At 47.2% G+C, this 55,826-nt stretch overlaps 1 protein-coding gene and 1 long non-coding RNA gene across 3 annotated transcripts; one reads left to right on the plus strand and one right to left on the minus strand.

Moving 5' to 3' along the window:
* Window positions 1–35,024: 35,024 nt before the first annotated feature.
* On the minus strand, window positions 35,025–42,799 carry LOC125744854 (malate dehydrogenase, mitochondrial-like). Its single transcript, XM_049017136.1, is given in 5 exon segments — window positions 35,025–35,570; window positions 35,572–35,905; window positions 37,415–37,422; window positions 40,814–40,973; window positions 42,783–42,799. Coding segments are annotated over 4 exon segments (1,032 nt in total). The 5' UTR covers window positions 40,958–40,973; window positions 42,783–42,799.
* A 3,113-nt stretch (window positions 42,800–45,912) lies between these two features.
* LOC125744573 (uncharacterized) lies at window positions 45,913–48,009 on the plus strand. 2 transcript variants are annotated; one of them, XR_007398447.1, is made up of 4 exons: window positions 46,331–46,362; window positions 46,483–46,664; window positions 46,803–46,901; window positions 47,683–48,009. It is a non-coding gene; the product is annotated as an uncharacterized LOC125744573 (long non-coding RNA). The 2 variants fall into 2 exon arrangements; XR_007398446.1 differs by having other exon boundaries at window positions 45,913–46,664.
* Window positions 48,010–55,826: the final 7,817 nt, after the last annotated feature.

Here is a 55,826-nt window from a genome sequence, read left to right on the forward strand (position 1 = left end):
GTGAAGGGGGGTGTGGCTTCGATTGGTCGCAGCTGCCGGTGTGACACCAGGGCACTCCTTTTCAGCAGCAAGGACAGGGGCTTGCAGATGCCCCCGAATGCACCCAACACTGTTATCTTGGCAATATTCGGGGATACTCCAACCGATGATTAGAGTTGATCTTGCAATGCAGGAAAACATTCTGAGGACTGGTTTGCTGATAACAAAATGGAAATTATGTAGATTATCCTTTGGTAATGGCACTAACATCCTGTACCACGGCTTATGCACAACTTATAGGGTCATAGCTCGGAAATAATACTGGACTTTTATAATAATTTTACTGTGAACATTTCAAAGCAACAACAATAAAATACACTACCATTCAATTGCTCTGTGGTTCCTGTCAATTCATTCAAATCTTTAGCCTTCTCCCACAGAGGTTACCTTCACACTCCTCTTTCAGTAGTAATTTTTTTCCCATTTGAAACGATTGTCAATCCTTCTCTTTTAAATCCCAGAAATTTTGAAATGACTCCATTGCACTTTTTACTGTGCTTCTCCTTGAGCTGCTGTTTCTCTGACAAAGTCCTCCCCCTTCCTGATGGAGGCCTTTAGTTCATTCAGTGCTTCCGCCACAAGTTTTTCCTCAAATGCGGAGAGCTTTCCAAGGCCCTGCTTCCTCTTCACTCCGTTGGTGCCGAGGAGGAGAGGGGTGGAGAAATATGTGCATTTGCCTTCCTCTGACCTGACGAATGCACATTCCTTGAACCCCTCTTTGCCATTCATGGAATCCAGCAGGGACAAGGCGAACATAGCCCCTGCATACGCCATGGAGAGGGTGGCAGAGCCTGCCCCAGCCTTAGCCTTCACGACCTCAGTACCTGCCTCTTGGATTGGGTGCGTCAAGGCAGCAAGCGTATCCTCGGTGAACTCCGCTTTGGGAGTGCAATGAGATAACAGAGGAATGATAGTCTTGCCCGCATGGCCACCAACTACGGGAACATTGACGTGTGACGGATCCAGTCCTGTGAGTTCTGCCACAAAGGTGTTAGCCCTGACGATGTCCAAAGTTGTCATACCAAACAGCCGCTTATGGTTGTAAACTCCATGCTTTTTAAGGATGTCCGGAACAATGAGAACAGTGAAGTTTACTGGGTTGGTGATTATGCACAACATTGCGTCAGGGCAGTTGCGGGCACAGGCGTCAGCCAGGGTGGCCACGATGGAGGCGTTGATGTCAAATAGATCATCTCGCGTCATCCCGGGCTTCCTGGGCACTACAGCGGGAATGAGGACAACCTCACTCCCCTTCAGAGCTTCTGGGAGTTGCTCTGGTCCGACATAGCCAGTGACCTGGGCCCTGGTCTCAATGTGGCTAAGGTCAGCAGCAACACCGAGGGTATGGACAATATCATACAAGGGAGAGCTGACTCACCAGGTTTAACGACAGAACACTGGGGAAAGGTCCAACGGTCCTTTATTGGGGCAAATCAGAGAGAAGTCCAAACAAGCAGGGTCACAACCAAAATCCGTCCGATCCGTAATACCGAAGTCAAAGGGAAAACCGTAATCGTAGTCAGGTCGGGTGCCGTTAGGTCGAAGATCTGGGAGATCTGTCCGAGGACGCGGACAGGACGCATAGGGAGCAAACATGAGGGAAGATCTGGGCTGCGGCGGACAGGAGCGGGAAGGGTCCGGGGGTGCAGGATGTGGGAGCAGGGAGAGTTGGGGGGATTGGAACTGGAACAGAGACACAGGAAGAGGTTGCTCAGAAATTGCATTCTAACGATATCTTGGACGGAGTGATCGTCGTGCAAGGTTTAAGTAGTGAAGGGGGGTGTGGCTTCGATTGGTCGCAGCTGCCGGTGTGACACCAGGGCACTCCTTTTCAGCAGCAAGGACAGGGGCTTGCAGATGCCCCCGAATGCACCCAACACTGTTATCTTGGCAATATTCGGGGATACTCCAACCGATGATTAGAGTTGATCTTGCAATGCAGGAAAACATTCTGAGGACTGGTTTGCTGATAACAAAATGGAAATTATGTAGATTATCCTTTGGTAATGGCACTAACATCCTGTACCACGGCTTATGCACAACTTATAGGGTCATAGCTCGGAAATAATACTGGACTTTTATAATAATTTTACTGTGAACATTTCAAAGCAACAACAATAAAATACACTACCATTCAATTGCTCTGTGGTTCCTGTCAATTCATTCAAATCTTTAGCCTTCTCCCACAGAGGTTACCTTCACACTCCTCTTTCAGTAGTAATTTTTTTCCCATTTGAAACGATTGTCAATCCTTCTCTTTTAAATCCCAGAAATTTTGAAATGACTCCATTGCACTTTTTACTGTGCTTCTCCTTGAGCTGCTGTTTCTCTGACAAAGTCCTCCCCCTTCCTGATGGAGGCCTTTAGTTCATTCAGTGCTTCCGCCACAAGTTTTTCCTCAAATGCGGAGAGCTTTCCAAGGCCCTGCTTCCTCTTCACTCCGTTGGTGCCGAGGAGGAGAGGGGTGGAGAAATATGTGCATTTGCCTTCCTCTGACCTGACGAATGCACATTCCTTGAACCCCTCTTTGCCATTCATGGAATCCAGCAGGGACAAGGCGAACATAGCCCCTGCATACGCCATGGAGAGGGTGGCAGAGCCTGCCCCAGCCTTAGCCTTCACGACCTCAGTACCTGCCTCTTGGATTGGGTGCGTCAAGGCAGCAAGCGTATCCTCGGTGAACTCCGCTTTGGGAGTGCAATGAGATAACAGAGGAATGATAGTCTTGCCCGCATGGCCACCAACTACGGGAACATTGACGTGTGACGGATCCAGTCCTGTGAGTTCTGCCACAAAGGTGTTAGCCCTGACGATGTCCAAAGTTGTCATACCAAACAGCCGCTTAGGGTTGTAAACTCCATGCTTTTTAAGGATGTCCGGAACAATGAGAACAGTGAAGTTTACTGGGTTGGTGATTATGCACAACATTGCGTCAGGGCAGTTGCGGGCACAGGCGTCAGCCAGGGTGGCCACGATGGAGGCGTTGATGTCAAATAGATCATCTCGCGTCATCCCGGGCTTCCTGGGCACTACAGCGGGAATGAGGACAACCTCACTCCCCTTCAGAGCTTCTGGGAGTTGCTCTGGTCCGACATAGCCAGTGACCTGGGCCCTGGTCTCAATGTGGCTAAGGTCAGCAGCAACACCGAGGGTATGGACAATATCATACAAGGGAGAGCTGACTCACCAGGTTTAACGACAGAACACTGGGGAAAGGTCCAACGGTCCTTTATTGGGGCAAATCAGAGAGAAGTCCAAACAAGCAGGGTCACAACCAAAATCCGTCCGATCCGTAATACCGAAGTCAAAGGGAAAACCGTAATCGTAGTCAGGTCGGGTGCCGTTAGGTCGAAGATCTGGGAGATCTGTCCGAGGACGCGGACAGGACGCATAGGGAGCAAACATGAGGGAAGATCTGGGCTGCGGCGGACAGGAGCGGGAAGGGTCCGGGGGTGCAGGATGTGGGAGCAGGGAGAGTCGGGGGGATTGGAACTGGAACAGAGACACAGGAAGAGGTTGCTCAGAAATTGCATTCTAACGATATCTTGGACGGAGTGATCGTCGTGCAAGGTTTAAGTAGTGAAGGGGGGTGTGGCTTCGATTGGTCGCAGCTGCCGGTGTGACACCAGGGCACTCCTTTTCAGCAGCAAGGACAGGGGCTTGCAGATGCCCCCGAATGCACCCAACACTGTTATCTTGGCAATATTCGGGGATACTCCAACCGATGATTAGAGTTGATCTTGCAATGCAGGAAAACATTCTGAGGACTGGTTTGCTGATAACAAAATGGAAATTATGTAGATTATCCTTTGGTAATGGCACTAACATCCTGTACCACGGCTTATGCACAACTTATAGGGTCATAGCTCGGAAATAATACTGGACTTTTATAATAATTTTACTGTGAACATTTCAAAGCAACAACAATAAAATACACTACCATTCAATTGCTCTGTGGTTCCTGTCAATTCATTCAAATCTTTAGCCTTCTCCCACAGAGGTTACCTTCACACTCCTCTTTCAGTAGTAATTTTTTTCCCATTTGAAACGATTGTCAATCCTTCTCTTTTAAATCCCAGAAATTTTGAAATGACTCCATTGCACTTTTTACTGTGCTTCTCCTTGAGCTGCTGTTTCTCTGACAAAGTCCTCCCCCTTCCTGATGGAGGCCTTTAGTTCATTCAGTGCTTCCGCCACAAGTTTTTCCTCAAATGCGGAGAGCTTTCCAAGGCCCTGCTTCCTCTTCACTCCGTTGGTGCCGAGGAGGAGAGGGGTGGAGAAATATGTGCATTTGCCTTCCTCTGACCTGACGAATGCACATTCCTTGAACCCCTCTTTGCCATTCATGGAATCCAGCAGGGACAAGGCGAACATAGCCCCTGCATACGCCATGGAGAGGGTGGCAGAGCCTGCCCCAGCCTTAGCCTTCACGACCTCAGTACCTGCCTCTTGGATTGGGTGCGTCAAGGCAGCAAGCGTATCCTCGGTGAACTCCGCTTTGGGAGTGCAATGAGATAACAGAGGAATGATAGTCTTGCCCGCATGGCCACCAACTACGGGAACATTGACGTGTGACGGATCCAGTCCTGTGAGTTCTGCCACAAAGGTGTTAGCCCTGACGATGTCCAAAGTTGTCATACCAAACAGCCGCTTAGGGTTGTAAACTCCATGCTTTTTAAGGATGTCCGGAACAATGAGAACAGTGAAGTTTACTGGGTTGGTGATTATGCACAACATTGCGTCAGGGCAGTTGCGGGCACAGGCGTCAGCCAGGGTGGCCACGATGGAGGCGTTGATGTCAAATAGATCATCTCGCGTCATCCCGGGCTTCCTGGGCACTACAGCGGGAATGAGGACAACCTCACTCCCCTTCAGAGCTTCTGGGAGTTGCTCTGGTCCGACATAGCCAGTGACCTGGGCCCTGGTCTCAATGTGGCTAAGGTCAGCAGCAACACCGAGGGTATGGACAATATCATACAAGGGAGAGCTGACTCACCAGGTTTAACGACAGAACACTGGGGAAAGGTCCAACGGTCCTTTATTGGGGCAAATCAGAGAGAAGTCCAAACAAGCAGGGTCACAACCAAAATCCGTCCGATCCGTAATACCGAAGTCAAAGGGAAAACCGTAATCGTAGTCAGGTCGGGTGCCGTTAGGTCGAAGATCTGGGAGATCTGTCCGAGGACGCGGACAGGACGCATAGGGAGCAAACATGAGGGAAGATCTGGGCTGCGGCGGACAGGAGCGGGAAGGGTCCGGGGGTGCAGGAAGTGGGAGCAGGGAGAGTCGGGGGGATTGGAACTGGAACAGAGACACAGGAAGAGGTTGCTCAGAAATTGCATTCTAACGATATCTTGGACGGAGTGATCGTCGTGCAAGGTTTAAGTAGTGAAGGGGGGTGTGGCTTCGATTGGTCGCAGCTGCCGGTGTGACACCAGGGCACTCCTTTTCAGCAGCAAGGACAGGGGCTTGCAGATGCCCCCGAATGCACCCAACACTGTTATCTTGGCAATATTCGGGGATACTCCAACCGATGATTAGAGTTGATCTTGCAATGCAGGAAAACATTCTGAGGACTGGTTTGCTGATAACAAAATGGAAATTATGTAGATTCTCCTTTGGTAATGGCACTAACATCCTGTACCACGGCTTATGCACAACTTATAGGGTCATAGCTCGGAAATAATACTGGACTTTTATAATAATTTTACTGTGAACATTTCAAAGCAACAACAATAAAATACACTACCATTCAATTGCTCTGTGGTTCCTGTCAATTCATTCAAATCTTTAGCCTTCTCCCACAGAGGTTACCTTCACACTCCTCTTTCAGTAGTAATTTTTTTCCCATTTGAAACGATTGTCAATCCTTCTCTTTTAAATCCCAGAAATTTTGAAATGACTCCATTGCACTTTTTACTGTGCTTCTCCTTGAGCTGCTGTTTCTCTGACAAAGTCCTCCCCCTTCCTGATGGAGGCCTTTAGTTCATTCAGTGCTTCCGCCACAAGTTTTTCCTCAAATGCGGAGAGCTTTCCAAGGCCCTGCTTCCTCTTCACTCCGTTGGTGCCGAGGAGGAGAGGGGTGGAGAAATATGTGCATTTGCTTTCCTCTGACCTGACGAATGCACATTCCTTGAAACCCTCTTTGCCATTCATGGCATCCAGCAGGGACAAGGCGAACATAGCCCCTGCATACGCCATGGAGAGGGTGGCAGAGCCTGCCCCAGCCTTAGCCTTCACGACCTCAGTACCTACCTCTTGGATAGGGTGCGTCAAGGCAGCAAGCGTATCCTCGGTGAACTCCGCTTTGGGAGTGCAATGAGATAACAGAGGAATGATAGTCTTGCCCGCATGGCCACCAACTACGGGAACATTGACGTGTGACGGATCCAGTCCTGTGAGTTCTGCCACAAAGGTGTTAGCCCTGACGATGTCCAAAGTTGTCATACCAAACAGCCGCTTAGGGTTGTAAACTCCATGCTTTTTAAGGATGCCCGGAACTATGAGAACAGTGAAGTTTACTGGGTTGGTGATTATGCACAACATTGCGTCAGGGCAGTTGCGGGCACAGGCGTCAGCCAGGGTGGCCACGATGGAGGCGTTGATGTCAAATAGATCATCTCGTGTCATCCCGGGCTTCCTGGGCACTACAGCGGGAATGACGACAACCTCACTCCCCTTCAGAGCTTCTGGGAGTTGCTCTGGTCCGACATAGCCAGTGACCTGGGCCCTGGTCTCAATGTGGCTAAGGTCAGCAGCAACACCGAGGGTATGGACAATATCATACAAGGGAGAGCTGACTCACCAGGTTTAACGACAGAACACTGGGGAAAGGTCCAACGGTCCTTTATTGGGGCAAATCAGAGAGAAGTCCAAACAAGCAGGGTCACAACCAAAATCCGTCCGATCCGTAATACCGAAGTCAAAGGGAAAACCGTAATCGTAGTCAGGTCGGGTGCCGTTAGGTCGAAGATCTGGGAGATCTGTCCGAGGACGCGGACAGGACGCATAGGGAGCAAACATGAGGGAAGATCTGGGCTGCGGCGGACAGGAGCGGGAAGGGTCCGGGGGTGCAGGAAGTGGGAGCAGGGAGAGTCGGGGGGATTGGAACTGGAACAGAGACACAGGAAGAGGTTGCTCAGAAATTGCATTCTAACGATATCTTGGACGGAGTGGTCGTCGTGCAAGGTTTAAGTAGTGAAGGGGGGTGTGGCTTCGATTGGTCGCAGCTGCCGGTGTGACACCAGGGCACTCCTTTTCAGCAGCAAGGACAGGGGCTTGCAGATGCCCCCGAATGCACCCAACACTGTTATCTTGGCAATATTCGGGATACTCCAACCGATGATTAGAGTTGATCTTGCAATGCAGGAAAACATTCTGAGGACTGGTTTGCTGATAACAAAATGGAAATCATGTAGATTCTCCTTTGGTAATGGCACTAACATCCTGTACCACGGCTCCCAGTTGAGACCAACAAAAGATTTTTCATTAAAGAACTGGATTGAATTTAAGTTCAAGCAAATGCCCTGTAGTTAAAAGATTGCTATATAAACTTAGGCTTAGATGGAGTTTCTTAGCAGGTTTGGGTTGCATTCCCAAGCACGCAAGCAAGCATTCCCCACACGAGGATCAGATGAGCTGGGCATGACAACCTTGGCATTGTTCTGGGATGCTCCAAGCGATGCTCAGGGCTGATCTTGCAATGCGGGAAATATTCTGAGGACTGGTTTGCTGATAAGTTTAAAACAATATGGAAATCATGCAGATTCTCTCTTAGTAATGGCACTAATGGCACCACGGCTTCCAGTTGAGACCGACAAAAGACTTTTGATTAAAGGACTGGAATAAATTAAAGTTCAAGCAAATGGCCCGTGGTAAGAAGAGTGCTATATAAATTTAGCCTTAGATGGAGTTTCCTACCTGGTTTGGGCTGTATTCCCAAGCACCACTGTTGTTTTCTACCTAAATTTCAGGACAGTACATGTTTGCAACAGTCAAATCCTGCTTGTTCCCATCAATCAGGGAATACTTATATCACACAAAAGCAGTCCAGCAGAAAGCCTGTGTTAGAAGGAATTTTTGTGGCGCTGCCCTTGATCAGCAGAAAATCAGCAGAAGTTCAGCAGAAATTCCTCCCCTTTCTTGATGGAGGCCTTCAACTCACACAACGCTTCCCTCACCAGCTTCTCCTCAAAGGCGGAGAGCTTGGCAAGGCCCAGGTTGTTTTCAATTCCATGTTTCCTGAGGAAGAGAGGGATAGAGAAGTATTTGCATTCGCTTATCTCGAATCTCACAAATGCATACTCGACAACCTCCTCTTTGCCATTCATAGTGTCCAGCAGAGAGAAGGTGAACCTAGCTCCCGCATACGTCATTGAGAGTGTGGTAGAGCCTGTCCCAACCCTACAATGATGGTGTGGCTATTGAACAGGTCATCGCAAGTCATTCCGGGCTTCCTGGCCACTCCAGCAGAAAGGAGCACAACTTCGCACCCCTTCAGAACTACATCAAGTTGCTTTGAGCCGATGTAGCCAGTGACCACAAAGGTGTTAGCCCTGACGATGTCCAAAGTTGTCATACCAAAGAGCCGCTTAGGGTTGTAAACTCCATGCTTTTTAAGGATGCCCGGAACTATGAGAACAGTGAAGTTTACTGGGTTGGTGATTATGCACAACATTGCGTCAGGGCAGTTGCGGGCACAGGCGTCAGCCAGGGTGGCCACGATGGAGGCGTTGATGTCAAATAGATCATCTCGTGTCATCCCGGGCTTCCTGGGCACTACAGCGGGAATGACGACAACCTCACTCCCCTTCAGAGCTTCTGGGAGTTGCTCTGGTCCGACATAGCCAGTGACCTGGGCCCTGGTCTCAATGTGGCTAAGGTCAGCAGCAACACCGAGGGTATGGACAATATCATACAAGGGAGAGCTGACTCACCAGGTTTAACGACAGAACACTGGGGAAAGGTCCAACGGTCCTTTATTGGGGCAAATCAGAGAGAAGTCCAAACAAGCAGGGTCACAACCAAAATCCGTCCGATCCGTAATACCGAAGTCAAAGGGAAAACCGTAATCGTAGTCAGGTCGGGTGCCGTTAGGTCGAAGATCTGGGAGATCTGTCCGAGGACGCGGACAGGACGCATAGGGAGCAAACATGAGGGAAGATCTGGGCTGTGGCGGACAGGAGCGGGAAGGGTCCGGGGGTGCAGGATGTGGGAGCAGGGAGAGTCGGGGGGATTGGAACTGGAACAGAGACACAGGAAGAGGTTGCTCAGAAATTGCATTCTAACGATATCTTGGACGGAGTGATCGTCGTGCAAGGTTTAAGTAGTGAAGGGGGGTGTGGCTTCGATTGGTCGCAGCTGCCGGTGTGACACCAGGGCACTCCTTTTCAGCAGCAAGGACAGGGGCTTGCAGATGCCCCCGAATGCACCCAACACTGTTATCTTGGCAATATTCGGGGATACTCCAACCGATGATTAGAGTTGATCTTGCAATGCAGGAAAACATTCTGAGGACTGGTTTGCTGATAACAAAATGGAAATTATGTAGATTATCCTTTGGTAATGGCACTAACATCCTGTACCACGGCTTATGCACAACTTATAGGGTCATAGCTCGGAAATAATACTGGACTTTTATAATAATTTTACTGTGAACATTTCAAAGCAACAACAATAAAATACACTACCATTCAATTGCTCTGTGGTTCCTGTCAATTCATTCAAATCTTTAGCCTTCTCCCACAGAGGTTACCTTCACACTCCTCTTTCAGTAGTAATTTTTTTCCCATTTGAAACGATTGTCAATCCTTCTCTTTTAAATCCCAGAAATTTTGAAATGACTCCATTGCACTTTTTACTGTGCTTCTCCTTGAGCTGCTGTTTCTCTGACAAAGTCCTCCCCCTTCCTGATGGAGGCCTTTAGTTCATTCAGTGCTTCCGCCACAAGTTTTTCCTCAAATGCGGAGAGCTTTCCAAGGCCCTGCTTCCTCTTCACTCCGTTGGTGCCGAGGAGGAGAGGGGTGGAGAAATATGTGCATTTGCCTTCCTCTGACCTGACGAATGCACATTCCTTGAACCCCTCTTTGCCATTCATGGAATCCAGCAGGGACAAGGCGAACATAGCCCCTGCATACGCCATGGAGAGGGTGGCAGAGCCTGCCCCAGCCTTAGCCTTCACGACCTCAGTACCTGCCTCTTGGATTGGGTGCGTCAAGGCAGCAAGCGTATCCTCGGTGAACTCCGCTTTGGGAGTGCAATGAGATAACAGAGGAATGATAGTCTTGCCCGCATGGCCACCAACTACGGGAACATTGACGTGTGACGGATCCAGTCCTGTGAGTTCTGCCACAAAGGTGTTAGCCCTGACGATGTCCAAAGTTGTCATACCAAACAGCCGCTTAGGGTTGTAAACTCCATGCTTTTTAAGGATGTCCGGAACAATGAGAACAGTGAAGTTTACTGGGTTGGTGATTATGCACAACATTGCGTCAGGGCAGTTGCGGGCACAGGCGTCAGCCAGGGTGGCCACGATGGAGGCGTTGATGTCAAATAGATCATCTCGCGTCATCCCGGGCTTCCTGGGCACTACAGCGGGAATGAGGACAACCTCACTCCCCTTCAGAGCTTCTGGGAGTTGCTCTGGTCCGACATAGCCAGTGACCTGGGCCCTGGTCTCAATGTGGCTAAGGTCAGCAGCAACACCGAGGGTATGGACAATATCATACAAGGGAGAGCTGACTCACCAGGTTTAACGACAGAACACTGGGGAAAGGTCCAACGGTCCTTTATTGGGGCAAATCAGAGAGAAGTCCAAACAAGCAGGGTCACAACCAAAATCCGTCCGATCCGTAATACCGAAGTCAAAGGGAAAACCGTAATCGTAGTCAGGTCGGGTGCCGTTAGGTCGAAGATCTGGGAGATCTGTCCGAGGACGCGGACAGGACGCATAGGGAGCAAACATGAGGGAAGATCTGGGCTGCGGCGGACAGGAGCGGGAAGGGTCCGGGGGTGCAGGATGTGGGAGCAGGGAGAGTCGGGGGGATTGGAACTGGAACAGAGACACAGGAAGAGGTTGCTCAGAAATTGCATTCTAACGATATCTTGGACGGAGTGATCGTCGTGCAAGGTTTAAGTAGTGAAGGGGGGTGTGGCTTCGATTGGTCGCAGCTGCCGGTGTGACACCAGGGCACTCCTTTTCAGCAGCAAGGACAGGGGCTTGCAGATGCCCCCGAATGCACCCAACACTGTTATCTTGGCAATATTCGGGGATACTCCAACCGATGATTAGAGTTGATCTTGCAATGCAGGAAAACATTCTGAGGACTGGTTTGCTGATAACAAAATGGAAATTATGTAGATTCTCCTTTGGTAATGGCACTAACATCCTGTACCACGGCTTATGCACAACTTATAGGGTCATAGCTCGGAAATAATACTGGACTTTTATAATAATTTTACTGTGAACATTTCAAAGCAACAACAATAAAATACACTACCATTCAATTGCTCTGTGGTTCCTGTCAATTCATTCAAATCTTTAGCCTTCTCCCACAGAGGTTACCTTCACACTCCTCTTTCAGTAGTAATTTTTTTCCCATTTGAAACGATTGTCAATCCTTCTCTTTTAAATCCCAGAAATTTTGAAATGACTCCATTGCACTTTTTACTGTGCTTCTCCTTGAGCTGCTGTTTCTCTGACAAAGTCCTCCCCCTTCCTGATGGAGGCCTTTAGTTCATTCAGTGCTTCCGCCACAAGTTTTTCCTCAAATGCGGAGAGCTTTCCAAGGCCCTGCTTCCTCTTCACTCCGTTGGTGCCGAGGAGGAGAGGGGTGGAGAAATATGTGCATTTGCCTTCCTCTGACCTGACGAATGCACATTCCTTGAACCCCTCTTTGCCATTCATGGAATCCAGCAGGGACAAGGCGAACATAGCCCCTGCATACGCCATGGAGAGGGTGGCAGAGCCTGCCCCAGCCTTAGCCTTCACGACCTCAGTACCTGCCTCTTGGATTGGGTGCGTCAAGGCAGCAAGCGTATCCTCGGTGAACTCCGCTTTGGGAGTGCAATGAGATAACAGAGGAATGATAGTCTTGCCCGCATGGCCACCAACTACGGGAACATTGACGTGTGACGGATCCAGTCCTGTGAGTTCTGCCACAAAGGTGTTAGCCCTGACGATGTCCAAAGTTGTCATACCAAACAGCCGCTTAGGGTTGTAAACTCCATGCTTTTTAAGGATGTCCGGAACAATGAGAACAGTGAAGTTTACTGGGTTGGTGATTATGCACAACATTGCGTCAGGGCAGTTGCGGGCACAGGCGTCAGCCAGGGTGGCCACGATGGAGGCGTTGATGTCAAATAGATCATCTCGCGTCATCCCGGGCTTCCTGGGCACTACAGCGGGAATGAGGACAACCTCACTCCCCTTCAGAGCTTCTGGGAGTTGCTCTGGTCCGACATAGCCAGTGACCTGGGCCCTGGTCTCAATGTGGCTAAGGTCAGCAGCAACACCGAGGGTATGGACAATATCATACAAGGGAGAGCTGACTCACCAGGTTTAACGACAGAACACTGGGGAAAGGTCCAACGGTCCTTTATTGGGGCAAATCAGAGAGAAGTCCAAACAAGCAGGGTCACAACCAAAATCCGTCCGATCCGTAATACCGAAGTCAAAGGGAAAACCGTAATCGTAGTCAGGTCGGGTGCCGTTAGGTCGAAGATCTGGGAGATCTGTCCGAGGACGCGGACAGGACGCATAGGGAGCAAACATGAGGGAAGATCTGGGCTGCGGCGGACAGGAGCGGGAAGGGTCCGGGGGTGCAGGAAGTGGGAGCAGGGAGAGTCGGGGGGATTGGAACTGGAACAGAGACACAGGAAGAGGTTGCTCAGAAATTGCATTCTAACGATATCTTGGACGGAGTGATCGTCGTGCAAGGTTTAAGTAGTGAAGGGGGGTGTGGCTTCGATTGGTCGCAGCTGCCGGTGTGACACCAGGGCACTCCTTTTCAGCAGCAAGGACAGGGGCTTGCAGATGCCCCCGAATGCACCCAACACTGTTATCTTGGCAATATTCGGGGATACTCCAACCGATGATTAGAGTTGATCTTGCAATGCAGGAAAACATTCTGAGGACTGGTTTGCTGATAACAAAATGGAAATTATGTAGATTCTCCTTTGGTAATGGCACTAACATCCTGTACCACGGCTTATGCACAACTTATAGGGTCATAGCTCGGAAATAATACTGGACTTTTATAATAATTTTACTGTGAACATTTCAAAGCAACAACAATAAAATACACTACCATTCAATTGCTCTGTGGTTCCTGTCAATTCATTCAAATCTTTAGCCTTCTCCCACAGAGGTTACCTTCACACTCCTCTTTCAGTAGTAATTTTTTTCCCATTTGAAACGATTGTCAATCCTTCTCTTTTAAATCCCAGAAATTTTGAAATGACTCCATTGCACTTTTTACTGTGCTTCTCCTTGAGCTGCTGTTTCTCTGACAAAGTCCTCCCCCTTCCTGATGGAGGCCTTTAGTTCATTCAGTGCTTCCGCCACAAGTTTTTCCTCAAATGCGGAGAGCTTTCCAAGGCCCTGCTTCCTCTTCACTCCGTTGGTGCCGAGGAGGAGAGGGGTGGAGAAATATGTGCATTTGCTTTCCTCTGACCTGACGAATGCACATTCCTTGAAACCCTCTTTGCCATTCATGGCATCCAGCAGGGACAAGGCGAACATAGCCCCTGCATACGCCATGGAGAGGGTGGCAGAGCCTGCCCCAGCCTTAGCCTTCACGACCTCAGTACCTACCTCTTGGATAGGGTGCGTCAAGGCAGCAAGCGTATCCTCGGTGAACTCCGCTTTGGGAGTGCAATGAGATAACAGAGGAATGATAGTCTTGCCCGCATGGCCACCAACTACGGGAACATTGACGTGTGACGGATCCAGTCCTGTGAGTTCTGCCACAAAGGTGTTAGCCCTGACGATGTCCAAAGTTGTCATACCAAACAGCCGCTTAGGGTTGTAAACTCCATGCTTTTTAAGGATGCCCGGAACTATGAGAACAGTGAAGTTTACTGGGTTGGTGATTATGCACAACATTGCGTCAGGGCAGTTGCGGGCACAGGCGTCAGCCAGGGTGGCCACGATGGAGGCGTTGATGTCAAATAGATCATCTCGTGTCATCCCGGGCTTCCTGGGCACTACAGCGGGAATGACGACAACCTCACTCCCCTTCAGAGCTTCTGGGAGTTGCTCTGGTCCGACATAGCCAGTGACCTGGGCCCTGGTCTCAATGTGGCTAAGGTCAGCAGCAACACCGAGGGTATGGACAATATCATACAAGGGAGAGCTGACTCACCAGGTTTAACGACAGAACACTGGGGAAAGGTCCAACGGTCCTTTATTGGGGCAAATCAGAGAGAAGTCCAAACAAGCAGGGTCACAACCAAAATCCGTCCGATCCGTAATACCGAAGTCAAAGGGAAAACCGTAATCGTAGTCAGGTCGGGTGCCGTTAGGTCGAAGATCTGGGAGATCTGTCCGAGGACGCGGACAGGACGCATAGGGAGCAAACATGAGGGAAGATCTGGGCTGCGGCGGACAGGAGCGGGAAGGGTCCGGGGGTGCAGGAAGTGGGAGCAGGGAGAGTCGGGGGGATTGGAACTGGAACAGAGACACAGGAAGAGGTTGCTCAGAAATTGCATTCTAACGATATCTTGGACGGAGTGGTCGTCGTGCAAGGTTTAAGTAGTGAAGGGGGGTGTGGCTTCGATTGGTCGCAGCTGCCGGTGTGACACCAGGGCACTCCTTTTCAGCAGCAAGGACAGGGGCTTGCAGATGCCCCCGAATGCACCCAACACTGTTATCTTGGCAATATTCGGGATACTCCAACCGATGATTAGAGTTGATCTTGCAATGCAGGAAAACATTCTGAGGACTGGTTTGCTGATAACAAAATGGAAATCATGTAGATTCTCCTTTGGTAATGGCACTAACATCCTGTACCACGGCTCCCAGTTGAGACCAACAAAAGATTTTTCATTAAAGAACTGGATTGAATTTAAGTTCAAGCAAATGCCCTGTAGTTAAAAGATTGCTATATAAACTTAGGCTTAGATGGAGTTTCTTAGCAGGTTTGGGTTGCATTCCCAAGCACGCAAGCAAGCATTCCCCACACGAGGATCAGATGAGCTGGGCATGACAACCTTGGCATTGTTCTGGGATGCTCCAAGCGATGCTCAGGGCTGATCTTGCAATGCGGGAAATATTCTGAGGACTGGTTTGCTGATAAGTTTAAAACAATATGGAAATCATGCAGATTCTCTCTTAGTAATGGCACTAATGGCACCACGGCTTCCAGTTGAGACCGACAAAAGACTTTTGATTAAAGGACTGGAATAAATTAAAGTTCAAGCAAATGGCCCGTGGTAAGAAGAGTGCTATATAAATTTAGCCTTAGATGGAGTTTCCTACCTGGTTTGGGCTGTATTCCCAAGCACCACTGTTGTTTTCTACCTAAATTTCAGGACAGTACATGTTTGCAACAGTCAAATCCTGCTTGTTCCCATCAATCAGGGAATACTTATATCACACAAAAGCAGTCCAGCAGAAAGCCTGTGTTAGAAGGAATTTTTGTGGCGCTGCCCTTGATCAGCAGAAAATCAGCAGAAGTTCAGCAGAAATTCCTCCCCTTTCTTGATGGAGGCCTTCAACTCACACAACGCTTCCCTCACCAGCTTCTCCTCAAAGGCGGAGAGCTTGGCAAGGCCCAGGTTGTTTTCAATTCCATGTTTCCTGAGGAAGAGAGGGATAGAGAAGTATTTGCATTCGCTTATCTCGAATCTCACAAATGCATACTCGACAACCTCCTCTTTGCCATTCATAGTGTCCAGCAGAGAGAAGGTGAACCTAGCTCCCGCATACGTCATTGAGAGTGTGGTAGAGCCTGTCCCAACCCTACAATGATGGTGTGGCTATTGAACAGGTCATCGCAAGTCATTCCGGGCTTCCTGGCCACTCCAGCAGAAAGGAGCACAACTTCGCACCCCTTCAGAACTACATCAAGTTGCTTTGAGCCGATGTAGCCAGTGACCACAAAGGTGTTAGCCCTGACGATGTCCAAAGTTGTCATACCAAAGAGCCGCTTAGGGTTGTAAACTCCATGCTTTTTAAGGATGCCCGGAACTATGAGAACAGTGAAGTTTACTGGGTTGGTGATTATGCACAACATTGCGTCAGGGCAGTTGCGGGCACAGGCGTCAGCCAGGGTGGCCACGATGGAGGCGTTGATGTCAAATAGATCATCTCGTGTCATCCCGGGCTTCCTGGGCACTACAGCGGGAATGACGACAACCTCACTCCCCTTCAGAGCTTCTGGGAGTTGCTCTGGTCCGACATAGCCAGTGACCTGGGCCCTGGTCTCAATGTGGCTAAGGTCAGCAGCAACACCGAGGGTATGGACAATATCATACAAGGGAGAGCTGACTCACCAGGTTTAACGACAGAACACTGGGGAAAGGTCCAACGGTCCTTTATTGGGGCAAATCAGAGAGAAGTCCAAACAAGCAGGGTCACAACCAAAATCCGTCCGATCCGTAATACCGAAGTCAAAGGGAAAACCGTAATCGTAGTCAGGTCGGGTGCCGTTAGGTCGAAGATCTGGGAGATCTGTCCGAGGACGCGGACAGGACGCATAGGGAGCAAACATGAGGGAAGATCTGGGCTGCGGCGGACAGGAGCGGGAAGGGTCCGGGGGTGCAGGAAGTGGGAGCAGGGAGAGTCGGGGGGATTGGAACTGGAACAGAGACACAGGAAGAGGTTGCTCAGAAATTGCATTCTAACGATATCTTGGACGGAGTGGTCGTCGTGCAAGGTTTAAGTAGTGAAGGGGGGTGTGGCTTCGATTGGTCGCAGCTGCCGGTGTGACACCAGGGCACTCCTTTTCAGCAGCAAGGACAGGGGCTTGCAGATGCCCCCGAATGCACCCAACACTGTTATCTTGGCAATATTCGGGATACTCCAACCGATGATTAGAGTTGATCTTGCAATGCAGGAAAACATTCTGAGGACTGGTTTGCTGATAACAAAATGGAAATCATGTAGATTCTCCTTTGGTAATGGCACTAACATCCTGTACCACGGCTCCCAGTTGAGACCAACAAAAGATTTTTCATTAAAGAACTGGATTGAATTTAAGTTCAAGCAAATGCCCTGTAGTTAAAAGATTGCTATATAAACTTAGGCTTAGATGGAGTTTCTTAGCAGGTTTGGGTTGCATTCCCAAGCACGCAAGCAAGCATTCCCCACACGAGGATCAGATGAGCTGGGCATGACAACCTTGGCATTGTTCTGGGATGCTCCAAGCGATGCTCAGGGCTGATCTTGCAATGCGGGAAATATTCTGAGGACTGGTTTGCTGATAAGTTTAAAACAATATGGAAATCATGCAGATTCTCTCTTAGTAATGGCACTAATGGCACCACGGCTTCCAGTTGAGACCGACAAAAGACTTTTGATTAAAGGACTGGAATAAATTAAAGTTCAAGCAAATGGCCCGTGGTAAGAAGAGTGCTATATAAATTTAGCCTTAGATGGAGTTTCCTACCTGGTTTGGGCTGTATTCCCAAGCACCACTGTTGTTTTCTACCTAAATTTCAGGACAGTACATGTTTGCAACAGTCAAATCCTGCTTGTTCCCATCAATCAGGGAATACTTATATCACACAAAAGCAGTCCAGCAGAAAGCCTGTGTTAGAAGGAATTTTTGTGGCGCTGCCCTTGATCAGCAGAAAATCAGCAGAAGTTCAGCAGAAATTCCTCCCCTTTCTTGATGGAGGCCTTCAACTCACGCAACGCTTCCCTCACCAGCTTCTCCTCAAAGGCGGAGAGCTTGGCAAGGCCCAGGTTGTTTTCAATTCCATGTTTCCTGAGGAAGAGAGGGATAGAGAAGTATTTGCATTCGCTTATCTCGAATCTCACAAATGCATACTCGACAACCTCCTCTTTGCCATTCATAGTGTCCAGCAGAGAGAAGGTGAACCTAGCTCCCGCATACGTCATTGAGAGTGTGGTAGAGCCTGTCCCAACCCTACAATGATGGTGTGGCTATTGAACAGGTCATCGCAAGTCATTCCGGGCTTCCTGGCCACTCCAGCAGAAAGGAGCACAACTTCGCACCCCTTCAGAACTACATCAAGTTGCTTTGAGCCGATGTAGCCAGTGACCACAAAGGTGTTAGCCCTGACGATGTCCAAAGTTGTCATACCAAAGAGCCGCTTAGGGTTGTAAACTCCATGCTTTTTAAGGATGCCCGGAACTATGAGAATAGTGAAGTTTACTGGGTTGGTGATTATGCACAACATTGCGTCAGGGCAGTTGCGGGCACAGGCGTCAGCCAGGGTGGCCACGATGGAGGCGTTGATGTCAAATAGATCATCTCGTGTCATCCCGGGCTTCCTGGGCACTACAGCGGGAATGAGGACAACCTCACTCCCCTTCAGAGCTTCTGGGAGTTGCTCTGGTCCGACATAGCCAGTGACCTGGGCCCTGGTCTCAATGTGGCTAAGGTCAGCAGCAACACCGAGGGTATGGACAATATCATACAAGGGAGAGCTGACTCACCAGGTTTAACGACAGAACACTGGGGAAAGGTCCAACGGTCCTTTATTGGGGCAAATCAGAGAGAAGTCCAAACAAGCAGGGTCACAACCAAAATCCGTCCGATCCGTAATACCGAAGTCAAAGGGAAAACCGTAATCGTAGTCAGGTCGGGTGCCGTTAGGTCGAAGATCTGGGAGATCTGTCCGAGGACGCGGACAGGACGCATAGGGAGCAAACATGAGGGAAGATCTGGGCTGCGGCGGACAGGAGCGGGAAGGGTCCGGGGGTGCAGGAAGTGGGAGCAGGGAGAGTCGGGGGGATTGGAACTGGAACAGAGACACAGGAAGAGGTTGCTCAGAAATTGCATTCTAACGATATCTTGGACGGAGTGGTCGTCGTGCAAGGTTTAAGTAGTGAAGGGGGGTGTGGCTTCGATTGGTCGCAGCTGCCGGTGTGACACCAGGGCACTCCTTTTCAGCAGCAAGGACAGGGGCTTGCAGATGCCCCCGAATGCACCCAACACTGTTATCTTGGCAATATTCGGGATACTCCAACCGATGATTAGAGTTGATCTTGCAATGCAGGAAAACATTCTGAGGACTGGTTTGCTGATAACAAAATGGAAATCATGTAGATTCTCCTTTGGTAATGGCACTAACATCCTGTACCACGGCTCCCAGTTGAGACCAACAAAAGATTTTTCATTAAAGAACTGGATTGAATTTAAGTTCAAGCAAATGCCCTGTAGTTAAAAGATTGCTATATAAACTTAGGCTTAGATGGAGTTTCTTAGCAGGTTTGGGTTGCATTCCCAAGCACGCAAGCAAGCATTCCCCACACGAGGATCAGATGAACTGGGCATGACAACCTTGGCATTGTTCTGGGATGCTCCAAGCGATGCTCAGGGCTGATCTTGCAATGCGGGAAATATTCTGAGGACTGGTTTGCTGATAAGTTTAAAACAATATGGAAATCATGCAGATTCTCTCTTAGTAATGGCACTAATGGCACCACGGCTTCCAGTTGAGACCGACAAAAGACTTTTGATTAAAGGACTGGAATAAATTAAAGTTCAAGCAAATGGCCCGTGGTAAGAAGAGTGCTATATAAATTTAGCCTTAGATGGAGTTTCCTACCTGGTTTGGGCTGTATTCCCAAGCACCACTGTTGTTTTCTACCTAAATTTCAGGACAGTACATGTTTGCAACAGTCAAATCCTGCTTGTTCCCATCAATCAGGGAATACTTATATCACACAAAAGCAGTCCAGCAGAAAGCCTGTGTTAGAAGGAATTTTTGTGGCGCTGCCCTTGATCAGCAGAAAATCAGCAGAAGTTCAGCAGAAATTCCTCCCCTTTCTTGATGGAGGCCTTCAACTCACGCAACGCTTCCCTCACCAGCTTCTCCTCAAAGGCGGAGAGCTTGGCAAGGCCCAGGTTGTTTTCAATTCCATGTTTCCTGAGGAAGAGAGGGATAGAGAAGTATTTGCATTCGCTTATCTCGAATCTCACAAATGCATACTCGACAACCTCCTCTTTGCCATTCATAGTGTCCAGCAGAGAGAAGGTGAACCTAGCTCCCGCATACGTCATTGAGAGTGTGGTAGAGCCTGTCCCAACCCTACAATGATGGTGTGGCTATTGAACAGGTCATCGCAAGTCATTCCGGGCTTCCTGGCCACTCCAGCAGAAAGGAGCACAACTTCGCACCCCTTCAGAACTACATCAAGTTGCTTTGAGCCGATATAGCCAGTGACCACAAAGGTGTTAGCCCTGACGATGTCCAAAGTTGTCATACCAAAGAGCCGCTTAGGGTTGTAAACTCCATGCTTTTTAAGGATGCCCGGAACTATGAGAACAGTGAAGTTTACTGGGTTGGTGATTATGCACAACATTGCGTCAGGGCAGTTGCGGGCACAGGCGTCAGCCAGGGTGGCCACGATGGAGGCGTTGATGTCAAATAGATCATCTCGTGTCATCCCGGGCTTCCTGGGCACTACAGCGGGAATGAGGACAACCTCACTCCCCTTCAGAGCTTCTGGGAGTTGCTCTGGTCCGACATAGCCAGTGACCTGGGCCCTGGTCTCAATGTGGCTAAGGTCAGCAGCAACACCGAGGGTATGGACAATATCATACAAGGGAGAGCTGACTCACCAGGTTTAACGACAGAACACTGGGGAAAGGTCCAACGGTCCTTTATTGGGGCAAATCAGAGAGAAGTCCAAACAAGCAGGGTCACAACCAAAATCCGTCCGATCCGTAATACCGAAGTCAAAGGGAAAACCGTAATCGTAGTCAGGTCGGGTGCCGTTAGGTCGAAGATCTGGGAGATCTGTCCGAGGACGCGGACAGGACGCATAGGGAGCAAACATGAGGGAAGATCTGGGCTGCGGCGGACAGGAGCGGGAAGGGTCCGGGGGTGCAGGAAGTGGGAGCAGGGAGAGTCGGGGGGATTGGAACTGGAACAGAGACACAGGAAGAGGTTGCTCAGAAATTGCATTCTAACGATATCTTGGACGGAGTGGTCGTCGTGCAAGGTTTAAGTAGTGAAGGGGGGTGTGGCTTCGATTGGTCGCAGCTGCCGGTGTGACACCAGGGCACTCCTTTTCAGCAGCAAGGACAGGGGCTTGCAGATGCCCCCGAATGCACCCAACACTGTTATCTTGGCAATATTCGGGATACTCCAACCGATGATTAGAGTTTTTCTTGCAATGCAGGAAAACATTCTGAGGACTGGTTTGCTGATAACAAAATGGAAATTATGTAGATTCTCCTTTGGTAATGGCACTAACATCCTGTACCACGGCTTATGCACAACTTATAGGGTCATAGCTCGGAAATAATACTGGACTTTTATAATAATTTTACTGTGAACATTTCAAAGCAACAACAATAAAATACACTACCATTCAATTGCTCTGTGGTTCCTGTCAATTCATTCAAATCTTTAGCCTTCTCCCACAAGGGTTACCTTCACACTCCTCTCTTTCAGTAGTAGTTTTTTTCCCATTTGAAACGATTGTCAATCCTTCTCTTTTAAATCCCAGAAATTTTGAAATGACTCCATTGCACTTTTTACTGTGCTTCTCCTTGAGCTGCTGTTTCTCTGACAAAGTCCTCCCCCTTCCTGATGGAGGCCTTTAGTTCATTCAGTGCTTCCGCCACAAGTTTTTCCTCAAATGCGGAGAGCTTTCCAAGGCCCAGGTTCCTCTTCACTCCGTTGGTGCCGAGGAGGAGAGGGGTGGAGAAATATGTGCATTTGCCTTCCTCTGACCTGACGAATGCACATTCCTTGAACCCCTCTTTGCCATTCATGGCATCCAGCAGGGACAAGGCGAACATAGCCCCTGCATACGCCATGGAGAGGGTGGCAGAGCCTGCCCCAGCCTTAGCCTTCACGACCTCAGTACCTGCCTCTTGGATTGGGTGCGTCAAGGCAGCAAGCGTATCCTCGGTGAACTCCGCTTTGGGAGTGCAATGAGATAACAGAGGAATGATAGTCTTGCCCGCATGGCCACCAACTACGGGAACATTGACGTGTGACGGATCCAGTCCTGTGAGTTCTGCCACAAAGGTGTTAGCCCTGACGATGTCCAAAGTTGTCATACCAAAGAGCCGCTTAGGGTTGTAAACTCCATGCTTTTTAAGGATGCCCGGAACTATGAGAACAGTGAAGTTTACTGGGTTGGTGATTATGCACAACATTGCGTCAGGGCAGTTGCGGGCACAGGCGTCAGCCAGGGTGGCCACGATGGAGGCGTTGATGTCAAATAGATCATCTCGTGTCATCCCGGGCTTCCTGGGCACTACAGCGGGAATGAGGACAACCTCACTCCCCTTCAGAGCTTCTGGGAGTTGCTCTGGTCCGACATAGCCAGTGACCTGGGCCCTGGTCTCAATGTGGCTAAGGTCAGCAGCAACACCGAGGGTATGGACAATATCATACAAGGGAGAGCTGACTCACCAGGTTTAACGACAGAACACTGGGGAAAGGTCCAACGGTCCTTTATTGGGGCAAATCAGAGAGAAGTCCAAACAAGCAGGGTCACAACCAAAATCCGTCCGATCCGTAATACCGAAGTCAAAGGGAAAACCGTAATCGTAGTCAGGTCGGGTGCCGTTAGGTCGAAGATCTGGGAGATCTGTCCGAGGACGCGGACAGGACGCATAGGGAGCAAACATGAGGGAAGATCTGGGCTGCGGCGGACAGGAGCGGGAAGGGTCCGGGGGTGCAGGAAGTGGGAGCAGGGAGAGTCGGGGGGATTGGAACTGGAACAGAGACACAGGAAGAGGTTGCTCAGAAATTGCATTCTAACGATATCTTGGACGGAGTGGTCGTCGTGCAAGGTTTAAGTAGTGAAGGGGGGTGTGGCTTCGATTGGTCGCAGCTGCCGGTGTGACACCAGGGCACTCCTTTTCAGCAGCAAGGACAGGGGCTTGCAGATGCCCCCGAATGCACCCAACACTGTTATCTTGGCAATATTCGGGGATACTCCAACCGATGATTAGAGTTTTTCTTGCAATGCAGGAAAACATTCTGAGGACTGGTTTGCTGATAACAAAATGGAAATTATGTAGATTCTCCTTTGGTAATGGCACTAACATCCTGTACCACGGCTTATGCACAACTTATAGGGTCATAGCTCGGAAATAATACTGGACTTTTATAATAATTTTACTGTGAACATTTCAAAGCAACAACAATAAAATACACTACCATTCAATTGCTCTGTGGTTCCTGTCAATTCATTCAAATCTTTAGCCTTCTCCCACAGAGGTTACCTTCACACTCCTCTCTTTCAGTAGTAGTTTTTTTCCCATTTGAAACGATTGTCAATCCTTCTCTTTTAAATCCCAGAAATTTTGAAATGACTCCATTGCACTTTTTACTGTGCTTCTCCTTGAGCTGCTGTTTCTCTGACAAAGTCCTCCCCCTTCCTGATGGAGGCCTTTAGTTCATTCAGTGCTTCCGCCACAAGTTTTTCCTCAAATGCGGAGAGCTTTCCAAGGCCCTGCTTCCTCTTCACTCCGTTGGTGCCGAGGAGGAGAGGGGTGGAGAAATATGTGCATTTGCCTTCCTCTGACCTGACGAATGCACATTCCTTGAACCCCTCTTTGCCATTTATGGCATCCAGCAGGGACAAGGCGAACATAGCCCCTGCATACGCCATGGAGAGGGTGGCAGAGCCTGCCCCAGCCTTAGCCTTCACGACCTCAGTACCTGCCTCTTGGATTGGGTGCGTCAAGGCAGCAAGCGTATCCTCGGTGAACTCCGCTTTGGGAGTGCAATGAGATAACAGAGGAATGATAGTCTTGCCCGCATGGCCACCAACTACGGGAACATTGACGTGTGACGGATCCAGTCCTGTGAGTTCTGCCACAAAGGTGTTAGCCCTGACGATGTCCAAAGTTGTCATACCAAACAGCCGCTTAGGGTTGTAAACTCCATGCTTTTTAAGGATGCCCGGAACTATGAGAACAGTGAAGTTTACTGGGTTGGTGATTATGCACAACATTGCGTCAGGGCAGTTGCGGGCACAGGCGTCAGCCAGGGTGGCCACGATGGAGGCGTTGATGTCAAATAGATCATCTCGTGTCATCCCGGGCTTCCTGGGCACTACAGCGGGAATGAGGACAACCTTACTCCCCTTCAGAGCTTCTGGGAGTTGCTCTGGTCCGACATAGCCAGTGACCTGGGCCCTGGTCTCAATGTGGCTAAGGTCAGCAGCAACACCGAGGGTATGGACAATATCATACAAGGGAGAGCTGACTCACCAGGTTTAACGACAGAACACTGGGGAAAGGTCCAACGGTCCTTTATTGGGGCAAATCAGAGAGAAGTCCAAACAAGCAGGGTCACAACCAAAATCCGTCCGATCCGTAATACCGAAGTCAAAGGGAAAACCGTAATCGTAGTCAGGTCGGGTGCCGTTAGGTCGAAGATCTGGGAGATCTGTCCGAGGACGCGGACAGGACGCATAGGGAGCAAACATGAGGGAAGATCTGGGCTGCGGCGGACAGGAGCGGGAAGGGTCCGGGGGTGCAGGAAGTGGGAGCAGGGAGAGTCGGGGGGATTGGAACTGGAACAGAGACACAGGAAGAGGTTGCTCAGAAATTGCATTCTAACGATATCTTGGACGGAGTGGTCGTCGTGCAAGGTTTAAGTAGTGAAGGGGGGTGTGGCTTCGATTGGTCGCAGCTGCCGGTGTGACACCAGGGCACTCCTTTTCAGCAGCAAGGACAGGGGCTTGCAGATGCCCCCGAATGCACCCAACACTGTTATCTTGGCAATATTCGGGATACTCCAACCGATGATTAGAGTTGATCTTGCAATGCAGGAAAACATTCTGAGGACTGGTTTGCTGATAACAAAATGGAAATCATGTAGATTCTCCTTTGGTAATGGCACTAACATCCTGTACCACGGCTCCCAGTTGAGACCAACAAAAGATTTTTCATTAAAGAACTGGATTGAATTTAAGTTCAAGCAAATGCCCTGTAGTTAAAAGATTGCTATATAAACTTAGGCTTAGATGGAGTTTCTTAGCAGGTTTGGGTTGCATTCCCAAGCACGCAAGCAAGCATTCCCCACACGAGGATCAGATGAGCTGGGCATGACAACCTTGGCATTGTTCTGGGATGCTCCAAGCGATGCTCAGGGCTGATCTTGCAATGCGGGAAATATTCTGAGGACTGGTTTGCTGATAAGTTTAAAACAATATGGAAATCATGCAGATTCTCTCTTAGTAATGGCACTAATGGCACCACGGCTTCCAGTTGAGACCGACAAAAGACTTTTGATTAAAGGACTGGAATAAATTAAAGTTCAAGCAAATGGCCCGTGGTAAGAAGAGTGCTATATAAATTTAGCCTTAGATGGAGTTTCCTACCTGGTTTGGGCTGTATTCCCAAGCACCACTGTTGTTTTCTACCTAAATTTCAGGACAGTACATGTTTGCAACAGTCAAATCCTGCTTGTTCCCATCAATCAGGGAATACTTATATCACACAAAAGCAGTCCAGCAGAAAGCCTGTGTTAGAAGGAATTTTTGTGGCGCTGCCCTTGATCAGCAGAAAATCAGCAGAAGTTCAGCAGAAATTCCTCCCCTTTCTTGATGGAGGCCTTCAACTCACGCAACGCTTCCCTCACCAGCTTCTCCTCAAAGGCGGAGAGCTTGGCAAGGCCCAGGTTGTTTTCAATTCCATGTTTCCTGAGGAAGAGAGGGATAGAGAAGTATTTGCATTCGCTTATCTCGAATCTCACAAATGCATACTCGACAACCTCCTCTTTGCCATTCATAGTGTCCAGCAGAGAGAAGGTGAACCTAGCTCCCACATACGTCATTGAGAGTGTGGTAGAGCCTGTCCCAACCCTACAATGATGGTGTGGCTATTGAACAGGTCATCGCAAGTCATTCCGGGCTTCCTGGCCACTCCAGCAGAAAGGAGCACAACTTCGCACCCCTTCAGAACTACATCAAGTTGCTTTGAGCCGATATAGCCAGTGACCACAAAGGTGTTAGCCCTGACGATGTCCAAAGTTGTCATACCAAAGAGCCGCTTAGGGTTGTAAACTCCATGCTTTTTAAGGATGCCCGGAACTATGAGAACAGTGAAGTTTACTGGGTTGGTGATTATGCACAACATTGCGTCAGGGCAGTTGCGGGCACAGGCGTCAGCCAGGGTGGCCACGATGGAGGCGTTGATGTCAAATAGATCATCTCGTGTCATCCCGGGCTTCCTGGGCACTACAGCGGGAATGAGGACAACCTCACTCCCCTTCAGAGCTTCTGGGAGTTGCTCTGGTCCGACATAGCCAGTGACCTGGGCCCTGGTCTCAATGTGGCTAAGGTCAGCAGCAACACCGAGGGTATGGACAATATCATACAAGGGAGAGCTGACTCACCAGATTTAACGACAGAACACTGGGGAAAGGTCCAACGGTCCTTTATTGGGGCAAATCAGAGAGAAGTCCAAACAAGCAGGGTCACAACCAAAATCCGTCCGATCCGTAATACCGAAGTCAAAGGGAAAACCGTAATCGTAGTCAGGTCGGGTGCCGTTAGGTCGAAGATCTGGGAGATCTGTCCGAGGACGCGGACAGGACGCATAGGGAGCAAACATGAGGGAAGATCTGGGCTGCGGCGGACAGGAGCGGGAAGGGTCCGGGGGTGCAGGAAGTGGGAGCAGGGAGAGTCGGGGGGATTGGAACTGGAACAGAGACACAGGAAGAGGTTGCTCAGAAATTGCATTCTAACGATATCTTGGACGGAGTGGTCGTCGTGCAAGGTTTAAGTAGTGAAGGGGGGTGTGGCTTCGATTGGTCGCAGCTGCCGGTGTGACACCAGGGCACTCCTTTTCAGCAGCAAGGACAGGGGCTTGCAGATGCCCCCGAATGCACCCAACACTGTTATCTTGGCAATATTCGGGGATACTCCAACCGATGATTAGAGTTTTTCTTGCAATGCAGGAAAACATTCTGAGGACTGGTTTGCTGATAACAAAATGGAAATTATGTAGATTCTCCTTTGGTAATGGCACTAACATCCTGTACCACGGCTTATGCACAACTTATAGGGTCATAGCTCGGAAATAATACTGGACTTTTATAATAATTTTACTGTGAACATTTCAAAGCAACAACAATAAAATACACTTCCATTCAATTGCTCTGTGGTTCCTGTCAATTCATTCAAATCTTTAGCCTTCTCCCACAGAGGTTACCTTCACACTCCTCTCTTTCAGTAGTAGTTTTTTTCCCATTTGAAACGATTGTCAATCCTTCTCTTTTAAATCCCAGAAATTTTGAAATGACTCCATTGCACTTTTTACTGTGCTTCTCCTTGAGCTGCTGTTTCTCTGACAAAGTCCTCCCCCTTCCTGATGGAGGCCTTTAGTTCATTCAGTGCTTCCGCCACAAGTTTTTCCTCAAATGCGGAGAGCTTTCCAAGGCCCTGCTTCCTCTTCACTCCGTTGGTGCCGAGGAGGAGAGGGGTGGAGAAATATGTGCATTTGCCTTCCTCTGACCTGACGAATGCACATTCCTTGAACCCCTCTTTGCCATTTATGGCATCCAGCAGGGACAAGGCGAACATAGCCCCTGCATACGCCATGGAGAGGGTGGCAGAGCCTGCCCCAGCCTTAGCCTTCACGACCTCAGTACCTGCCTCTTGGATTGGGTGCGTCAAGGCAGCAAGCGTATCCTCGGTGAACTCCGCTTTGGGAGTGCAATGAGATAACAGAGGAATGATAGTCTTGCCCGCATGGCCACCAACTACGGGAACATTGACGTGTGACGGATCCAGTCCTGTGAGTTCTGCCACAAAGGTGTTAGCCCTGACGATGTCCAAAGTTGTCATACCAAACAGCCGCTTAAGGGTTGTAAACTCCATGCTTTTTAAGGATGCCCGGAACTATGAGAACAGTGAAGTTTACTGGGTTGGTGATTATGCACAACATTGCGTCAGGGCAGTTGCGGGCACAGGCGTCAGCCAGGGTGGCCACGATGGAGGCGTTGATGTCAAATAGATCATCTCGTGTCATCCCGGGCTTCCTGGGCACTACAGCGGGAATGACGACAACCTCACTCCCCTTCAGAGCTTCTGGGAGTTGCTCTGGTCCGACATAGCCAGTGACCTGGGCCCTGGTCTCAATGTGGCTAAGGTCAGCAGCAACACCGAGGGTATGGACAATATCATACAAGGGAGAGCTGACTCACCAGGTTTAACGACAGAACACTGGGGAAAGGTCCAACGGTCCTTTATTGGGGCAAATCAGAGAGAAGTCCAAACAAGCAGGGTCACAACCAAAATCCGTCCGATCCGTAATACCGAAGTCAAAGGGAAAACCGTAATCGTAGTCAGGTCGGGTGCCGTTAGGTCGAAGATCTGGGAGATCTGTCCGAGGACGCGGACAGGACGCATAGGGAGCAAACATGAGGGAAGATCTGGGCTGCGGCGGACAGGAGCGGGAAGGGTCCGGGGGTGCAGGAAGTGGGAGCAGGGAGAGTCGGGGGGATTGGAACTGGAACAGAGACACAGGAAGAGGTTGCTCAGAAATTGCATTCTAACGATATCTTGGACGGAGTGATCGTCGTGCAAGGTTTAAGTAGTGAAGGGGGGTGTGGCTTCGATTGGTCGCAGCTGCCGGTGTGACACCAGGGCACTCCTTTTCAGTAGCAAGGACAGGGGCTTGCAGATGCCCCCGAATGCACCCAACACTGTTATCTTGGCAATATTCGGGATACTCCAACCGATGATTAGAGTTGATCTTGCAATGCAGGAAAACATTCTGAGGACTGGTTTGCTGATAACAAAATGGAAATTATGTAGATTCTCCTTTGGTAATGGCACTAACATCCTGTACCACGGCTTATGCACAACTTATAGGGTCATAGCTCGGAAATAATACTGGACTTTTATAATAATTTTACTGTGAACATTTCAAAGCAACAACAATAAAATACACTACCATTCAATTGCTCTGTGGTTCCTGTCAATTCATTCAAATCTTTAGCCTTCTCCCACAGAGGTTACCTTCACACTCCTCTTTCAGTAGTATTTTTCCCATTTGAAACGATTGTCAATCCTTCTCTTTTAAATCCCAGAAATTTTGAAATGACTCCATTGCACTTTTTACTGTGCTTCTCCTTGAGCTGCTGTTTCTCTGACAAAGTCCTCCCCCTTCCTGATGGAGGCCTTTAGTTCATTCAGTGCTTCCGCCACAAGTTTTTCCTCAAATGCAGAGAGCTTTCCAAGGCCCTGCTTCCTCTTCACTCCGTTGGTGCCGAGGAGGAGAGGGGTGGAGAAATATGTGCATTTGCCTTCCTCTGACCTGACGAATGCACATTCCTTGAACCCCTCTTTGCCATTCATGGCATCCAGCAGGGACAAGGCGAACATAGCCCCTGCATACGCCATGGAGAGGGTGGCAGAGCCTGCCCCAGCCTTAGCCTTCACGACCTCAGTACCTGCCTCTTGGATTGAGTGCGTCAAGGCAGCAAGCGTATCCTCGGTGAACTCCGCTTTGGGAGTGCAATGAGATAACAGAGGAATGATAGTCTTGCCCGCATGGCCACCAACTACGGGAACATTGACGTGTGACGGATCCAGTCCTGTGAGTTCTGCCACAAAGGTGTTAGCCCTGACGATGTCCAAAGTTGTCATACCAAACAGCCGCTTAAGGGTTGTAAACTCCATGCTTTTTAAGGATGCCCGGAACTATGAGAACAGTGAAGTTTACTGGGTTGGTGATTATGCACAACATTGCGTCAGGGCAGTTGCGGGCACAGGCGTCAGCCAGGGTGGCCACGATGGAGGCGTTGATGTCAAATAGATCATCTCGTGTCATCCCGGGCTTCCTGGGCACTACAGCGGGAATGACGACAACCTCACTCCCCTTCAGAGCTTCTGGGAGTTGCTCTGGTCCGACATAGCCAGTGACCTGGGCCCTGGTCTCAATGTGGCTAAGGTCAGCAGCAACACCGAGGGTATGGACAATATCATACAAGGGAGAGCTGACTCACCAGGTTTAACGACAGAACACTGGGGAAAGGTCCAACGGTCCTTTATTGGGGCAAATCAGAGAGAAGTCCAAACAAGCAGGGTCACAACCAAAATCCGTCCGATCCGTAATACCGAAGTCAAAGGGAAAACCGTAATCGTAGTCAGGTCGGGTGCCGTTAGGTCGAAGATCTGGGAGATCTGTCCGAGGACGCGGACAGGACGCATAGGGAGCAAACATGAGGGAAGATCTGGGCTGCGGCGGACAGGAGCGGGAAGGGTCCGGGGGTGCAGGAAGTGGGAGCAGGGAGAGTCGGGGGGATTGGAACTGGAACAGAGACACAGGAAGAGGTTGCTCAGAAATTGCATTCTAACGATATCTTGGACGGAGTGATCGTCGTGCAAGGTTTAAGTAGTGAAGGGGGGTGTGGCTTCGATTGGTCGCAGCTGCCGGTGTGACACCAGGGCACTCCTTTTCAGTAGCAAGGACAGGGGCTTGCAGATGCCCCCGAATGCACCCAACACTGTTATCTTGGCAATATTCGGGATACTCCAACTGATGATTAGAGTTGATCTTGCAATGCAGGAAAACATTCTGAGGACTGGTTTGCTGATAACAAAATGGAAATTATGTAGATTCTCCTTTGGTAATGGCACTAACATCCTGTACCACGGCTCCCAGTTGAGACCAACAAAAGATTTTTCATTAAAGAACTGGATTGAATTTAAGTTCAAGCAAATGCCCTGTAGTTAAAAGATTGCTATATAAACTTAGGCTTAGATGGAGTTTCTTAGCAGGTTTGGGTTGCATTCCCAAGCACGCAAGCAAGCATTCCCCACACGAGGATCAGATGAGCTGGGCATGACAACCTTGGCATTGTTCTGGGATGCTCCAAGCGATGCTCAGGGCTGATCTTGCAATGCGGGAAATATTCTGAGGACTGGTTTGCTGATAAGTTTAAAACAATATGGAAATCATGCAGATTCTCTCTTAGTAATGGCACTAATGGCACCACGGCTTCCAGTTGAGACCGACAAAAGACTTTTGATTAAAGGACTGGAATAAATTAAAGTTCAAGCAAATGGCCCGTGGTAAGAAGAGTGCTATATAAATTTAGCCTTAGATGGAGTTTCCTACCTGGTTTGGGCTGTATTCCCAAGCACCACTGTTGTTTTCTACCTAAATTTCAGGACAGTACATGTTTGCAACAGTCAAATCCTGCTTGTTCCCATCAATCAGGGAATACTTATATCACACAAAAGCAGTCCAGCAGAAAGCCTGTGTTAGAAGGAATTTTTGTGGCGCTGCCCTTGATCAGCAGAAAATCAGCAGAAGTTCAGCAGAAATTCCTCCCCTTTCTTGATGGAGGCCTTCAACTCACGCAACGCTTCCCTCACCAGCTTCTCCTCAAAGGCGGAGAGCTTGGCAAGGCCCAGGTTGTTTTCAATTCCATGTTTCCTGAGGAAGAGAGGGATAGAGAAGTATTTGCATTCGCTTATCTCGAATCTCACAAATGCATACTCGACAACCTCCTCTTTGCCATTCATAGTGTCCAGCAGAGAGAAGGTGAACCTAGCTCCCGCATACGTCATTGAGAGTGTGGTAGAGCCTGTCCCAACCCTACAATGATGGTGTGGCTATTGAACAGGTCATCGCAAGTCATTCCGGGCTTCCTGGCCACTCCAGCAGAAAGGAGCACAACTTCGCACCCCTTCAGAACTACATCAAGTTGCTTTGAGCCGATGTAGCCAGTGACCACAAAGGTGTTAGCCCTGACGATGTCCAAAGTTGTCATACCAAAGAGCCGCTTAGGGTTGTAAACTCCATGCTTTTTAAGGATGCCCGGAACTATGAGAACAGTGAAGTTTACTGGGTTGGTGATTATGCACAACATTGCGTCAGGGCAGTTGCGGGCACAGGCGTCAGCCAGGGTGGCCACGATGGAGGCGTTGATGTCAAATAGATCATCTCGTGTCATCCCGGGCTTCCTGGGCACTACAGCGGGAATGAGGACAACCTCACTCCCCTTCAGAGCTTCTGGGAGTTGCTCTGGTCCGACATAGCCAGTGACCTGGGCCCTGGTCTCAATGTGGCTAAGGTCAGCAGCAACACCGAGGGTATGGACAATATCATACAAGGGAGAGCTGACTCACCAGGTTTAACGACAGAACACTGGGGAAAGGTCCAACGGTCCTTTATTGGGGCAAATCAGAGAGAAGTCCAAACAAGCAGGGTCACAACCAAAATCCGTCCGATCCGTAATACCGAAGTCAAAGGGAAAACCGTAATCGTAGTCAGGTCGGGTGCCGTTAGGTCGAAGATCTGGGAGATCTGTCCGAGGACGCGGACAGGACGCATAGGGAGCAAACATGAGGGAAGATCTGGGCTGCGGCGGACAGGAGCGGGAAGGGTCCGGGGGTGCAGGAAGTGGGAGCAGGGAGAGTCGGGGGGATTGGAACTGGAACAGAGACACAGGAAGAGGTTGCTCAGAAATTGCATTCTAACGATATCTTGGACGGAGTGGTCGTCGTGCAAGGTTTAAGTAGTGAAGGGGGGTGTGGCTTCGATTGGTCGCAGCTGCCGGTGTGACACCAGGGCACTCCTTTTCAGCAGCAAGGACAGGGGCTTGCAGATGCCCCCGAATGCACCCAACACTGTTATCTTGGCAATATTCGGGGATACTCCAACCGATGATTAGAGTTTTTCTTGCAATGCAGGAAAACATTCTGAGGACTGGTTTGCTGATAACAAAATGGAAATTATGTAGATTCTCCTTTGGTAATGGCACTAACATCCTGTACCACGGCTTATGCACAACTTATAGGGTCATAGCTCGGAAATAATACTGGACTTTTATAATAATTTTACTGTGAACATTTCAAAGCAACAACAATAAAATACACTTCCATTCAATTGCTCTGTGGTTCCTGTCAATTCATTCAAATCTTTAGCCTTCTCCCACAGAGGTTACCTTCACACTCCTCTCTTTCAGTAGTAGTTTTTTTCCCATTTGAAACGATTGTCAATCCTTCTCTTTTAAATCCCAGAAATTTTGAAATGACTCCATTGCACTTTTTACTGTGCTTCTCCTTGAGCTGCTGTTTCTCTGACAAAGTCCTCCCCCTTCCTGATGGAGGCCTTTAGTTCATTCAGTGCTTCCGCCACAAGTTTTTCCTCAAATGCGGAGAGCTTTCCAAGGCCCTGCTTCCTCTTCACTCCGTTGGTGCCGAGGAGGAGAGGGGTGGAGAAATATGTGCATTTGCCTTCCTCTGACCTGACGAATGCACATTCCTTGAACCCCTCTTTGCCATTCATGGCATCCAGCAGGGACAAGGCGAACATAGCCCCTGCATACGCCATGGAGAGGGTGGCAGAGCCTGCCCCAGCCTTAGCCTTCACGACCTCAGTACCTGCCTCTTGGATTGGGTGCGTCAAGGCAGCAAGCGTATCCTCGGTGAACTCCGCTTTGGGAGTGCAATGAGATAACAGAGGAATGATAGTCTTGCCCGCATGGCCACCAACTACGGGAACATTGACGTGTGACGGATCCAGTCCTGTGAGTTCTGCCACAAAGGTGTTAGCCCTGACGATGTCCAAAGTTGTCATACCAAACAGCCGCTTAAGGGTTGTAAACTCCATGCTTTTTAAGGATGCCCGGAACTATGAGAACAGTGAAGTTTACTGGGTTGGTGATTATGCACAACATTGCGTCAGGGCAGTTGCGGGCACAGGCGTCAGCCAGGGTGGCCACGATGGAGGCGTTGATGTCAAATAGATCATCTCGTGTCATCCCGGGCTTCCTGGGCACTACAGCGGGAATGAGGACAACCTCACTCCCCTTCAGAGCTTCTGGGAGTTGCTCTGGTCCGACATAGCCAGTGACCTGGGCCCTGGTCTCAATGTGGCTAAGGTCAGCAGCAACACCGAGGGTATGGACAATATCATACAAGGGAGAGCTGACTCACCAGGTTTAACGACAGAACACTGGGGAAAGGTCCAACGGTCCTTTATTGGGGCAAATCAGAGAGAAGTCCAAACAAGCAGGGTCACAACCAAAATCCGTCCGATCCGTAATACCGAAGTCAAAGGGAAAACCGTAATCGTAGTCAGGTCGGGTGCCGTTAGGTCGAAGATCTGGGAGATCTGTCCGAGGACGCGGACAGGACGCATAGGGAGCAAACATGAGGGAAGATCTGGGCTGCGGCGGACAGGAGCGGGAAGGGTCCGGGGGTGCAGGAAGTGGGAGCAGGGAGAGTCGGGGGGATTGGAACTGGAACAGAGACACAGGAAGAGGTTGCTCAGAAATTGCATTCTAACGATATCTTGGACGGAGTGATCGTCGTGCAAGGTTTAAGTAGTGAAGGGGGGTGTGGCTTCGATTGGTCGCAGCTGCCGGTGTGACACCAGGGCACTCCTTTTCAGTAGCAAGGACAGGGGCTTGCAGATGCCCCCGAATGCACCCAACACTGTTATCTTGGCAATATTCGGGATACTCCAACCGATGATTAGAGTTGATCTTGCAATGCAGGAAAACATTCTGAGGACTGGTTTGCTGATAACAAAATGGAAATTATGTAGATTCTCCTTTGGTAATGGCACTAACATCCTGTACCACGGCTTATGCACAACTTATAGGGTCATAGCTCGGAAATAATACTGGACTTTTATAATAATTTTACTGTGAACATTTCAAAGCAACAACAATAAAATACACTACCATTCAATTGCTCTGTGGTTCCTGTCAATTCATTCAAATCTTTAGCCTTCTCCCACAGAGGTTACCTTCACACTCCTCTTTCAGTAGTATTTTTCCCATTTGAAACGATTGTCAATCCTTCTCTTTTAAATCCCAGAAATTTTGAAATGACTCCATTGCACTTTTTACTGTGCTTCTCCTTGAGCTGCTGTTTCTCTGACAAAGTCCTCCCCCTTCCTGATGGAGGCCTTTAGTTCATTCAGTGCTTCCGCCACAAGTTTTTCCTCAAATGCAGAGAGCTTTCCAAGGCCCTGCTTCCTCTTCACTCCGTTGGTGCCGAGGAGGAGAGGGGTGGAGAAATATGTGCATTTGCCTTCCTCTGACCTGACGAATGCACATTCCTTGAACCCCTCTTTGCCATTCATGGCATCCAGCAGGGACAAGGCGAACATAGCCCCTGCATACGCCATGGAGAGGGTGGCAGAGCCTGCCCCAGCCTTAGCCTTCACGACCTCAGTACCTGCCTCTTGGATTGAGTGCGTCAAGGCAGCAAGCGTATCCTCGGTGAACTCCGCTTTGGGAGTGCAATGAGATAACAGAGGAATGATAGTCTTGCCCGCATGGCCACCAACTACGGGAACATTGACGTGTGACGGATCCAGTCCTGTGAGTTCTGCCACAAAGGTGTTAGCCCTGACGATGTCCAAAGTTGTCATACCAAACAGCCGCTTAAGGGTTGTAAACTCCATGCTTTTTAAGGATGCCCGGAACTATGAGAACAGTGAAGTTTACTGGGTTGGTGATTATGCACAACATTGCGTCAGGGCAGTTGCGGGCACAGGCGTCAGCCAGGGTGGCCACGATGGAGGCGTTGATGTCAAATAGATCATCTCGTGTCATCCCGGGCTTCCTGGGCACTACAGCGGGAATGAGGACAACCTCACTCCCCTTCAGAGCTTCTGGGAGTTGCTCTGGTCCGACATAGCCAGTGACCTGGGCCCTGGTCTCAATGTGGCTAAGGTCAGCAGCAACACCGAGGGTATGGACAATATCATACAAGGGAGAGCTGACTCACCAGGTTTAACGACAGAACACTGGGGAAAGGTCCAACGGTCCTTTATTGGGGCAAATCAGAGAGAAGTCCAAACAAGCAGGGTCACAACCAAAATCCGTCCGATCCGTAATACCGAAGTCAAAGGGAAAACCGTAATCGTAGTCAGGTCGGGTGCCGTTAGGTCGAAGATCTGGGAGATCTGTCCGAGGACGCGGACAGGACGCATAGGGAGCAAACATGAGGGAAGATCTGGGCTGCGGCGGACAGGAGCGGGAAGGGTCCGGGGGTGCAGGAAGTGGGAGCAGGGAGAGTCGGGGGGATTGGAACTGGAACAGAGACACAGGAAGAGGTTGCTCAGAAATTGCATTCTAACGATATCTTGGACGGAGTGGTCGTCGTGCAAGGTTTAAGTAGTGAAGGGGGGTGTGGCTTCGATTGGTCGCAGCTGCCGGTGTGACACCAGGGCACTCCTTTTCAGCAGCAAGGACAGGGGCTTGCAGATGCCCCCGAATGCACCCAACACTGTTATCTTGGCAATATTCGGGGATACTCCAACCGATGATTAGAGTTGATCTTGCAATGCAGGAAAACATTCTGAGGACTGGTTTGCTGATAACAAAATGGAAATTATGTAGATTCTCCTTTGGTAATGGCACTAACATCTTGTACCACGGCTCCCAGTTGAGACCAACAAAAGATTTTTCATTAAAGAACTGGATTGAATTTAAGTTCAAGCAAATGCCCTGTAGTTAAAAGATTGCTATATAAACTTAGGCTTAGATGGAGTTTCTTAGCAGGTTTGGGTTGCATTCCCAAGCACGCAAGCAAGCATTCCCCACACGAAGATCAGATGAGCTGGGCATGACAACCTTGGCATTGTTCTGGGATGCTCCAAGCGATGCTCAGGGCTGATCTTGCAATGCGGGAAATATTCTGAGGACTGGTTTGCTGATAAGTTTAAAACAATATGGAAATCATGCAGATTCTCTCTTAGTAATGGCACTAATGGCACCACGGCTTCCAGTTGAGACCGACAAAAGACTTTTGATTAAAGGACTGGATTGAATTTAAGTTCAAGCAAATGGCCCGTGGTAAGAAGAGTGCTATATAAATTTAGCCTTAGATGGAGTTTCCTACCTGGTTTGGGCTGTATTCCCAAGCACCACTGTTGTTTTCTACCTAAATTTCAGGACAGTACATGTTTGCAACAGTCAAATCCTGCTTGTTCCCATCAATCAGGGAATACTTATATCACACAAAAGCAGTCCAGCAGAAAGCCTGTGTTAGAAGGAATTTTTGTGGCGCTGCCCTTGATCAGCAGAAAATCAGCAGAAGTTCAGCAGAAACTCCTCCCCTTTCTTGATGGAGGCCTTCAACTCACACAACGCTTCCCTCACCAGCTTCTCCACAAAGGCGGAGAGCTTGGCAAGGCCCAGGTTGTTTTCAATTCCATGTTTCCTGAGGAAGAGAGGGATAGAGAAGTATTTGCATTCGCTTATCTCGAATCTCACAAATGCATACTCGACAACCTCCTCTTTGCCATTCATAGTGTCCAGCAGAGAGAAGGTGAACCTAGCTCCCGCATACGTCATTGAGAGTGTGGTAGAGCCTGTCCCAACCCTACAATGATGGTGTGGCTATTGAACAGGTCATCGCAAGTCATTCCGGGCTTCCTGGCCACTCCAGCAGAAAGGAGCACAACTTCGCACCCCTTCAGAACTACATCGAGTTGCTTTGAGCCGATGTAGCCAGTGACCTGGGCCCTGGTCTCAATGTGACTGAGGTCTGCAGCCACTCCAAGGGTGTGGACAACAACATAAAGTGAGAGCTGGCTAACCAGGGGAGTCTATGCTCACAGCTGACCTTACGACACGGGAGAACATTACGTGGGAGTACTACTTTGCTGGTGAAATGAAAACGAAATGAGAATTCTACAGACTTTCCGTTAGCAACAACGAGATTCATACCCAGCCTAGGTTCTAGAATTTATACACGTAAGCAACCATGTAAAACGCTAACTAGGGATTCAACATCTCCTTGGAAACGGATTGGAACGGAATGGAAGAACGTCACTTTGTGGACGAAATAAATTTCGGGAGTGAAAGAAATGGATGGCAAAGGATGGCAAAATTAAGCTTTCCGAAGTACCAAAGCTTTTCCCAAGTGTGTTGAAAAATCGGTCAGTGCTCGATGCTTTTCTAAATGGTGAACATTAGTGACACCAGGTGGTCAAATAAGTAAATAGCAGTTCATTTTGACTGAGTGTAGTACATCAGAATATACACAAGTAGGCAAAAATGTAAGTGGTCTGTAGTGCAAAGGGTTTATGGAAGTCAGGGGCCCTCCTCTTCATCTTCTCGTAGGTCAGATCAAGTTGCGGCCCTGCACAACCCCCAAACACTCTGTGCATGTAAGCATTCCCAAAAGACATGCATGATAGTTTCTTCCTCACTGCACTCGGGCCAGGGGCAGTGGGGGTTTCTGGTCATCTTAGGCCTGTACAAGAGATCCCTGATGGGTAGCTTACTGTGGAGGTGCCTACAGTTCAGGTCCTGCAGCTGATTCAAACTCTCAGCATGGCCTGAGTACCTCTATAATCAAGTAAATTCTTATAAAAGATGGACTTACTCCATCCCTTGTTAAATCATATACATCTCCAGACTGTATTCACTGTCACCCACCTCACTCACACAGGAAAACACTGGCATTAAATTCTTGGGCCTGTCTGGTTTTGGGTACATATGTTTAGATGGAATATATCACATATGAGAAAAATCTTATTTTCACCATTTCTATCAAGTTTTAATACTTGGACCACACTACTTCTGAGTACTTGTCTTATTATTGTGCAGTACAGACTAATTTTCTTTTGCTACACATACCAAAAAACATCACACCGTAAACAATCATTTGTAAGACTATATTTAAAGCACATTTCAGGACAGTACATGTTTGCAACAGTCAGATCCTGCTTATTCCCATCAATCCGGCAATACTTCTATTCTACAAAATCCACCCCAGCAGAAAGCCTGTGTTAGAAGGACCTCGTGTGGGGTTGCCCTTGACCTGACTTGAAGTGCACCATGTGGACTGGGAGAATTTCTGACCAGAAACAAATCCCCTTTCTTGATGGAGGCCTTCAACTAGGCAGCTATGATATTCTAGTTATCACTAAATCCCATAGGAATTTAAAAACTTGCGCTAATAAAGCCCCTCACAATTTCACCAAAATGAAACAAACATACGTATTAAAGAAGAAAAATAGCCTCAACAACCCAAAATGACTGTCAGATGTAAAGTGTCCCCAGATTGATAGAAAAGAGCAGGATCTGTGACAAACATGTACTGTCCTTCCCATCGATCCGAGAATACTTATATCCCAGCTCAGAGAAAAGCCAGCAAAAGACCTGTATAGGAAGGACTTTCTGTGGGGCTGCCCTTCACCCAACTGTTCACATGAAGGTCGATCATCTTGCTTCTTGAATGCCTATGGTGAATAGAAGCAACACTGACCGTCACACCTGAACTGCAATAACTCATATTCACTCTGAAACAAATAAGTCCAGCATGCATTAAACTTTTTGGGCTGGTTTACCAGACAGACTAAGCCTAGTCCTAGAATAAAAGGGTATTTTAATCCAGATTAACTGAAGAATGCTTTCTCAGTCACGGTTTGAAATAGTTCTGATGCAACCCATGATTTATGAATTTCCCTTAACTCATCTCTGTAAACTCAGCTTCAATGAGGGGATCAGAATGGAATATTGCTTGATGACAGTGGGTATGCTCAGAATTTCGTGTTTACGTCATGCTCTCACCCATCAACAGCTGAGCCATGTCGCTACAACCAGGCTCATATGCACACTAGCGGTCTAGTACAGCACGCGTGGTGTTTGGAAGAGTCATTTTCAGTGCCTTGAGAAAACACTTTGGTGTCAATTAAGAAGTTGCTGCACTGTCATCACTGCGACAGCTGTCCTTCACAACTGCCTGAAATGCATGGATGCCCAGATCCTCCATGAGAAGAGGACAACAATCCAAATGTTTCACCATTTGCAACAGACTACAGAGGACTTGCATAGAGATGCTTTTGCATTGCGCTGCTTTAAGTAGATATTTTTGATTTTATTTTCATTCTTCTACTCGGATCACATAAAAGTTTTGTATTCATTTTTAAAACCATGATTAACTATTCCACATTAGGGCCAACCCCTGTCTTAATCTGAATCCTCTCTGGGAAACCAACCCCTTAAGACTAAACTCAGTACCTTGATGCTGGTCTCTGGGATCTCAAAGAGGACAGAACTCCCACATCTGGTACCCAGTTTCAGCAGCATCTCCCTCATTGTCTGCCTCGGATCTCACACCTGAAAACAATACTGCATGGTGAGTACAGGCCTATATTCCACTTTTCATTACCTTCTTCTCGAGCTTAACCCATGGGCACGGGCTTTGCACGAATTACAGCCCAGCAAATTTGGACTCTGACCGTGTGTCACACTCACATCAGGACACTCAGGGTACTTCACCAAAATCCATTTATTAACGAAAGCCAATTCGTGGTCCAACGAACAGGCAGGGTCAAAGCCAGAGATCAGTCGGTACCAAGTGCCAAAACAATGATCGTGATCCAAATGAGTTGTCGATGAGCCGGGAGCAGGCAGGTCAGGAAGCCAAAAGGTCAATCCTTAAACAGACGGAAGACAGGAGTTAGACCCACGAGGGAGGAACGGGGTTAGGTCGGACGGGAGTGGGAAGGTTCTGGAGGCGCGGGAAGATGAGGCAGGAAAAGTCGGGCGGTACAGACCTGAAACAGAGACAGAGTTAGATCGCTTAGCAATTGCATAGCAAAAAAATACCTTACACTGAGCGATTTCACTTGTAATCTAATCATTTACTTGTGTCCTATTATTGTGTGACCAGGGGACTCTTCTTCAGGAGCAGTGACAGGGGCTGGCCGATGCCCCTGGACGCATCCAACACTGCCACCTTGGCATTGTTCTGGGAAGAAGTGCAAAAGCTTCGAGCGATGCTTGCAGGTGATCTTGCAACGCGGGAAAACATTCCGATTACTGGTTTGCTGGTAGGATTAAAACAAAATAGAAATTATGCAGATTCTCCCTTAGCAATGGCACTGACATCCCTTAAAATAAAAGTTGTCGTGCACGCGAGCACTCTGGGTGTTGGCGCGCTCCGGCTTTCCACTTGTTGTACACACGTTACTTGGTACAGGATCTGCGCTGTGTTCGCATCGCGCTGTACGATTAACTGGTGTTTTGTGGTGTTTGCTTATTGTCCACCGATCTGGGTAGAACAATTATTAAAACATGTGAACATATGGATTACACACAGTCTTCTTCCTAAGGCCACTTAAAAAAAAAATTGGTTCTCGTCCTTTTTTTTTTTAATAATTATTATTATTATTATTATTTTTTTTTTACAAATTTTGATTGACTGTTTGGACTTTCAAATATGTAAGAAAATACATATTTGAAAATGCATACCGAAGAAAGCAGACCTCCTCAGTTCTTCCAGTTTGTTGCGTTTCAACAGAGAACATAAAAAGCCCGGTCACCTATCCATCAAAATAATGCATTTTAACAAAAACGACATTAAACGACACACGAATAATTATTCACAAACGTAATCAAAAGCAAAGCCACAAACCTTTATACAGTATAACTAAAAATACACTCCTTGTACGCGACCGCCGAAACACTACGTGCCGTCTCGCTGTCCACGGGGCAAACTGAGGTGCCCGGAAGAAGGCATCAGCAGTTGGTACTTTCTTTAAGGGAAATACACACAAACATCCAGTATAAAAATTAATAAGTTTAAAATATAAACACCAAACCACACCGGTTACACTTACACATAATTTTTATGTTAAGATCCATTGCACATCGCTGGTCCTAATCTCTAGTGACAAAGCCGGCGTCAGGAGCCGGACGGGTTAGGCGCACCACGAGGCGCTATGGGATTCCGCCCAGGATTAGCTGCTGAAGCTCGGCTAGCACCAGCGAGTCGGTTTTCGCTTACCGCCCGTAAAACAATCGAGTGCCACCTACCGCCACGCCGCGCAATTCCGGCGATTCTGAACAATTTTGCCAGTACGATTTTGTTTGGATTTCCCCGTCTTCATCTCTGAAATCGCAAATTTCAACCCTCTTGCTGTGTCCACATTTCAGGACAGTACATGTTTGCGACAGTCAGATCCTGCTTATTCACATCAATCCGGGAATACTTCTATTCTACAAAATGCACTAGGACAACAATCCAAATGTTCCACTATTTACAACAGACTACAGAGGACTTGCATAGAGATGCTTTTGCATTGCGCTGCTTTAAGTAGATTTAGCATATTGATGATGCATTCACTTCTTAAATCATGACACACTGCTCTCCCATACATGAAAGCTATTTTCATAAGTAAAAAGTATTGGTATCGGTGATACTGGATATCTGTTCATTTAGTATAAAATCTATACAAAATTTTGCAGTATCCCACACCACTACCTTGCAGTTTTTGCGGCCCGGTTCGGCCCTCTCAACGGCCCAGGACACCTGGGCAACAAAGAAGAGCTGCCAGGGGCAGTTGCTTAGCAAGCAATGACATAGCTATCATTTTTGGGAGAATTCTAAACTTTCACAAACGTTCTGAGCGAAATGTTTAACACATTTTATTTCAGAAGGGGCTAAATGCTAAAACAGTATATGCTATTAGCTTGATTCGTAACTTACTATGTTGATTCGCAATACTATGATCAGCTAGCTAAAACGTTCACTAGTAAATAACGCGAGCTCAAGTAATTCGGCCGCTTACAATATTGCGAGGATACTGATGATTTAATACAATAGTGACAGTCAAACTGGCAGGTATGTTACTCACTTGTGCAGGACTCCACTTTTACCGCCGCCGGCTACTGCTGAATTCCTCCTGAGGTGCAGCGCTTAATTAAAAAAAAAACGCGCGAGCTGCATGAAAAAAACGACCGCGCGCGCGGTAAATTTAAAATAAAAGAAATTATTTTAAATAAATTAATTGGGTGGCTGCAGCATTTGTCTTGTTATTAAAATCGGATTTATCAAACAAAACATCTTTGCCTTTAAATCATTGCCCAATAAATATGCCAGCAGGATACACACACGCACGCACACATATCCCAAAGTGGGCTCACAGTCAGCCCACGTGGGCTGAGTATTTGGGCCCATATATATTCCTACAATATATACAGATTTTATCAGGGTTTAAATTGAGATTTTCTGTCTTGGAGGGAGGTGGGGGCTCTGGTTGGGCCTGGGGGGCGGGACATTAACAATTCGGCTATAGTAACAATAATGAAAACAAGGGTAGCTTTATTTATTTTTAATTAAAATTATTGATTTTTTTTGTGACAGAAAAAAAAAACATTTTTGAGAAAAAAAAATTCTTTTAGGTCTTTCAGTTATACTGAAATCTTTATTGTCTTCCATAATCCTCTAAAGTTTATTGCAAAGAACTCAATGAAATTTCCTTAACTTTTGTACATAAGTTATTTCTCCCTATTAATATATCATTTACTTCATCAGATCCCAGATTGGCTGCAGACACCTGTGCAGTATTGAACTTTGTTCACATACTAAATGTTCAGCAGACCATTTGTTGCGACCCACTTCTTTACAAACTTTGTGGGGTTCTAAGAAATGAGAGGAGGGCCATTAATTTTATCAAACATTATTGAGGTAATATTTTCAATTCTCAGTTGGGAATGAAATGGTATCACAAAAGCATTTACCCCAAGAACCCCCACTCACACTCTGCACTGCTTGCAGCAATGGTTTCAATTGCATGTTTATGTTTGAGAAGGGACTTGTGCATTTGTTGCACTGGAATTGTCTTTGAAATCCCTATGATTTTGCTTTATACCAGTGAGTCCTATATTAAAAAGGTTACAAAGCTCTGTCACTTCATTTTCTCCACACATTAAAGGTAGAGGGCTTGGCGCCATGTATTTTTGTCCAACACGTTGACTGTTACTGGATTCATATTCACTTGTGACTATTCTTGCTTCCATCCCTTTGCACAGTCTCCCCTGCTCTTTTCTCACCACCTGCAGTGTTTTGCTGAACTCTGCATTTACATGAGAATTGTTAAAGAGAAAGGAACATCTGAGAAGGCATTAAACATAACACATCTATCAACAGATAATATCTTGGTTGTTCAGTTTTGTACTTTTTTTTTTTTGCTGGAGCTATATTTTGTTTTATTGTAATGTTCATTGGATGGACTGGGAGGCGCTAGTGGGTACATGTAATGTGTATATATGTAGGTAGGAGGGAGTAGTGTGGGCACACCTGGGTGGTGAGCATATGGTTTTTTACCAGAGCGAAAGAGAGAAAAGAAATGCTGTTTGTTTGCTCAATGGGAGAAATAAACCATCAAAATCGCAATAATGGAGAGTTGTGTCTTTACCTGAGTACATTGTACCTGTGCAGGGTGCAGTAGTTGTTTGATTTAGTTTTATCGCAGAGAGTTGTTTTATGTTGTTGACAAACAGCCACTACAATATTAATAAATGAATTTCCAACGGGACTGGGCTACCCAGTGATTGGTGTATTACTACCAAACTACATGAAGCCTTAAGCAAAAGGGCCCTAGCCCAGTTAACTTACATGAAAGACCAGTAAATTAATGGTTTAACAGATGTCTGTAGTTGCGTGCATTTAAGCTTCCTCCTCTTAGCTTCTCTTATTTTTAACCTTTACCTCTGGTGATTGAAAACAAAATATTTATCTTGTGCTTATTTACCTTATTGTATATATCTAAGGAAAATTAATTAAAACTGTTTCAGCAATTAAATGATGATTTGAGCAGAGAAAAACAAGCTGGTTCTTTCTCAATGTTACAGATACTTAGCCTTATATAATGTTAACTTTAACGTTAGATCATTTAAGCACCCCTTTACAATAATGTCACCTACCTTGCCATAATCTCTTTGTCGTCATTGTTGAGTATAACTGACTGTGACTGATTGACTGACGAGTGATGACATCGTAGACTGTTGAGAGCAAACTCAGTGTAGCCCTCTAGAATCTCATTGATCCCTTTTAGTGACAATGTACTCAGTCCACATGGGCTTCCCATAGGGAACCTGTATTAGGCCACTTAAAAAAAAGATTGGTTCTTGTCCCCTCCCGACCCGCAGAAATGCCTCTGACCCAAATTTTTTATTTTTTTTTATTTCGTAAAAATCGCATGGAAAATGCCCAAGAATGACGAAATTTGAATTTCCCGCTCATTCCACATTGACGATTGATCCACATTGTGTAATCCTAGTCTTGGAATGGTTTCATGAACCTAAATATGTCTCTACCTGAGATGGGCTGGTGCAAAGATTTAAATCTGGGGAAGTGATGTGGTACATGTTCTTAAGTACTTGTTTGTAGAGTTGCATTTCCTTGTTCAACCATTCAGGTTCCTGTATTTTTAAAATTCCTCATGTTTTAACATGTTTTAATACACTTTCTTTCTAGATATATATTTTAAAATCTTGGTTGTTCATTTAGAATGGGAATGACAAACAGAATATTAGTTTCAAATAGTATCATTTTTATATTCACGAATGAAACATCAGGATAAAGTATCCAAATCCATAGTTGGGAAGGCATTTATGAGATACACATGGATCAAGGAATTTACATTCTTGTATTTTCTTACATTTAATATATTTGAAACGCAACAAACTGGAAGAACTGAGGAGGTCTGCTCTCTTCGGTATGTATTTTCAAATATGTATTTTCTTACATATTTGAAAGTCCAAACAGTCAATCAAAATTTGTAAAAAAAAATAAATAATAATAAAAAAAAATCCCTCCCGCCCTACCCACCCCCTCCAAAAAAAAAGGACGAGAACCAATTTTTTTTTTAAGTGGCCTTAGGAAGAAGACTGTGTAACCCCTATGTTCACGTGTTTTAATAATTGTTCTACCCAGATCGGTGGACAATAAGCAAACACCACAAAACACCAGTTAATCGTACAGCGCGATGCGAACACAGCGCAGATCCTGTACCAAGTAACGTGTGTACAACAAGTGGAAAGCCGGAGCGCGCCAACACCCAGAGTGCTCGCGTGCACGACAACTTTTATTTTAATGGATGTCAGTGCCATTGCTAAGGGAGAATCTGCATAATTTCTATTTTGTTTTAATCCTACCAGCAAACCAGTAATCGGAATGTTTTCCCGCGTTGCAAGATCACCTGCAAGCATCGCTCGAAGCTTTTGCACTTCTTCCCAGAACAATGCCAAGGTGGCAGTGTTGGATGCGTCCAGGGGCATCGGCCAGCCCCTGTCACTGCTCCTGAAGAAGAGTCCCCTGGTCACACAATAATAGGACACAAGTAAATGATTAGATTACAAGTGAAATCGCTCAGTGTAAGGTATTTTTTTGCTATGCAATTGCTAAGCGATCTAACTCTGTCTCTGTTTCAGGTCTGTACCGCCCGACTTTTCCTGCCTCATCTTCCCGCGCCTCCAGAACCTTCCCACTCCCGTCCGACCTAACCCCGTTCCTCCCTCGTGGGTCTAACTCCTGTCTTCCGTCTGTTTAAGGATTGACCTTTTGGCTTCCTGACCTGCCTGCTCCCGGCTCATCGACAACTCATTTGGATCACGATCATTGTTTTGGCACTTGGTACCGACTGATCTCTGGCTTTGACCCTGCCTGTTCGTTGGACCACGAATTGGCTTTCGTTAATAAATGGATTTTGGTGAAGTACCCTGAGTGTCCTGATGTGAGTGTGACACACGGTCAGAGTCCAAATTTGCTGGGCTGTAATTCGTGCAAAGCCCGTGCCCATGGGTTAAGCTCAAGAAGAAGGTAATGAAAAGTGGAATATAGGCCTGTACTCACCATGCAGTATTGTTTTCAGGTGTGAGATCCGAGGCAGACAATGAGGGAGATGCTGCTGAAACTGGGTACCAGATGTGGGAGTTCTGTCCTCTTTGAGATCCCAGAGACCAGCATCAAGGTACTGAGTTTAGTCTTAAGGGGTTGGTTTCCCAGAGAGGATTCAGATTAAGACAGGGGTTGGCCCTAATGTGGAATAGTTAATCATGGTTTTAAAAATGAATACAAAACTTTTATGTGATCCGAGTAGAAGAATGAAAATAAAATCAAAAATATCTACTTAAAGCAGCGCAATGCAAAAGCATCTCTATGCAAGTCCTCTGTAGTCTGTTGCAAATGGTGAAACATTTGGATTGTTGTCCTCTTCTCATGGAGGATCTGGGCATCCATGCATTTCAGGCAGTTGTGAAGGACAGCTGTCGCAGTGATGACAGTGCAGCAACTTCTTAATTGACACCAAAGTGTTTTCTCAAGGCACTGAAAATGACTCTTCCAAACACCACGCGTGCTGTACTAGACCGCTAGTGTGCATATGAGCCTGGTTGTAGCGACATGGCTCAGCTGTTGATGGGTGAGAGCATGACGTAAACACGAAATTCTGAGCATACCCACTGTCATCAAGCAATATTCCATTCTGATCCCCTCATTGAAGCTGAGTTTACAGAGATGAGTTAAGGGAAATTCATAAATCATGGGTTGCATCAGAACTATTTCAAACCGTGACTGAGAAAGCATTCTTCAGTTAATCTGGATTAAAATACCCTTTTATTCTAGGACTAGGCTTAGTCTGTCTGGTAAACCAGCCCAAAAAGTTTAATGCATGCTGGACTTATTTGTTTCAGAGTGAATATGAGTTATTGCAGTTCAGGTGTGACGGTCAGTGTTGCTTCTATTCACCATAGGCATTCAAGAAGCAAGATGATCGACCTTCATGTGAACAGTTGGGTGAAGGGCAGCCCCACAGAAAGTCCTTCCTATACAGGTCTTTTGCTGGCTTTTCTCTGAGCTGGGATATAAGTATTCTCGGATCGATGGGAAGGACAGTACATGTTTGTCACAGATCCTGCTCTTTTCTATCAATCTGGGGACACTTTACATCATTTTGGGTTGTTGAGGCTATTTTTCTTCTTTAATATGTATGTTTGTTTCATTTTGGTGAAATTGTGAGGGGCTTTATTAGCGCAAGTTTTTAAATTCCTATGGGATTTAGTGATAACTAGAATATCATAGCTGCCTAGTTGAAGGCCTCCATCAAGAAAGGGGATTTGTTTCTGGTCAGAAATTCTCCCAGTCCACATGGTGCACTTCAAGTCAGGTCAAGGGCAACCCCACACAAGGTCCTTCTAACACAGGCTTTCTGCTGGGGTGGATTTTGTAGAATAGAAGTATTGCCGGATTGATGGGAATAAGCAGGATCTGACTGTTGCAAACATGTACTGTCCTGAAATGTGCTTTAAATATAGTCTTACAAATGATTGTTTACGGTGTGATGTTTTTTGGTATGTGTAGCAAAAGAAAATTAGTCTGTACTGCACAATAATAAGACAAGTACTCAGAAGTAGTGTGGTCCAAGTATTAAAACTTGATAGAAATGGTGAAAATAAGATTTTTCTCATATGTGATATATTCCATCTAAACATATGTACCCAAAACCAGACAGGCCCAAGAATTTAATGCCAGTGTTTTCCTGTGTGAGTGAGGTGGGTGACAGTGAATACAGTCTGGAGATGTATATGATTTAACAAGGGATGGAGTAAGTCCATCTTTTATAAGAATTTACTTGATTATAGAGGTACTCAGGCCATGCTGAGAGTTTGAATCAGCTGCAGGACCTGAACTGTAGGCGCCTCCACAGTAAGCTGCCCATCAGGGATCTCTTGTACAGGCCTAAGATGACCAGAAACCCCCACTGCCCCTGGCCCGAGTGCAGTGAGGAAGAAACTATCATGCCTGTCTTTTGGGAATGCTTACATGCACAGAGTGTTTGGGGGTTGTGCAGGGCCGCAACTTGATCTGACCTACGAGAAGATGAAGAGGAGGGCCCCTGACTTCCATAAACCCTTTGCACTACAGACCACTTACATTTTTGCCTACTTGTGTATATTCTGATGTACTACACTCAGTCAAAATGAACTGCTATTTACTTATTTGACCACCTGGTGTCACTAATGTTCACCATTTAGAAAAGCATCGAGCACTGACCGATTTTTCAACACACTTATTTCCCAGAAAGCAACAGGTAGCCACTGAAAGGTTTCGTAAAAGCGGAAATGTAGCCTTTATCTTCATCAGCTGGATTTCACTCGACCAATTTGAAGGCACAAATAGATCATTGAAATGGTTTCCGTCCTACTGTGATGGTAGATAATTTTATCAAGAAGGAAGTTTTTCTCTTTCGGCATGTATCAGGAAACAACAGACAATCGGTAAAGGGATTTATGTGACACACCTACGTCTGTGGATCATAGAGTCTGGAAAAAAAACCCAGGATGATTAGAAGAACAAAACTAAAAAATAACCAAAACAGTGTTTTAGACACACACTTGCACAGAATTCATTTTAGAGCAAAAAAATTCGCTTAAATGTTCCTTCAGTAGCACAGATGAGCGGAGTGGATTGGGAGAGCCATTATCAATAATAGGATCTTTTCCCACACAAAAGTACAGCTGTGTCCCAAGCCTCCCCCTTTCTCCCTCAGTTTCCCCCTAATTTTTGGTTGCCACAGACACGGTTGGGCACAAGGTGTTACTGGTAAGGAAGTACTGGAGCTACTCTTAACACCTTTACAAATTTCACAGCAGGGCCCTACAATGCGGTGCCCCATTGCCGATCGGAGAGATGTGATGAGCTCCATTGTACCATCAACTTACAGCAGCAGCATTTTTCCCTGTAATATGTTTGATCCAGAGTTCCTCAGAGTATTAATCAGAGTTCCTCGGAGTATTACTCAGAGTAATAATCAGAGAACCCCAGAGTAATAATCAGACATTCTCAGAGTATTAATCAGAGATCCTGAGGAATAATAATCTGCATATTTCTGCATCATCATCTTTTAAACTCTCTACTTTTATTATGTGAGCCCCAGTCTGTAATCTCACTTGTGAAGAAAAACATTGTTTCTAAGAAATAAATGAGGGACTAGTGGAAAGTATTATGTACTCGTACATGTTACATTGCTGACAAGAAGCATAATACTTCTCACACTCCTCCACAATCACACAGTCAGACTCCTACAAAGGGGGTAAACTAACCACTAACTCACCTTTCCTCCGGTCCAGAACAAGATCCCCCCCCCTCCCCCCACCAGCTGGTGGACCATCCAGTAACAGAAAGTCTGTTAAGCCAAATACTATCTGGTGCAGTTTTGCAGCTGTCCTTCTGCTACAGGAGTTTTATGTGATAGAGCTTTATAATATGTATTTTACTGTCTGTCCTGGGCTCCAAGTAAATGCCTCATAGTAAATATTAATTTCATAGAACAGAGATTTGTTGTCATGTTGTCATGATATACCACACTTTGTATTTTGAGAGGGACTTACCTCTGAGTTGTTTCCCAAAGAGGTTCAGGATGTTATCTGGCCAGCAGTTGTATGACAACCAAGGAACATCTTAAATCAATACTGTAAAGCAGTGTCTCCCAACCCAGTCCTCTGGGACCCACAGCAGTCCATGTTTTCCCTCCCTGCCAGACAATCCACATTTTTGGCCCAGGGAGCTGGGAGGGAGAAAAAATGTGGACTGTCTGTGCGTCCCAAGGACCGGACTGGGAAACATTGCAATAAAGGATGAATGTATTCATACCGCGCATGTGTGTGTGTGTGTGTGTGTGTGTGTGTGTGTTACAGGTATACCATATGTTGTGGGGACCCACAATGAGATAAAAACCTGTTATTTTTAAGTTGTGGGGACCAGTCCCCTTAAGGATAACCTCAGTATAATAAAAATCAGTGACTAAAACTGCCAAAAGACTTGTATTTTGTTTGGTTACTTATGGTCAGGGTTAAGGCTGGGTAGCGGTTAAGGTGGTCATTTTTTATTTTGGTTTTTGCCATAGAAATTAATAGACGGTCCCCACAAATATAGGAGTAAAGGTCTCTCTCTCTCTCTCTCTCTCTCTCTCTCTTTCTCTCTGTGTGTGAACTTATAAATGCCAAATATCCATCCATCCATCCATTTTCCAAACCGCTTATCCTATTGGGTCGCGGGGGGTCCGGAGCCTATCCCGGAATCAATGGGCACGAGGCAGGGAACAACCCAGGATGGGGGGCCAGCCCATCGCAGGGCACACTCACACACCATTCACTCACACATGCATACCTACGGGCAATTCAGCAACTCCAATTAGCCTCAGCATGTTTTTGGACTGTGGGGGGAAACCGGAGTACCCGGAGGAAACCCCACGACAACACGGGGAGAACATGCAAACTCCGCACACATGTGACCCAGGCGGAGACTCGAACCCGGGTCCCAGAGGTGTGAGGCGACAGTGCTAACCACTGCTAAATGCCAAATAGCATAATTTTATTAAAACAATCTCAGGTTAAACAAACCCAGGGAACAAGAGACGTGTGGAAATGAATAAGTAATTGGGATGATCAGTATGATCAGTAACTCTTGTCACTCGCTGAATGACAGACCCTGCCCCCCCCCCCCCCAAAGGTACCAGGGAGGAATAAACAATGCCTCATCTACATTCTGTTGTTCTTCCTCTTTTGGACTCCTTCTTTGGTATCAGAATTGCTGTTCCTTTCATTTTCATGTTTTCATGTTTGTGTGCAAGTGCTAAACAGGGTCATGGCATTAATACATGATCTATGCCTAAATTACAGTCCACTGAGCTTTTAAGTCCCTTCTTATAAGATATACAAAGCTTCTTGCCTTTGTTTGATTTTTATAAGTTAAGTGATGAATAATGATAAATTCTAATTCTGCTTCTTTTTGGGTGAAGTGTTTTGGTGGTTTTTAGTGCATTGTGTGTGAATCGTGAAGCGTTTTGAAAAAGTGGACATGGTATTGAAACAAGTGTGAAAATGATTGGAAAGAACTGTAAACAGTCAATTACTGTAAATTCACTTCAGGCAAATAAAGCAGAAATACTGGATAGATTAAACTAGCATTCTTAACAAATTAACGCTTAAATTAAAAAACATTTTGGCAAAAAGACTGAATACGGCTCCTCATTCAGTCCTTTTTTGCCCCCTGCAGTGACAGTACTGTTTGTCTCTCTTCTCCCTCCCTCCGTCTCTCCCTCGGTGACATCTCTGTGTGGCCCTGTACCTTGCCAGGCACTGTGGTCATCGCGTTTGTGGTGTGCTGGCTGCCCTACCACACGAGACGGCTCATGTTCTGCTACGTCACTGAGTGGACAGAGTGAGTGCAGCAGATCAAATCGGTCAAGGTGCTCTTCACGAATACCTGTCCATAAATGACTTATTTTACATATGAAATATTCTAGGCCTGTGATGTTTTCTGTCCTGCCTTTTAGGTAAAAGGAGTCATTCTGCAGGATTGTTTTCAGAAACAAACAAACCACATATGTCACAAGGAATGCTTGGAGCAGAGTGACACTGCAGATCGTAATGTGGTATTATTTTGCTCCACTGCTTTAGGAAGAACCCTTTGGGAGAATAATCAGTCAAACCCAAAGGTCAAGCAAGGTTACCATTTTAATCAGAAGTCTTGTAGTGTGACGATCGCGTTCGCGGGAAGCGGCGATCGTGCGGGCAGGCGGGAAAGGAGCAGGCAGACAGGCAAATACGGGGCAAAACTAGGGGTTTAATCAAGGGACTGGGAGAGGGAAACATCGAACGCCAACTAACATCAATGACAGACAAAGGACTCAGGTAAGAGACGGACTGAAATACACAGGACTGATTGAAAATAATCAGACACAGCTGGGTACAATCGGGAAAGAACACGTGGGTAATCCGGGGGGCGTGGCACACACGAGGATCGTACGAGCTGGGCGTGACATGTAGGTAATTACACTGACTTTTCAGCTCCTGAGCAGATTGCAGCAATATGTACCAATGCGACAGTATGCTGAAGAGAGAGGGAATCACACACCGCTCATGTTTGAATGCTAGCAGACCCACAGACATCGCTACGCAGTCACACGCCACCAATACATGATGCACTGCGGTAGGTCAGTTCGAATAAGGCAAAATGCAAAGCTATTTAGGGGAAGGAATTCACTCTCATTTTCAGTGGTGGATGTCAGATGAAATACTGCGAAATTCCTTCGACCTGTCCATCCATCTTATTACCAAGTTTTGGGTAAAGGGTTGCGGGTTAGTGTGTATATGATGTTTGAAGATCATCATCCATAGGTTACTTATTGAAAAACACACAAGTAACAAGCTAAAAAAAAGAGAAAAGAAGTACTTTGAGCACAGTCATACTGTAGCATGTCTGGTGCCTAACTAAATCAATATTCCAATCTGACAGAAGCGCCGAATTTAAAAGGCTGTTAGTAATGGGATTTGGTCAGATTTTCCTAACTAAGAGTGTTGACTACATATGTTTCATTTTACAGTTGCCATGGTTTTTCAAATTTCATTCAGCTTTATAGATGATGGGGGGGAAAAAGTGTTCTTAACTCGGACTAAATGAATGCATGCTTGTGAAGGCCGAAGGAAACTTGAGAGGAATTATATAAGATGTTTAATTTTTTACCACAAGTACACTGACTTAGCTTTTAATAATATAATAATACAGGTAAAGGCTGCTGATGAGAGTTACATAAAAGTGCATGATGTTCATATCCTGATTACACAAATGCACTAGCAAGGAACGCAATAAGGAATGGCTTTTTTCCATTCTGCTGAGTTACGCTTGCTTGTTTGGCTGATGGATTTATCCAAAACAACTTTTTTAAACCGTAAAGTAAAGCTGAATTTTTTTACTTTAGCAATTGAGGTTGTGTCATTTTCAAGGGTACTGTGGAGAGCCCTTTCAAACAGGACTCATTACAGACATCTCAGCTCCACTGTACTACGGGCAATCAGCCGTGAGTTATAAACTTCCCATGCTTTTGGCACTAAGATCTTGTTCTGTAAAGCTCAATGTCATTGAAGCAGTTTTTCTGTTACTGAAATACTGAATGGATACAGTATTATTGCTGTCTATTACAGCACCTCATTGTGCTTATACTGACACGATAATTACATTGGTTTAATATACTCGGCTGGAAATATTGCTTTTACTGCATAAATGACCATATATTTGTGACCCGTCGCCACGAAATGAGTCTTAAGTCGCACTGGTAGAACTGTACCCATAAGACTCATTTCGTGGTGATGGGACACATTTTTCTAATTCTCTTAATCTTAAGAGTTAGAAAAGGATTGCGGCGTTTGTGGACTGAGGTCGTCAGAATCAGGAACTTCGTCAGAATCAGATTTATTGGCCAAGTATGTTAAATTACACAAGGAATTCAGTTCCAGCCAATGCTGTCCCACCAGCTAGACAGACAATGAACATATAATTTATACACAACACACAATCCATCCATCCATTTTCTGTACAGGGGGTCGGGAGTCTATCACAAAAGCTACGGGCGCAAGCCAGGAACAATGCACAACAATGCAATATACTGATCATATACAACACAAGCACTATAAACACAGTGCAAACAACAATAATGAGCATCATATATGGGAATGAGATTGTGGTGTGTGACCATGGTATAATACAGTATTTGTAGATGCAAGGCAGCTGACACAATCAAAAAAATTATTTAAAACCGTAAAAGTCCCTGTTGATGCCAATAAGTCTAGGAAACACTGCAGAGTCACTTTGATGGTCCTGGAAATTTGGGAAAGTAGCCAATCTTTCCTTGTACACACAAGGCTTGGAACTGTAATAAATAATGATAAAAAAAAAATCAATTAATGAGAAAAAATCACAGAGCTGTTGGAGACTAATCAGTAATTAGGAAAAGCGTTTTCTGGCAGTTACAGTATACGGTGTGTAACTAATGTTTCTACTATTATGTAAAAAAATAAACTAGACAAGTGGTTCTGTATAGACCTTCTGCATGGATTGATGGGATCAAGCAACATTCCCTTCCTGTCTCTTTTCTCCCACAGCAGCCTATATGACTTCTACCACTACTTCTACATGGTGACAAACGTGCTGTTCTATGTCAGCTCTGTTATCAACCCCATCCTCTACAACCTGGTATCGGCAAACTACAGGCAGATCTTTTTCTCCATGGTAAATTACTTCTGCCGGTCCCCCTTCGACGCCTCGTCCCCCTGCCTCTGTCCCTCGTCCGGCGTCTCGTCGGGCTCCTGCAGGCCCCCCGACTCCGGCTCCTCGGTCCCCTACGGGGCCTCTACCTCCGGCCCTTCCCCGGACGTCGCCGCCTGCGGTGGCTCCCCCCTCCTTGGGACCTTCGCCGAGGGCCCCTCCGGCTTCCTCGTCCCCTTCCCCGGTGGCCCCTCCTGCTCCCTCCTCGGCCCCTGCCTTGGTCCCTCGCCCGGTCTCCTCGGCTCCTCCGGGGTCCCCTCCGGCTCCGGCCTCCCGGCCTCCTGCAGCCCCTCCGGCTGCCTCCCGTCGCGCGCTGGGTCTCCCTCGGGCTCCCCTCTGTTCCCCCTCCTTGTCTCCCTTCGCTCCTCCCTTTGTCCCTTCGGTCCTCTCTCCTCCTTCCGCCTTTGTCCCGCCTCTCTCTGCTCCCTCTGGCTCTGTTCCTCCTGTCTTTGCTACCCGTCCTCCTCTGTTCCCTTTGTTCCCTCCTGGTCCTTTTTTTCCTCCTGTTCCCGCTGTGTCCCCTTTCCTGGTTTGTCTTTCTGCCTTCCCTGTCCTTTGTCAGCTCCTGTCTCACGTCCTGTCGCTTGCCCTGTTTTGTGCCTCAGTCCTGTTTCCCGTCTCTCGTTGATGGTTCTGTTTTTTTTTGCTCCAGGTCCCGGTTCCCGTGTCCCGTCTGTCGCCTCCTCCCTGGCGTGCCCGGTGCAGCGCACCTTTGGGGGGGGGGGGGTTCTGTCATGCCCTGCTCGTCGGCTCCTCGTGTGTGCCACGCCCCCGGATTACCCACGTGTTCTTT

Source organism: Brienomyrus brachyistius, chromosome 6, assembly GCF_023856365.1.
Source record: "Brienomyrus brachyistius isolate T26 chromosome 6, BBRACH_0.4, whole genome shotgun sequence".
Lineage (NCBI taxonomy): Eukaryota > Metazoa > Chordata > Actinopteri > Osteoglossiformes > Mormyridae > Brienomyrus > Brienomyrus brachyistius.